The 72,089-nt window shown below is 45.5% G+C and overlaps 2 protein-coding genes across 9 annotated transcripts; one reads left to right on the forward strand and one right to left on the reverse strand.

Moving 5' to 3' along the window:
* Positions 1-3,200: 3,200 nt before the first annotated feature.
* On the reverse strand, positions 3,201-9,556 carry LOC103631853 (uncharacterized). 4 transcript variants are annotated; one of them, XR_004851308.1, is made up of 7 exons: positions 8,733-9,514; positions 7,062-8,590; positions 6,836-6,919; positions 5,720-5,921; positions 5,084-5,356; positions 3,930-4,926; positions 3,201-3,833 (listed from the first exon to the last, which is right to left on the reverse strand). XR_004851308.1 is itself a non-coding variant. In XM_023300665.1 (3 exons), the coding sequence occupies exons 1-2, from the start codon at positions 9,247-9,249 to the stop codon at positions 8,565-8,567; spliced, it is 543 nt and encodes a 180-aa protein (XP_023156433.1). In that variant the 5' UTR covers positions 9,250-9,556; the 3' UTR covers positions 7,970-8,398; positions 8,507-8,564. The 4 variants fall into 4 exon arrangements, 1 of the variants encoding a protein (XP_023156433.1); XR_002263874.3 differs by lacking the exon at positions 8,733-9,514 and having other exon boundaries at positions 3,202-3,833; positions 7,062-8,255; positions 8,507-8,709; XR_002748895.2 differs by lacking the exon at positions 8,733-9,514 and having other exon boundaries at positions 3,202-3,833; positions 7,062-8,398; positions 8,507-8,709.
* A 472-nt stretch (positions 9,557-10,028) lies between these two features.
* LOC103631852 (transcription factor EMB1444) lies at positions 10,029-20,947 on the forward strand. 5 transcript variants are annotated; one of them, XM_035960780.1, is made up of 13 exons: positions 10,029-11,066; positions 11,160-12,397; positions 12,510-12,721; positions 13,028-13,466; positions 13,803-13,994; positions 14,121-14,199; positions 14,288-14,329; positions 18,392-18,451; positions 18,641-19,639; positions 19,740-19,817; positions 20,134-20,244; positions 20,493-20,618; positions 20,700-20,947. In XM_035960780.1, exons 4-13 carry the CDS (start codon positions 13,348-13,350, stop codon positions 20,763-20,765), a joined length of 1,872 nt encoding a protein of 623 aa, XP_035816673.1. In that variant the 5' UTR covers positions 10,029-11,066; positions 11,160-12,397; positions 12,510-12,721; positions 13,028-13,347; the 3' UTR covers positions 20,766-20,947. The 5 variants fall into 5 exon arrangements, with proteins under 5 accessions (XP_035816673.1, XP_008651893.1, XP_035816675.1 ...); XM_035960781.1 differs by having other exon boundaries at positions 10,038-10,257; positions 10,896-11,066; positions 11,160-12,721; XM_035960783.1 differs by having other exon boundaries at positions 10,038-10,257; positions 10,896-10,981; positions 11,160-12,721.
* Positions 20,948-72,089: the final 51,142 nt, after the last annotated feature.

Genomic DNA, 72,089 nt, shown 5'->3' on the forward strand with positions numbered 1-72,089 from the left:
CACTAGCTGGCCCACCAAACTCCTAGCCTCGGCCCATTCTCCACACAAATCTGTGGTTGACCGTTCCTCGCTCTATGACATGTGGGTCCGGTCTGTCTGTCTCATACCGCGCCCGTGTCCTGGCCTTGCAGCCGCTGCCCTGTGGGACCCCGATGTCAGACCGTCCTCCACGGAGTCCGAACTTGAGCAGAAACGCGAGGTTACCGCTGTGGTTTGGATTCGATGGGCCCCGATCCTCCTCTCCGCGCCTATATATGTCGACTGTGGTGCCCGTCAACCTAAGAGTCCCGGAATTCCTCAAGGCTGAGGGTTGCAGCGAAGTACCGAGCATCCGCAAGGAAAGGGAGGGAGCGCCGTGTGCCGCGCTCGTCGTGGGCGAAGACGACACCAATCACCGGTAAGTCCTACAATGTCGCGTTTGCCTCGCTCGACTCTGTATGTAGAACTGTGCGCGGTTGGAGGATCACCAGGGGAGAGCGCGGGGAAGGGAGTTGCCAGCAATGGCGCTGCCGCTGTCCGGCATCCGCCGTAGTGGCTGGTTGGAGGAAGAAGAGACACGGGGCGACTGTTGGTCGGGGAATATACGGTCGTGATTAAATCTGGTTCGTACCCCTTCGCGAGTAAACGAGAATCGTCGATCCGTGATCGAGTGAATCCAATTGATCTCTAATATTTTGAATCTAGGCCGTAGAGCATAATGTGGATGGCTGGGATTAAACCGACCATGTGCGCCTTCGCCCTTTGATCTGGGTCGCATATCAGTAAACGGTCGGCCCAGGGCGCTCGATGCTAGTTAGCCCTGACTTATTTCATAAAGAGCACCTCAAGTTTGCTGGAATCAACCCACCGTCCAAAGCATGCACAAAACTAGTTGCGAATCGGTCCTAAAACTTACTATGAAGTTCCTCAAATTGCTATGATTTGAACCCGCAGTCCAGAGGCCGTTGGATTTTATGATTAAATTCCATAAAATGATTACTAGGTATAGAATAATTACAGAAACATAGAAAATCCATAACTCCTCTGAAATAACTCCGTTTTAGTCCATTCCGGTTGCATTAATTTCATATTAATATTGTTTATCACTTGGTAACCTTGTATTGCTATGAAAACTATGGTTAAAACCTTGTACCTCATTTGTTTTATAGTAAACATCTAAACCTTCGGAAAATCATAACTCTCAAACCGTAACTCCGATTTTAGTGGTTTTCGAACCTGCAATCTCATTGTGATGCGTGGATCATTATTATGCAGTATGTTCTCATGTTTGGTGTGATGTTAATATTTTCCTATAGCATGTTTGTTTGTATTGCTATGAGTAGTAGCGAGGTTACGAGTCACTTGAAGACCAAGTTGGTGAAATACCTGGGAATCTCGAGTCTAAGGCAAGTTGTGCCCTTGATCACCCTTCTTTACCTAATAATGTTCCTGTTAATCATTGTGTCATGCTCAGGTTAATTTGATGGGACCTAATATGTTTCCCTAGCATTGTTTATCCCCCACCTTGGAAACAGATGAACTATTAGGTAGATTTGCTATTGCTCTACCTGGTTTTGGGAAATTAATGTTATATTATGATCATATTCCAATTATGTTGTTGTTTTAACTATTGTTCATGATAAGATCATCATGTTAATTGGAACATGGAGAACCACCCGAAAAAACAGTGCTACCACAAGGGTGGAATGAGACACCCTTGGCCAAGTAATTAGGAAAGCTAGGGAGAGATTACCTTACCCGAAAGGGCAAGCGGGGAGGCATCGCTATAGAGTATAGGGAGGTTCCCGGGTCGAACTGCTGCGACGGCAGTCCAGACGAGGGATTCCTATGCTTACTTCTTCCTAAAACCCTCGTGGGTATTCTCGAACTAGTGGAACTTTGGAAAGGCATCGTAGTGCTACTCTGCCTCGCTTCCTTAGTAGAGGTGTATGAGGTCCGTACAACCCCGTGGCAAATGGGTAACACGACTTGTGGGTAAAGATGCGCAACCTCTGCAGAGTGTAAAACTGGTATATGAGTCGTGCTCACGGTCATGAGCGGTTCGGACACTCACATGATTAATTTATGGAATTAAACTTAATTTGTCATATACATTGCATTGTGGGTGTTATTATCAATTATGGTCTCTTATTTAATTGGGTTGGTATCAACTTATACTTAGTAACTGCTAATAAAACTTTGACTAACTCTAAAAGCAATGCTCAGCTTTAACCATCTCCTTTGGTAAGCCTTACACTTCACATGAGCTCCAACCTTAGGTGAGTTCATGCACATTATTTCCTACAACTTGTTGAGCAATGAACGTATGCGAGCTCACCCTTGTTGTACTCACATCCCCCAGGTTAAGAACAGGTACCACACGATGAGGTGCATGAAGGATGTTGTGATGAGTTTGTGAGTGGTTTAGACCGTCATCTCCCAGTCAACTATGGTTGCTGGATCATTGTCTTTATTTCTGTACCATGAGTCATCATATGTGTGAGACTTGATTCTAGCATACATGTGAGTCACGCGCGGATTTAGCCCCTTAAATCTGGGTGTGACACATGCTAGACCAAAGTATATTGATTTGGTTATCATTTTGTTCAAGAAAGAGCTTTTAGAAGAATGCTTGAGATTGTCAGGTGGCAGACATATTTACTAAAGCTTACACACAACACAAGTGGAATCAAGTTTAGTCTGTCGGTGATTTTCCCTAGCGTCTCTGTACTTTTATCAACATTTTTATGTCCTCTATTGAGATCAATTATCACTAGGTAGGTGCTCGTGCGTTGCGACGGCACATAAATTGTTGAGGGAGATCTATGGCTGCTCGTCTAAGTCGATGACACGCTATCGTTGTTGCTAGGCACCATCATCCGAATAAGGATATAAGTATCCGAATAGGAAGGAGCGTGAAGTTCTACATAAAACCGAACAAGTGTTTGGCGGCTTCTATCTTGCGAAACACGATAGAGATCCTCTTGCATGGACGACAAAGATAACATTAATTAATTAAAAACATACAAGATCCTCTTGCCAAAATAGGTTGAAACCAATAGCTAATCGAAATGCTTTTTTGCAGATTATTCTGGACTGGATTATTCCCATCCACTCTCATTTGTACTAAAAACAGAAGCTGGATCAGAGCAGCTTATTTTGACAGTGCTTTTACTCTATTTGTGTAGCTTATCTAAGAAGCACCTCCCAGATAAACCTATATTTACAATTAAATCTTAAGAGAAAGTAGATTATAGAGTTTTCAATCACAGTCCTTTTACTCTGATCTTCACATGCAAGCTAATCTTCACATCTTCATGGTAACTTTTAGCAATAAAGCTGTCAACCTGAAATGCTTCTGAGGGGGGCCTGGAATCACGAAATAGTTACCAGAATCAAATGCAGCATACATCAGCTGCAGGGAAATATTTAATTATAATTTTTGGTCAGAGGTTCTTCATCCATATGACAATGACTCAATGATTGTTGAAATAACAATCAGATCAGAAGTAAATACCAGTAATATATAGTTTGGGAAAACTATAACATTTGTCCTGCTGAATACATCTTTCCAAGCTTTTATGAGCTGAATCATTCCACTCACATTATATTCTTTAGCACGATGTGCAAGAGAATATTCATGCACAACCCAAATGATAGGTATAGATTTTAAAGGCTCATGCATAAGACTGTAGAAAGCCACAGACACATGGTCCAAATCAAACATCTGACATTGAGAAAGTATTCTATCAATTTCAAACAGAACAAACTATGGTCATACAATTCTAGGTATCTGATAATACCTTGAGAATACTGGTCTTGCCTCAATAGAATTGACAAGTATGACATCATAGCTGCAGAAATAATGCAAACAAACCTGATGAGAATTGAGATAAAATTGAGTTGAATCACACATCAGTCAATAAGGCAACATATGAGTTGTTTTATACCTCTAGAACCGCCAATGTCGTTGGCGATGGAGAGGACAAAGCCAGCGAGGTTAGTGCCAAGCAGCATGCGCCCCTCACGAGCGCAACAGCGGAGAGAAGCGCTACGTGGAGGATCACTTCGACCATCATATCACCCTCGAGCCCAATGAAACGCAACGGGATGACACTCCTGAGGACGATGACCGTCACCAGGGCAGCGGCCTTGCACCCATCATCATCACCCACTGGCGCTCCCACCGCCACTTACTGAATCTCATTGTAATCCGTGGGTTAAACAATGAAATCATACATGATTAAACAAAAGTGATTTCCACGTACGCACAGTTACATAAAAACAAGAATATATATCCTCGGCATGATATACCACAAATCATTTGCACAAATGAATACCACCACAGCTATAGATAGACAAATCACACATTACAATCCATCAGATTTTTGTCGCCTCTTGCAACAATACAAAAGTTGTTTGATAACATTATAGTGTGCAACGATTACATAGAAATAAACAACATATGTATTCTCGACATCAATATATCACAAATCATCTGCACAAATGAATGCCACCACAACTATAGACAGACAGATCACACCCTACAATCCACTGGATTTTTCCCTTCCCTATGCGTCCAATGTAATACAACAATAATATAGGCTTGATATGGCAATACACCTATGCGACCTGTGTGATGGCCGATCCGGTCGATCAGATGGTCACCTTGGTCCAAAGAGCTCCATGGCTTCTACACCAAGCGAGCATTCGTCCGCTGCAAAATCCATGTACTTTTGAAGTAGGAGCTCCGATGAGACGAACTCTAGCGTGTCTACGTTCTACGACACCTCCCATCTCTGTGTGAGCCCGTCTCCTTCCACCTGATCACCTCGAACATTCTAGGCCAGTGAGACAAGTGGTACTGACTCAACCCTGTCCTAGTTGCTACCCAGGCCTTTGTCCACCAAAGAAAGGTAGCTGCTTTTCTTTATGAAGTTTCTTAACCTGGAAACATGGTCGTGGCAAGAACTCTCAAGAGACTAAACTGAAGGGCAAAGCAAAACAAGGTATAAAATATAATAAAGGAAACATAGGCAATTTTCATCTAAATGTTTTAAAGAAAATCTGAAATTGGATAAGTAAACACAAGATGCATGCTTACCTAGTCGAGCATTCCACCTTTCTGATTTGCTACTCTTCCAAAATCCAACGCCTTCTGACCAATGATCAACTTGACTAACAGAACCCCAAATCCAAACACATCATATACTTCTTTGATGACTGGCCAATGAAAGTTGAAACATGATAGTACGGAAAATGAAATCCTTCAGTCACTCATAGCTTCCTCAAGCATAGCTTCTTCTATGACCTTGTCATTGGCACGTCCACTGGATCATTATCTCATGAAAGTTGATGCACTCCTGTTTCAACACTCCTATAACAAGAAATAGACTGTTTCAATTAATTGACCATATCCTTAACTGATGTTTCTCGTAAGTATATAACACCAAAAAAGAACATACATTCTCCTCCGGATCCCATTATAAACTTGGCAAGTAATAAGACTGAAGGATTTTGTTTTTTAATAAGGCTGAAAGACATGTTTCCATAGCAGCAAGCCAACAATCCAGTTAACAAAATCTTGAATGTAGCGTGAAGTTACTATTTCTTGAAATGATGTTTTCTTTCTTAAATGTTCAGTATGTATTATCTATGGGGAAATCCATAAAATTGCTAGCAAGTATTGTTGAACTTAAAAGATTGGCACATTAGGTTGTAGACAAAGGAGTTATGTTACCAGCTGGGATCAGAAGTATGATGGCATTGGAGCAGTTAGAAGGTGTTGATGTCTTCAAGCAAACAAATGTCTTTGCCCAAGAACTTGGCCATCTCACATATCTTAGGAGAATAAGCTTCTTTTTGCGTCATAAGGATCCCAAGGAATTTGATACAGTGGGAAGCGAAGATTTGAGGTTTCCATATGACCACAAAGACAGAACCTAAGAGAAACATTTGGCCAAGTTGTTTACTAAATAAACATTCAAATCAAGTACATAAAACATAGAGTACGTCACTTGAAGACCATGGTTGTTATAGAAATTCCTCAAACTACTAAGCTAATGAGGAAATCCAAGATGAATCAGGATGAATAAAGAATTCCATATCCCAAAGTCATTAACTGTAATATGAATTATATGTAGCTTCAAGCTAAAATAAATAGTATGGTAGCAACTAAAGAAAAATAGAATCAGCCAAAACTGAAATACTAACATCCAACTAAAGAAAAATAGAATCAGCCAAGTTGTTTACCAAGATTTAATTGAAACTAAATGCATGCTGAGATTGACTGCATGCTCGTATTTCTATCTCCAAAAGATAGAACAATAATAATACATTTAGTTCAAAATACAGCAAGACATTTAGTTCTAGTTTTAGCTCGTGGCCGTTTACAAGATGACTTATTGTACCTTATTTCCACTGACCCTCTTTTGCACAAATAAATCTAAATGATCTCAGTATTCCAATAGATTTTCTTTTGTTTGCATCTCTCTTTCTAACCTCAAAACCGTGTTAATCCATATGTATTCCAAAACTTCCAAGCCTCTACCTCATCCTGAAACTTCATGCCAATTTCAGGCACCATAACAGGAAGTACGCCATGTCTAAAACATTAAGAGCAGGGTCTCAATTTTCCTTATGAGCGATAAAAAAATAGAAGAACAACAAACATGTGAGTTCTATCTTTGACATGCTGCCTCCAGGATCATCTCCTACCTCTCCATTCTTAACAAGAGGTGTATATTGTCTAAAAACAGATAACAAGCTAGCAGCTTAGCAGTTTGCACAATATTATTGTTCTTCGTAAACTATCAAAAATCAGAAGAAGAATAAGTATGGGTGTTGTATTATTTACCTTTTGTCTTCTTGATAATTCTTGTTCGGATCTTCTTCCAATAGGGATGTCTGCACATCTATGGCTGCTCGTACACCACCAAGTCTGAGCGAAGATGCGTGGATCGGATTCCGCCGCCGCAGAGACCATGAGGCAGAGAGGGAGTTCCGTTTCAGTTCTTTGATTCTTTCGGAGGAAAAGGGAAAGGGTCCAGGAAAGCAAAAGGAGAGCGTGCGCAGGCACGCACCTGGGTTCTCGGCGTCAAGGACGGCGGCCATGACGCGGTCGGACGCGGCGTCCTGCGCGGGGCCCTAGTCCGTCCACGCGTCCTCGCCATAATGCAGGTCCGTGAACAGGGCCACTTTGAACACTCCTCCTGGCCCGAACCACAGCGGCGGCCGCCCCTTGGCGTCCGCGTGCTCCGTCGCCGGCCGCAGCGCGGCCACCGTGATCGCCAGTGCGGCGGCGAGCAGGGCGGGCGCGAGGCTGCGCCACCACTTGCATAGCGCGGATTTGCTCGACGGCTTGGGCGGTGTGGTCCTGGGAGCGTCGGAGTCGAAGGGAGGTGGGCGACATTCACTGTGGGACTCGCCTGGTTGACGGGAGATGGAGACGGGATCTACGTGGATTTGCTCGACGGGTTGCGCCAGCCATCGGGGCGCGTCCAAGGAGGATTTGGCGCAGGGGCGGGCGTTGCGGGCGCGGATGGAAAGGATTGCGCGCTGGCGATGGCAGGCAGCGGATTGCGCGTGGAGACCTTCCATCGGTGAGTAGGGGCGTGGCGGCAGATTTGGCGCAGGGGCGGCGGATTTGGCGCGGGCGCGGATGGAAAGGTCTGCGCGCTGGCGGATTGCACGTGGAGAATAGAGCGGCAGGCGGCGGACCTTCCATCGGCGAGCAGGGGCGTGGCGGTGGATTTGGCGCAGGGGCAGCGGATTTGGCGCGTGCGCGGATGGAAAGGTCTGCGCGCTGGCGGATTGCGCGGGCGGCGGATTGCGCGCGGCAGGCAGAACAGAGCGGCGGGCAGAACAGAGCGCGTGTGGACGCCTACAGTAACAACATATAGAGTAGGAGAGACCAAGTTGTTTACCAAGATTTAATTGAAACTAAATGCATGCTGAGATTGACTGCATGCTCGTATTTCTATCTCCAAAAGATAGAACAATAATAATACATTTAGTTCAAAATACAGCAAGACATTTAGTTCTAGTTTTAGCTCGTGGCCGTTTACAAGATGACTTATTTTACCTTATTTCCACTGACCCTCTTTTGCACAAATAAATCTAAATGATCTCAGTATTCCAATAGATTTTCTTTTGTTTGCATCTCTCATTCTAACCTCAAAACCGTGTTACCATATGTATTCCAAAACTTCCAAGCCTCTACCTCATCCTGAAACTTCATGCCAATTTCAGGCACCATAACAGGAAGTACGCCATGTCTAAAACATCAAGAGCAGGGTCTCAATTTTCCTTATGAGCGATAAAAAAATAGAAGAACAACAAACATGTGAGTTCTATCTTTGACATGCTGCCTCCAGGATCATCTCCTACCTCTCCATTCTTAACAAGAGGTGTATATTGTCTAAAAATAGATAACAAGCTAGCAGCTTAGCAGTTTGCACAATATTATTGTTCTTCATAAACTATCAAAAATCAGAAGAAGAATAAGTATGGGTGTTGTATTATTTACCTTTTGTCTTCTTGATAATTCTTGTTCGGATCTTCTTCCAATAGGGATGTCTGCACATCTATGGCTGCTCGTACACCACCAAGTCTGAGCGAAGATGCGTGGATCGGATTCCGCCGCCGCAGAGACCATGAGGTAGAGAGGGAGTTCCGTTTCAGTTCTTTGATTCTTTCGGAGGAAAAGGGAAAGGGTCCAGGAAAGCAAAAGGAGAGCGTGCGCAGGCACGCACCTGGGTTCTCGGCGTCGAGGACGGCGGCCATGACGCGGTCGGACGCGGCGTCCTGCGCGGGGCCCCAGTCCGTCCACGCGTCCTCGCCATAATGCAGGTCCGCGAACAGGGCCACTTTGAACACTCCTCCTGGCCAGAACCACAGCGGCGGCCGCCCCTTGGCGTCCGCGTGCTCCGTCGCCGGCCGCAGCGCGGCCACCGTGATCGCCAGTGCGGCGGCGAGCAGGGCGGGCGCGAGGCTGCGCCACCACTTGCACAACGCGGATTTGCTCGACGGCTTGGGCGGTGTGGTCCTGGGAGCGTCGGAGTCGAAGGGAGGTGGGCGACATTCACGGCGGGACTCGCCTGGTTGACGGGAGATGGAGACGGGATCTACGCGGATTTGCTCGACGGGTTGCGCCAGCCGTCGGGGCGCGTCCAAGGAGGATTTGGCGCAGGGGCGGGCGTTGCGGGCGCGGATGGAAAGGATTGCGCGCTGGCGATGGCAGGCGGCGGATTGCGCGTGGAGACCTTCCATCGGCGAGTAGTGGCGTGGCGGCAGATTTGGCGCAAGGGCGGCGGATTTGGCGCGGGCGCGGATGGAAAGGTCTGCGCGCTGGCGGATTGCGCGTGGAGAATAGAGCGGCAGGCGGCGGACCTTCCATCGGCGAGCAGGGCGTGGCGGTGGATTTGGCGCAGGGGCGGCGGTTTTGGCGCGGGCGCGGATGGAAAGGTCTGCGCGCTGGCGGATTGCGCGGGCGGCGGATTGCACGCGGCAGGCAGAACAGAGCGTGTGTGGACGTCTACAGTAACAACATATAGAGTAGGAGAGCTACTTTTCTTCGTTTTAGACATGGATCCTGATGGACACTATTGTAACATCGACATAGTTAATTAATCTCAGTAATTAATACCCTGTCTGTCTTGATTAGCCTGAGAGACCACAAACTTGCCACTTTTTTTTTGAAAGAATGTTAGGTGCTTTAATTGTGCCTTTCGTTCTCACACAGCAGCAGATCAGCAGAGAGCAAAAGGCAGCGTTCACCTATCGACCATCGTTTGGTGAGCTAACCATACCCATACTTGCCACTACACACTAGAGCTGAGATAGATGACACTAGCTAGGAGACAACTAGAGCATCTCTATCCAATCCTCAAGGAAAAAAGTGGCAAATATACAATTTCCTCAAAAGAGCCCAACAGGGCCCGAACAAATTTTCCAGGCCGGCCCATTAAAGTTGCAATGCCACGCAGCACAACTAGCCCAAATGGACCATGGATGTTTTGCAAAATAACCCTCCTTACTACCTGTATTCCGCATGGAGTCTATCGTGTCCTCCTCCCCGCCGCTAGCAGTAGCCGCTGATGTAGCCTCCATAGTCACACGCCGCCCTCACGCGGCACCCTCTTCAGAACTCGCCGCCTCCATGCTCCCTTCCGACCGCGCGCACGTCTCTTCCGTCCGTTTCGACGCCGTCCTAAAAGATCATATCAATAAGCTGATAAAGCTTTGATGTGCCTGAGCATCAGATCTGTTTATCTATTAGTTGAGTTCTTCAGATCATGGATGCTGTTGTACACTGTTATTTCAGAGCCTCATTGCTCAGAATATGGAGATTATCTGATCCTCATTGTATTAATATAAAGACCCATGTCATTTCCTATGTACGTTATGAAGGCCCATGTTAGTTCAACTTCATGCTACTTGGAAGGAACTACTCCCTGCATCCTGTAATGTAGTGTATTCTAGAGATTTTTGAGACTAATTAAGAGGAAATACAGACACATAAACTTAATTTCCTAATAAGATGTTACCATCAGTGTGATTAATGGAGTTTGGTTGATAAATTGCAAGTACCGATATAATACATACCAAATTTGTGCTATAATTCAATGCAAAACTGCCTCTTACCCCCCTAAAACTCCTTACATTTGGGTACACTTTTCGAATGCTTGAATGCACTAGATTACAGGACCGAGGGAGTAAATCATTATTATACTCTGTAGAGTATGTCATTTTACCTAGTAGTTTCTTTCATTATGAATGTCTGAGTAATGGCTATGTGGCTGTTGATGAAAGGTGCTTCATTGCTTGAATTCAATATTGGAAGGCTATCTTTATTCATAGTAGGTGCTTGTGGAACTGTTAGTATTTTTACCATTTTCTATGAATTTTGCTTGCAGATTTCATGTGAAGTAGCCTCATCCACATATATTGTCTTATTTGAATGAAGTTCCACTCAAAAAACAATACTGTTTCGTCAGTCAGGGTACATATTGGAACACTATTTCGTGTATATTCCAAGTTACTCTGTAAATTACAAAGCCGCGGCCAAAATCATTTATAAGTTTGTTGTAAGTTCTATAGGCATATAAACAATACTGAAATGTATTCGGTACTGGTTAATTGAATCTTCTCAAATGCTTTCTATGACCTGATAAATGCAGGCTGTTGTGCTTTTCTGACCGAGCTTGTGGCAAGATTCTGAACGACCTACTGTCTGTTGCTGCTGGTGCTTCCATATGTTCCTCTGACGTTCAGATATTGAGTAAAGGAGGATGACAGACACCCTCATTGTTAAGTTATTCCCTTAATTTTATGTGTACAACGGTACAAAAAAATCTAGATTAGGGGTCCGACGTCCCCCTAACATTATTATATTTAAGAAGATGGGCCCACCGAAACCTGCCAGGGCCAGACGTCACCCAAGGGATGCCACACAGCCTCATTGGTATTTTTCTACACGATATTTAGTTCTAGTAACATTTAGTTTGTGCCTATAATATTGCTGCACATGCATTATATTCTAGGCTAATTTGTATTTGCAAATAGAGGGATCAGTATGGGCTTTCAATCTACTTCTTTGTCAGTTTTTCCTGTTTGAGAAAGTATTCAAGACAAGTTCGAATTCTATATAGACAGGCAGATAATAGTTATGGAAAAGCTTTCGGTATTAGGTACAACTAGACTTGTTTTGGTATGGGTGTACCAACATATCATTTTTTTAGAGAGAGAGGTGGACCAAATGAATCAACTACAAGTAGGAATCAACATGATTAACATGTTTCAGACTGACAGGGAGAAGAAGTCTTTTAACTTTATTGACGTTTTCCAAGACCTGCCTGGCCAATTAAGCCTCTTAATAAGGCTGTGTCAATTGATCCCTATCAGCTTATGTAATGCCAGAAGAAAAGACAAGAGGCTCTCAAAGGAAGAGAGCACTATATTATATAGTCAACCAACCATCACAACTCACCTAACATATGTGTGCCTTTACCAATAAAAGTTGAGTAGGCAATGCAACATGGGTGTATTCAGAACAATACCTACTATATATGTATATGTACTACTTGTCTTGTGCATTAGTAGTATTCAGTGCTAGTGATGCAATTGATGTAGACTATTGGCCTTAACAAACAATTGTGATGGCAAACAAATATACAAGGAACCTGCAATATATTAATGTGTTGACTTGTTGCAAGATTGATTCAGAACCCAGCTAACTTTTTTTCTTGAAGTTTAACCAGCCAGCTCCAACTTTACAGATAATCAATTATATAGTTAACTCATTATTACCTGATTCACCTCTTTCCCAAGTGGCATAGGATCTGCAGGCGCCAACTGATTTCATAGAACCCCCCCCCCCCCCCCCCAAGGTTATGGAACAGGAGGCCTTGAAACACAGGTATACTGGTAGCTTGTCAATGATTACTTTGTTGAGACTTGTTAGCATTGCCAGTTATCAACTACCCATCAATCTTTGTTTTTCTGTATACTATACTGTTAATTTTCTGTAGAAGACGTCCTCTGCACTTGTGAGAATGGATGTCATCTTCAATTTAATAGAAAAGTCAAAGGTCTCAAGGCAGCTCATGCCCAGGCAGTGAGAAGGGACCAACAGGGACCCAATTGCCTTCCCGCTCAGCCAAGCTTTTATTGGCACCACTTCTAGGCTCTGATCTCTTGTATTCTCTGCTTCTTCTACAGGTCCATCATATTCTTGTTTCAGGTCTGATTAAACCCTGATATGCTACAATCCAACCTTGTCTAGCATATATTTTGTGTGTCTCATACTCGATTTTTTTCTTATGTCATAAGGTCCAAATCGCCGTCTTTGTTTGTTCTTGCAGTAATTTCTTCTCCTTTTTCAGTTCACCTTTTTTTGTGAATAAAAAGAACCTCAAATTCATAGATCACAAGATGTTCATTGATTTTCCTAAAAGATGATCAATCTGCTCTTTTCACTTTGAACTTTTAAATTTTGGGAGTGAATTTGTTCTGCTTGTCTTCTGATGGCTGAGTCATAAACCTGCAGCCCCAGGTCTTCAGCTTCAAAGCTTCACTCTCCAGACTTAAGGAGTTGCTTTCAGGATGTTGCCTCTTGAAAATGAGATTGACCACTGAAGTTGCTTGATTTTATTCTTGCAAGGAGGTTAAGTGAGGGGAATTAAGGAGAATTAGGAGAGTTATGGGAGTTGTGCTTCTGGGTTTCTTGGGCCAGCTAATCGAACGGCGAGCTTCTCTGCGGTGGAAGCAAGCGGGGAGAGCATCTTACCGCTGCAGCTAGAGCCTCCTGAACTGTATTACTTCCTGCTAACTGTATACATAATTCTCCTAGTTTATTCATGTACCTTTATGCATGAAATTTTAGCTGGGATGAGCACACATATCATACAATTGTTACAAGGCCTGTGTTCTGATGGTTTATGGAGGTATGGTGTCTTCTGGTCATTCAAAAGTGAGACGAATGGGTGGTAAGTCTATTTTTTGTTTATGTGTCACAACACTATTGAACTAGTATTCATGAAAATTCAAAGAAAATAAAGTAACTTCGATTCTTATATCAAGCCAAAGAGTAACTAGTGTCCAGCATACGATCTTCAAGTATGCTCAAGTACTTTCCACAACATAGTCATTGTTTTAACTAGAACTGCCATGGTTGAAACTGAATGAGAACATTAGCCAGAAGTCTATACTAGAAGTTGGCATGGATGAGCACAAACTTAGTATTGAGAAATTGCTCTTTGTTCAACAAAGTTTGTTGTATATCTTCATCTCACACTTTTATAAATGGTAAATATGTTTCGTAGGATCTTGACTTGGGGTGATGGATATGTCAATAAAATGATAGAAGACTGGCAAATGGGAGATCTATCTGCTAGCCCCACTGTTCGTAAGAATCAGACAATACCTTCTTCGTGGTGCAAGAAAAGCTATCCATTTTGCCCCATTGAGGCAGCACTGATGAGAATGCCTAGCCATTTGTACCCTCTTGGAGAAGGGTAAGCATGCTTGCATACTACCAAGTTTCTTTCAGTTAATGTTGAATGCACACGTTTGTGACTAATTATATTTGTCCAAGTTCTGCGGTTACTGTATGTAACATTTCCAAGTTCCAACTTTGTTAGGATTATTGGTAAAGTAGCACTTACAGGACAACATTGCTGGATTTCTGCCAATGAGCTTTGTTCAACAGCTATGCATAAGGTGAATTGATTTACAGTTAGCTGTCCATAACTATTTTACAGTTATGTATGCATAGCACATGATGTGGTTTCATCACTTATCTTTTCAGTACCAAGAAGACTGGCAGCTGCAGTTTGCAGCGGGAATCAAGGTAACCGACACAGACTTATATTCTTCAGTCAACATAGACAATTATGCCTGTATTTGCTGGGGCATCCTTTAGTGCTTTTATTTTCTTAAGAGAAACCTGTTTTTTTTCTTTTGTTATCTAATTTTTTTACCACAATAAGTGCTTCTGACGTCCTCTGTGACAAGAGGGTGACACAAAAGCTTAAAGGTGAATTCTGTAGGACAGTGATTCGTCCAACGATGTTATTCAGTGCTGAATGTTGGCTAACAAAAAGACGACATGTTCTTCAACTGAGTGTAGTAGAGATACATATGTTGTGTTAGTTTTGTGGGCACACAAGAAGGAATAGAGTCCGAAACGAAGATATTCAGGTGTCACACCCGGATTTAAGGGATAAAGCCGGGTGCGTCTCATATGTGCGCCAAAGAAGAACATCACATATAATGACAAAGTGTATAGAGATAAATGTTAAAAGTATCATTATTACATAGCGGAATTCTTACAAAAATAAATGATAACAATAAAACGAACTAAATAATTATTCCTTGGCGTCATCAAGCTGACTGGAAGACGCCACTTAGATAAGTTCATACTCCTCGTTGTAGGGCTTCTCTCGGATCACCTGCTCTTCACCTGTGGAGGGTTTATATATCGCAAGAGTGAGCTCACAAAAAATCATAGCTCAACAAATTGTGGGGAATAATGTGCATGAACTCACCAAAGGTAGGAGTTCATGTGAAGTGTAAGGCTGATCAATAAATAATGGTTAAAGCTGAGCATTGCTTTTAATGAGTTGGTCAAATTTTATTAGTCGTTATTAAATGTAAGTAAATACCAAACCAGAGTAATAATAGATCAAATTAATAATAAACCACAATGCGATGCAAATGACAAACTGAATTTAATTCCATAAGTTACTCATGTGAGGGTCCGAGTTGCTCATGACCGTGGGCACGACTGATATATTAGTTTTACACTCTGCAGAGGCTGCGCATCTTTACCACAAGTCATGTTACCCATCTGCCAAGGGGTCATGAATCCCATACACCTCTACCAAGGAAGCGAGGCAGGGTAACACTACGAGCTCTTTACAAAGTTTCACTAGCTTCAGAAAACCCGCAACAGTTTCTAGGAAGGCAATGCAGGGATCCCCCGTCTGACCGCCATCGCAGCAAAATCAACTCGAGAACCTCCCTACACCAACCACTCCCCTACTGCCCTTGCCCCTTTCGGGTAAGGTAGTCATCCACTAGCTTTCCTAATTAGTTAGCCAAGAGCGTCCCATACCACCCTTGTGGTAGCACTGTTTTCCCGGGTGGTTCTCCATGTTCCAATTAACATAATGATCTTACCATGAACAGTAAATAACAAATTGATAATAAAAACATGATCATGAATAATGTGTATCTCAATACTCAAAACCACGTAAAGCAATAGCAGGTACTACCCAAAAGTTCAGTGGTAAACAAGGTATAAAGATAACCAAACCGGGGTGACCTATTGGGTCCCATCAAAATTAATCTATGCAGATCATAATGATTAATAGGAACATTATTGGGTAAATAGAAGTGATCAAGGGCACAACTTGCCTTCAACGAGCTCCTGCCCAGCAATTTCCTCCTGTTGAACACCTGGGTCCTCGGTCACTTGCTCGTCTACTCACAACAATACAAACAAACACGGTATAGGAGAAATTAACATCACACCAAACAGCAGAGCAGAATGCATGATAATATTCTACGTGGCGTAATGAGATCGTAAGAACAAGAATCACTAAATTCGGAGTTACGATTATCGAGTTATGATTTTCTGAAATTATTAAGTGATTGCTATATATTAAACCAAATGAATAAATTTGATCTATGTTTCATGACTAAACAGAGTTACCAGGTGATAGACAATATTAATACAAAATTATTGCAACTGGAATGGATTAAAAAGGATTCAAGATGAATTTTCTATGAATTATGATTCTGGAATTATTTTAGTACAAGAAAGGTAATTTCTATATTATTTTTCCCAATTTTCCTCGGTCACTGGACTGGGCGCACTATTATACTAAAGCTCAGGGTCATTTTATAAAAATCAGGGCCATTCTGCAATGGTTTTAACCCTAACCCGGACTGCGGGTTGATTCCTATAAAGTTCAGGGGTTCATATGAAAATTTGTATTCGCGAAGGGGTACGGGTTTATATGCGTCGCCCGATCAAGATCCTACGGCTCCGATTCAATCACCCGAGGGGGTACGCTTGATCTAACCTTGATCGCACATTGGCCGATCTACGGCCAAGATCCAATGGCCCGAATCGGAAGTACTCGACTTAATCACATCCGTCTATTTAGATCGAACGACCCACACCCATCTCCCACCTTCGGACGCCGACACGGCAGCGACGCGCAACCGTCGAGCGACCACGCCGGCGAGCACGCGGCTCCCTGACCCAGCGCCCCAACTGTACCGCCACCACAAGTAACGCGACGCGAAGTTTATAACAAACTAGGGTATGGCGTCTTACCGGGGTTGCGGGGGTGCCCAAACTGGTCCACGGGGTGGGAAAGCTCCGCGCTGCCACCCAATTCCGGTGAAGAATCTCCACCAGACCACGACGTTCCGTGCCAAATCGAGGGTTGATATGCTTTCCTATCGCGCTCGCGAAGCTCCCAAACCTCCACCCGGACTGCAAGCGGTCGTGTAAGCACCCGATGGCGGCGGCCACTACTCCCTTACCGCCTATGCGTTGGTAATGGCGTTTTGCCCAGGTAGAGCCAGGCCCTCCCGGCTTGCACATATATATCCCCGGAAGAACCAGGCCACATGATTTAACAACCCCGCGCGATGCTACGATCGGGTCAGATGGCGAGATTCGTGGGCGCGACATATGCGCAGGGCGGCCACAAATCCGCAGGTGGTTCGGCCATGGGTGAGAAGATAAGGCTGATCGAGTGGTCCCACGCGTCAGTGACTTGTCGTGAACCTGGCAACACGGGCCCGCAAGTCAGCGTGTGAATAAGTCCCAGTCGGGCCACACATAGGGGAAAAGGGCCGGCGGGGAAAGTGTTGAAGCTGGGCCGTGAGGGGGAGTGGGGAAAAAACGGCCCAGGTGTAGTTTTGTTCCTTTTCTTTTCGTTCTTCCTTTTTTTCCTCTTGATTTCTTTTCTTTTTATTTTTAACTTTCAAATTTGAATTCAAATTTTATTGTGAATCTTTCACTTAGATGAAATGTCTACATCAACTACCAAGGGAAATGATATCTTTATTTATATATGAATTCTCCTTCATGTTGTATATTATTGCCCCTTTTTCCTCTCTTTTCTTTCTATGCCATTTCCATTTTTAAATCCTAATTTCAATTAGGTGTTAATCCAAATTTCAATATTTTTATATTTTTGTTATTATTATTATTATTATTATTATTATTATTAAATGCACAACAAACAAACTCCAACATGATGCATGTTTTATTAGAGAATTATTCACTTTAAATATGTTCCCTAATAATTCTCATGAATAAAAAAACAATACACATAAAGGTTCATCCTTCTTTTATATCCCAAAAGTTGGGTATTACATCAGGATAGGGTCGGGGTGGCACCAATTGAGGGAAAATTGATTCAACATCGTCTGAGATGGTTTGGACATGCCCAAAGGAGACCTCTCGAGCCGGTGCATAGAGGGGTTTTAGAACAGGTTGATAATGTAAAAAAGGTAGAGGTCGACCTAAAATTACTTGGGACGAGACACTGAGACATCTTAAGGAGCGGAATATCTTTAAGGAATTAGCTAAGGATAGGTGCGCTTGGAAACTAGCAATCAACGTGCCTAAACCAAGATCTTTGTCTCTTTCTGTTTACCTTTAACTATACTGTCTGTCTTTTACCCTTTCGGTGTTTTTTCCTATCCTTGTTTCTTGTGGGTTTCATCTTTGGCCTAGCCCAACTTGCTTGGGACAAAATGCTATGTTGTTGTTGTTGTAAAGGCTTCCCCGACTGTTTTCAGTCAAAAAGATTATTTCCTGTATTAAACAGATGCAAGGCAAACATCCTGCTTGACTAAGCTGATGGTCATTGTTTCTTACCTGTAGACGGTTCTGCTTGTACCAGTGGTTCCTCACGGGGTTCTTCAGCTGGGCTCTTTAGATACGGTATGCTCAACTTGATTAATGTTTTTTTTGACATGATTAGTTTTTGCTAGCCAACGTGTTGTCTCATTACATTGTCCTGCTCCCATCAAATGTGGAATAGCATAACTTTAGAGAGCCTGAATCATTGCATTGCTGCATAATTGTTATGTTTACTTCATAATAATGTTTTTTTTTTCAAATTCCCTTCAGGTTTTCGAAAGTGCAGTGTTGGTGGCACTCATAAAGGACATGTTTCATAAGATTTGTGATGCTTCGGTTTCTCATGCTTCTTTATCCACTGGGTCTGCCTACTCAAATAATTTGAGTCTACCAACTGCAACCCTATCAATCAATCATCCAGATGTTAACTTGATATATAGTTCTGCTCAGATCGTGAATGCTGATCACCACAGTTTAACACATCCCTTCAGTACATCGGAAATTCCAATACTAGAAGACATCACTATAGGTTCTTACAGAACTATTCCAACAGGTTGGCCTAATGGACTGTTGGGCGATAATGGCACCATTGGGCATGAATATTTTGAAGGCTTTTCTCTGACAGATATGGCACATTGGAACCAAGAGAATACTCATGGCAGCACTATTGTTGTAAATGATGGTGCAATGCTTTCGAATACTTCAATTCATTCAGAGTTTCACGGAGATGTCATGGTAATGTCCAGGGAAGAACATGAGCTCTTCACGTGGCGTTGTAGGCTGAAACAAGAACCTACAAGCCCTGCTCTCCCTCAACTGAATGACAACAGTGCTGATCTTTATGTGCAGCTTGAAACCAACAATTATGCGGAATTGTTACTAGACACAATAATCTACCAGACTGGTCATACATCAAACATTGAATCTGCTCCCTCAGCTGAGTCTCCAATTTCATGCAAAACACAAGTTAAAAAAGATCATTCATTGAGGGTCGATGAATCGCCAATTTCTGATATCCCAGGTCGTCAAGACCTTTCACCTATATCCATAAATGAAGGGTTTATAAGTTGTGCAATGACTGATGGACGTGTGGAAATCAACAAGACCATACCTGAAGAATGCTTAGTTGAAAATACGCACAGGATAAATTCAGCTGAAATCAAAAGAAGATGCAGAAAAGTTGAGCTCCAGAGACCAAGACCAAGGGACAGGCAATTAATTCAAGATAGGATGAAGGGGTTGAGGGAGCTTATTCCAAATGCATCAAAGGTTCAGTTCCTAACATTTTTTGTTTGGAGCCTCCTTAAAGTTATGTTTGTTTGGCAAAAATCAAGGGGCAAGTGTTGATTACATCTTGTTTGATAAACAGTGCAGCATTGATGCTCTACTGGACAAAACCATAGCATACATGCTGTTCCTGCAAAGTGTATCCGAGAAAGCTGAGAAGGTAAGCTTTTTTTGGATTTAATTATAACAGTTAAGAAAGCAGTATTTGATAGACGAGTCAGAAAATCCATGTGATATTTGTGCAGACCTCACCAGCTTTATCTTCATACAACATTGGTTGTACGGCTATCTTACTTTTTCAAATTCAACATTTATCTACTTTACTGCCTATAGAAACCTGGCTAGGATTATGTAACAGAAATAAATGAATATGTTTAGCCTTTTATGAGGTTTTATTACAATTAACTATTCAATCTTCTGCTGGTAAGCGGAGGTGTCCCATGCCTTATTTCTGCTTTGCCGTGACGCTGAGACAGATTCAGAATACATTGGAAGACAAGGAATCCCACGATGAGACAAAGAAGCAACTTGAAAGGTGCCCACTAAGAGTGGAAGAGCTTAACCAGCCTGGCCATCTTCTCATCGAGGTAAGTAATGGAACTGGCATGCTGCATGCCATTGTTTTTAAGGCGTCGTCTAGACGTCCAGGCGGTGAGCCAACGCCTAGAAATCCTAGGTGCCTTGCTCACGTAGGCGCCGTCTAGACGTCCAGGCGGCGGTCCAACGCCTTGTCTCGCATTACGCTTTAAAATCACTGCTGCATGCATCCGTTTTGTAGCTGCATGATTCAAGGTCGTTTCGTGATTCGTTATTTGCTTGCTTCATCCTCATCCAGATGTTGTGCGAGGACTATGAAGTCTTTCTTGAGATGGCACACGTGCTGAAGGGTCTTAAGGTGAGCATACTGAAAGGAGTGCTGGAGTATCGTTCCGACAAGTTTTGTGCTCGCTTTGTCATCGAGGTACGTGAAATCAACCTTTCGTTTTGAACCCATTATCAAAGATCCAGTGCATCAAGATCTGTTTTATTGTATCTCAAGCAGGGTTCGGATGGTTTCAACCAGATGCAGATTCTGTGCCCGCTGATGCATCTCCTGCGCAGGAGATGAAGTTTGTGTGTCGTTGAAATGTTACCGAGACTCTTCTTACTCTCTGTTTGCTTTGGCATAAATGTACAGCAAAATAATGGATGGATGCATTTTTTTTAGATCCCAGCGAGACTGGAATGTTGCTATATATATATCCATATTCAATCGTGAACAGCAAACAATTCAATCGTGATTCAGCTTCATGTCTTTAGCACCACTTCATACACAGACCATCAAACTAAGGAACATCATATACACAGACCATCAAACTAAGGAACATCATAAAATTAAGGCTATGAGTTTCCCCCTAAACTTACTACCTCAAAGATCTGTGCATCCGAAGCAGATTGTCGTCGGTTCATGACACCAAGGGACTGTTTGTTTTGGTTTTTTCTGACAATTTTTTCTGAGAATCCGGCTGTACTCTGTGAGAAGAATCTAAGTATCGTAAATATTACGTGCGGAGAAAGATGCACAGGTCTATAGGGTTTAGGATCTAGGAAGTGACGGATTCTTCCTACTGCGACGGTTCGACCAATTGTATGTTCACGTTGATTTTGGATGATTTCACTAAAGTGGTTCTCATAGAAACAGATTAAAAGCTAGGCGTTTGGCAGTTCGCAATAGCTTCTGGTGATGGCTCCCCCGTGATTCTCATAGAAGCAGGTTAAAGATCGACTCATAGAAGCAGGTTAAAGATTGACGGCTTGACGCGCGCCCCCCTACGTGGCTCCGTCCGACACGTGGCTCCCTCGTGCCTGCCCAACAAAGCGGACCGAGCCAGCTTGCCCAACCGACCGACAGAGCCGCCCCCGTGCCTGCCTAGCCGGTCGACCGAGTCGCCCCCGCACCCAAGAGTCGTGCCGAGCCATCTCACCTAAATTGACTTAATGTTTAAATGATTTAATGTAGCCTAAAATGACTTAAACGTTACTTAGACATGGGGATGACTTAAAGCTATATAGAATGACTTAAATGTTGTTTGTACGCTAGAATAACTTGATATTTTCTGGAATGACTGAACCAATAACATAATAAATGTATGAGAAAACCAAGGAAAAAATGGTTGAAACAATAATAACTTAATGCTTTCTGAAAAATGACTTAATATTTATGTCACTTATACTTTGGAATGACCTAAAATTACCTAGAACTTAAATGTTGTCTGGATGCTAGAATGACTTAATATTTTCTGAAATGACTTAATATTTTCTGGAATGACTGAACCAATGACATAAGAAATGTATGGGGAAACCCAGAAAAAATGGCTGAAAACAATAATAACTTAATGTTTTCTAAAAAATGATTTAATATTTATGTTACCTAGACTTTGGAATGACTTAAACCTACATAAAATGACTTAAATATTGTCTGGACACTATAATGACTTAATATTTTCTGTAATAATTGAACCAATAACATAAGAAATATCCGAGAAAACCCACAAAAATGACTGAAAACAATAACTAACTTAATGTTTTCTGAAAAATGATTTAATATTTTCTGGAATGATTTAATGTTGATTAGAATGACTTAATATATATAGTGAGGGGATATTGTGAGCCCTATGCTTCTAATAGGTACAGGAAGCCCCATCCACCCCTAGATCGCACCCAACAACTAGGTGCATGCGGTCTGGTGCGTCCCTGCCATGCACCAGGTCAAACCTCCCCACATACGTGCATCAGCTAAACCCCCGGTCCAACACCCAACCCCCTACGTGGAATACACTCCATAATTTTGGTTCTGTTTTTTTGTACAAATGTCGTAAATAGTTCACACAAATAGCGTAAAAAGTTCATAGAGATAACATAAAACCACGCACATCCACTAGACCACGTCCATACGCGCAGGCACATGCATGCAGATCCTATTTTTATGATAGATCCGATAAATATGGCAGATCGTGTGAGTTTCTATTGCATGTGCGCAAATTTTAGATGATGTTTTCGTTTCCAATACATACGAGCAAAAAATGAATGTCTACATAAATATAGGATCGCTACAACAACCATGCATGTATGCTCGTTATATCCAATTTATGATATATACAGATACTAATTATACTACACAATGTAGGTATTTATGCAATTCGGTACACTTCATAAAAATCTGTTTCCTATTGCATGCACACAAATTTAGAATGATAGGAATGTGTGATGAAAGAAAATGAATTGGCATTAATAGAAATAAAAATCTTATTTAAATGATTTATTTCCTCCATAAATATAGGATCGATCCAACAACCATGCACTTAGGATCATTAGAACCAATTTATGGTATATACTGATAGTAATTACGCTACACAGTGTAGGTATTTATGAAATGCGGCACACTGCGTAAAAATTTGGCATGCGGTTCATTGGTGAACGCTTCTCCATGTTCGAGCATAAAAACCTTCAGTTTTGAGCGTAAAAACGATACTTATGAGTGTAAATACTGATCCAACATGAAAGCCGTTGAAAACCTCTTGATGTTGGCATAGATATATATACAAAGTGGCATAAAAATATGTACACGATTGTATGTCGTCCCTCCACCAGGAACATGCATTTAGGCGCGTCCCCTACCAGACGCATGCATGTGGTCCTATTTTTATGACAGATCTGAACAATATGGCAACCATTAGGCACATGTATGTGGTTCCTATTTTTATACAGATCAAAATTATGACAGGTCTTGAAAGTTTCCATTGCATGCGCACAAATTCTGAATGATATTTTCGTTCTCACACCATACACGAAAAAGTTGGATGCTGATATTGCACAAAGCATAAATCTTTATAGAAAGTTGCATAAATACCTACATCGTACATCATAATTAATGAAAAAAAAATCCTAGTATGGGATCAACCAACAATCGCATATATAGACCAAAGGATTGGAGGAGGTCATCGCCGGAGGACGCACCGAGGCCAGCAGATCGGAGGAGTTGGTCACTGAAGGGCGCGGAAACCGCTGTGCGGATGTAAACCCCAAATGGGATCTCTAATTACATTAATTATCTATGAAATAATATTAGTGTTTTATTATAGAGGTATGACCCTTTTAAATAAAGATAGGGTCCTTAATTGTTGTATGATCAACTTTTGATTAAGTTTATGTGTGATGAAGCATTCAACTATTTAGAAGAAAATAATAATAAATAAATATATGATTTCCATCATTTTGGATTCTTGTTTGTGCACATTTGAAGTTGGCACTCCTACCTGATTTTGGATTAGAAACATGAAGGAATAGTGAAAAGAAAAAAAGGAAAGACAAAGAAATAGAAATAATAAAAGGAAAAGAAAAGAAGACCTCAAAACCCATCTTGGGCCAGAAGTTGAACCCTCTGGCCCATGCCGGCCAACTCTCCCGCGGCCCAGCCTCTCTATTCCCCTGCCTGGGTCAATTCATCTTCGCCACCGCTCGGCCCAAACCCGAGGCTGTGCGCGTTGCCTTGTCTCGCTGACGTGTGGGACCCACTCCCTCCCACTGTTCATCTTCCCGGCGTGGGCGCAACAAACCCGACCGCCATTGCCTCCGCTTGTGCCGTGCTAGTTGGGCCCGTCTCGATTCTAGGGCGGCAGTTAGGATATGGGTGTGGGATATAAGCACTAGGATAGCGTCACCTTGTCATTCCATTGTACTACGGTCTACAGACCCGAACCCCCATCACCGAGCCGAGAGAGAGGGAGTCGCCTCGAAGAAGACCGCTCTCCCGTCACCGTTGAACCTCAGAGTGCGGACCCGGTGGTTTGACATCGTCCGCTGATCGTGTGCAACGGCGCAATCTCGTTCGAAGGTGGGCGGTGAAGCACAAATTCGTCGTCGAAGCTGTCTCTCGACCGCGGCAGCGCCTTGCACCTTGGTTAGGCCTCGCAGCCATTTGGAACACCTGTAAGACCACCACGTTGGTATTCATCACCCTCTTTTATACGTGTAGAACCCACCTAGGTAATGTGTGGGTCGTCATAGTAGCGGGTGCGGACCGCTCCGGCGGTGCGCCACCATGGGTCATGGGCGGCGCTGCCGGGGTCATCTGTTGGCTGACAGGGATGGGCCCTAGTCGTGGATCTATGCGTGGGCGGCTGTGATTGATTAGATAAGTTAGTTCGGGTTCGTTGAATCATGGGCATCGATCCGGAATTGTGCGGCTCATGCTTGATCGAGGGTGTAGCGGGTCTTCGGTCGTTGGATCTGGATCCAAGGCCCTACGTCACGTACCCCTTCGGAGTAGATTGGACGATCGATCTCCCTTCGTACCCCTTCGACCAGGGAAATAAGCTAAAGAATCCCTCAAGTTTTAATAAATTAACCCGCCATCCACACAGAGACAGAGATTAGAGCGCATAGGTCCTAGAATTTACACATAGCCCCCTGAAAAACTTCAAAATAGTACACGTAGTACAATTTGGATCTCGGATTTAATAAATTAAATCAGAAAATGATTTTTATGAATTAACTAAACCCTAAAACTTCGTAAATCCATAACTTCTTTGTTTTAAACCCAAATTGATCCATTCCAATTGCATTGAACTCATATTATTATTTTTATCGTTTAGTAACCTTATTTTATTATGTAACATGTAGTTAAAATCATACACTCATCTTGTTTTATGTTTAACAACTAGATAATCCGAAAATCATAACTCTTAAACCGTAACTCCGAATTTAGTGGTTCTCGAACCTAGGATCTTGTTACGATGCATAGATCATTATTATGCATTATGTTCTCCTGTTTGATGTAATGTTAATTTCTCCTATGCCATGTATGTTTGTATTGTTGCAAGTAGATGAGCAAGTAATTGAGGAGCCCAGAAATCAACAGGTAGAAGATACTAAGCAGGAGCTCATTGAAGGCAAGTTGTGCCCTTGACCACTTTTCTTTACCCAATAATGTACTCTATAATCATTGTGGCATGTTTAGGTTTAATTTTGATGGGACCTAATAGGTCACCCTAGCTAGTTTGGTCTACTTTATACCTTGATTACCATTGAACTTTTGGGTAGTTCTGCTATTGCTCTACGTGGTTTTGGGTGTTAAGATACATTTGACACATGATCATTCTTTATTATTATTGTTGATTATTTATTGTTCATAATAAGATTACTGTGTTAATTGGAACATGGAGAACCACCCGGGAAAATAGTGCTACCACAAGGGTGGAATGGGACACCCTTGGCCAAGTAATTAGGAAAACTAGAGAGAGACTACCTTACCTGAAAGGGGCAAGTGGGGAGGCGTCGCTGCAGAGTATAGGAAGGTTCTCGGGTCGGACTGTCTGTTTAGCTTTCCGGATGAGGGATTCCTATGCTTCCTTCTTCTTGAATCCGTAGCAGGTTTTCTTGAACTAGTGGAACTTAAGAAAGGCCTCATAGTGCTACCCTGCCTTGTCTCCTCAGTAGAGATGAATGGAACTTCTAGACCCCTTGGCAAATGGGTTGCATGGCTTGTGGGTAAAGATGTGTGTCACACCCAGGCTCTAGGGGCACCAAAACCTGGGCGCTAAATACATCACCAAGTGTGCTGGGACCAAGTCTCACATATGATAACTCATGGTACAAAAACGAATGTCACATCATCTATATATAATGGAGTTCTGTACAAAATAGTTAAATAATTACATCATGCGAAGACAATGATCTAGCAACACAAAGTTGACTGGGAGACGACAACCTAGACCACTCACGAACTCATCACAGCATCCTTCATGCGCCTCATCCAGCGGTACCTGCTCTTGACCTATGGGGGGTGTGAGACAGCAAGGGTGAGCTCACATATGTTCATCGCTCAACAAGTTGTGGGGAATAATGTGCATGAACTCACCAAAAGTGGGAGCTCATGTGAAGTGTAAGGCTTACCAAAGAGGATGGTTGAAGCTAAGCATAGCTTTTAAAGTTGGTCAAAATTTTATTAGTAGTTACTAAGTATAAGTAGATACCAAAGCAGAGTAATAATAGATCAAAATTAATAATAAACCACAATGCGATGCAAATGACAAATTGAATTTAATTCCATAAATTAATCATGCGTGAGTCCTGAGCTGCTCATGACCGCGAGCACGACTAGTATACCAGTTTTACACTCTACAGAGGTTGCGCCCTTTACCCACTTCCAAGGTGAATGGCTAGGGATCCACTACGAGGCCTTTACAAAGTTCCACTAGCTTCAGAAAACTCGCTACAGTTTCTAGGAAGAGCAATGCAGGAATCCCCCGTCTAACCGCCATCGTAGCAAAATCAACCCAAGAACCTCCCTACATGCCTACTCCCCTACTGCCCTTGCCCCTTTCGGGTAAGGTAGTCCTCCACTAGCTTTCCTAATTAGTCAGCCAAGGGCGTTCCATTCCACCCTTGTGGTGGCATGCGTTTCTCAAGTTAAGCTCCATGTTCCAATTCACACAATAATCTTGTCATTAACAATAATTAAAACAACAATATAATTGGAACATGATCATAATATAATATTAATCCCAAAACCAGATAGAGCAATAGCATAACTACCCAAAAGTTCAGTGGTAAACAAGGTATGAGATAAACAAGTCTAGGGAAACCTATTAGGTCCCATCAGATTAACCTGAGCATGTCATAGTGATTAACAGTAACAATATTGGGTAAATAAAAGTGATCAAGGGCACAACTTGCCTGGGACTTGAGATTCCAGGTACCAGGATGATCTCCAGATTCTCGTGACCTCACTACTAGTTATAGCAATACAAACAAAGATAGTACATGCAAAATTAACATCACACCAAACATAAGAACAAACTGCATAATAATAATCTACGCATTGTACCGAGAATCTAGGTTCGAGAACCACGAAAATTGGGGTTACAGTAAAAAAGATGTAGTATTCCAAAGTTTTAGGTGATTAAAAAGTAATTATTTTATTCTCTATTGATTAATACAAGTCAGAAAGGTTATGACAATGTTGGAACTTGCTCTCCAGTGCAAGGTGATCCAACGGGGGTGTGAAGTGACGTAAACAGGGTTTTCGCCCGAGATGGCAATAGCTCTGTTAATCTAGCCTCTCAAGGGCGCTGTGCGGGGGTATTTATAGGTATCCGGGTGCCCAGCGTCCCGTGTTAAGGACGCATGTGCCCTCAGACACCTAGGTTATCCCCAGAATATTCTCGTAAAGCGGGGTTACAGACCGTAATTACAGGGAGGCCTTTACAAATTAGGCCCGTAACGCGCAACGGCCACGCAGGGCCTGTTACAATGGGCCGGATCACACACGGGCCTCCATTCTGGACGAGGTCGCAGGATGAGACGACCTCGTCGCGGGTCTTCGTCCGGCGGCGTATGAGACGAAGGGTAAGTCTGCCCGTTGTCTTGTCACCGTTGGTGCAGCGAGTACGGTGAAGGCCTCGAGCGAAGGGTGGCGTCTTCGCCTTCGCCCCAACATTTGCCCTCCGAGGGACCAGTTCGAATAAGTCACCTGGTGCCGAAGACGTCGCTAGATGGCGGAGACGCTGCCCTCGCTTGAAGTGGTTCCGCGGGGGTTTTTGACATGACCGTTGATTGACGCCGTACTGTTGGATTGCGGGTTTCCCGAAGCGCCGCGCCCTGTGTATAAAAGGGGACGGGGGCGGCACGTTTTGAACTTTATCTTTCCGCGCTCCGCGAAAACCCTAACCGCCTTCTCAAACCTCTTGCTGCTCGTCTGCCCTCCTTGCTCTTGTTCGTTGGAGATCTGGCCCGTGTGAAGCATACCGCCCACCGCCGTCGACGGTACGTAGCGATGCCGACCTCTTCTTCTTCTGCTGCCGCTACGCCGCCGGCCGACGCGTCGTCTGAGGAGACGCTGAGCACTGTGGCGGCGGAGGAGTTGCGCGCCGGCGACACGGTGGATTTCGGTGTGTTGCGGATGTCCTTGGTCCGCGTGCAAGATATGCAGCAGCTTGGTTACTTTGGCGGTGGAGTCGCTCGTGTCCCGGGGATGGAGGAGGTCCCCGAGCCAGAAGGCGAGTTGGTTGTCTTCGAGGTGTTCTTTGCCGCTGGTCTTCGCCTACCTGCACACCGATTCGTGGGAGAAGTCCTGCGCAGATTTAACGTCCAGATCCACCAGCTGACTCCGAATGTCGTGGTGGCTCTGTCGAAATATGTCTAGGCGACGACTTCGTATGGCGGACAGCCATCGGTCGAAGTCTTCGTGAAGTACTATTGCCTGCACTGGCAGAAAAGGATGATCGGAAATAAGGTTGCTCAGTTTGGGTCTTGTACATTTACGCCGAAGACCGGCAAGACCTCGATGGAGGTAGTTGAGTTGGTTCCTTGCGCCCGCAATAAATGGGGCAACTGGCATGAGTTTTGGTTCTATGTTGCGGAGGGCACAGTCGAAGACCATCCGGGGCTCCCCGTGGCCGAGATGTGCTCGCATTATTACTCAGCATACCCGCAGTTTGAAGTGGCGGAGGAGGATGCAGACGAAGGGGCCCTTCGGTGCGCGGCCAGCCTGAGCAGCGGGCGCGATTTGGTTGAGGACTTTATGGCGTATGGGGTGTGGCCTTTGGCGCATGGCTGGGCGCTGGGCGAAGTATGCCCTCGCCAGATGCCTTCCCATGGTGGGATGCTGGTGCGAAGTCCCGCCTTCGCACTGGATCTGCATAGCCGCGATCCGGCCACCTTTGTGCGTGAGGCGGAGGATGGGGCGGTGCGGATTGTTGGTCGGTACGTGCCGAAGACAGAGGTCCAGCGTAGCTGGGATATATGCGGGTCTAATGACCGCTTGAACAGGGTCTTCGAGTTGAACCGTCTGCCGTATGGCGGTTATCCCGGGCAAGACGATGTGGATCGTCGCGGGAAGAAGCCGGCGGCAGAGACTGAAGACGACCCCGTGTCGGCGGCCGCCCCATCCTCTAAGAAGAGGAAGCTAGGTATTGCTACGGGAGGACTGGGGGTTTCCGATGGTTTTGCTAGGGAATTGATGAGGACATGCGCGGCCCCAGGGGGAAGGATGTCTTCGCCCGATCTCCGGGAGTCTTCGGCGCGAATGCTGAGGGTTACCGGGGGTTGGTGGCCTAAGAATGTTCCTATCCCCCGCGCGGCCGGCGAAGACTTTTTTACATCTCGCATGGTTCATGATTGGATAGTGTTTCCTTATGGGCAGAATATTGCTGCTGTTGTGTCGGCAGTGATGGACAAGGATCGTCAGGGAGCTACGCAGAAGCGTCAGGCGGTCGTCAGGCTGCATGAGGCCAGGCTGAAGAGGTCGCGGGGGACTGCGAAGGCTGCTGCCCCCGGCGGAAGCCAACCGACGCTGGCGGCGAAGTCGGCCGCCCCTGGGTCCAGCAGGGTGCCGGAGGCTGTGAAGGCGGCCGCCGCCGGCGGTACCAAGTCTGTCCCGGCCAGCGCTGCGAAGGCCCGAGAGCTGCCTCCGCCGGGCAAGCGTGTTGCCGACTTCGCCACCGATATTAGCGTGGATGACTATCTTGTTGGTAAGTCGTTATCTCGAGTTTTTTTAATCTGTTGATACGTTGCAGGGTCGGGCGAAGGCCAACTTGTTGTTGTTCCGCCTGTCGTGGCGACCGCGGCGGCTGCCGTGGTGCCTAGGGCGAAGGGTAGTGCTCTTAGTGCCGGTGGTGAGATTCCGGCACTCACTGCCGTCAGGGACGAGGCGGGCGCTGTGTCCCACCGGCTGAAGGAGGCATTAAGTCAGGTAAGTTGAGCTAGACTTCGGTTTTTACCAGCTTCGTTGGGGTTGTGGTCTTATGTGTGTCTTGTAGGCGGCTGACTTCGCAGACCGCGCGGCATCGGGGGCCCTTACGACAGTTGTGTCTGCCGAAGTCGAGAGACTTCGGGCGCAACATGCTGACGCCGTCCGGGAAAAGTCGGCCGCCGACAGCAAGTGCCGCAAGTTGGCAGATAAGGTGGCCGCGCTGGAGGGTGAGAGGAATGACCTCCGGCGCCAACTGGCGGAGGAGAGGAAGGAGGCTAATGAGGCCCTCGCCAAGGCGCAGTCTGCGCAGGCGAAGGCCAATTTGGCGCAGGCGGAGGGCAGTCTTGCTAGACAGCGCGCCGAGGAATTGGAGGAGCGGTTCAACGCTCTGCAGACCCGTGTGGAGAGGGTCGAGGCTTCGACGCGCTCGGAGGCTGAGCGAACACGCAAACAGCTTATGGACTCATACCATGAGCTGGGCGCGCGGACCGCTGACTTCGAAGTGCCAGACCGAGAGCCCAGACTTCGCTGCCTCGAGTGGCTGTAGGAGGAGTTGCTGGCGCTCCCCGCCATCGTGGAGGGGTTTATGTCCTATGCCTCCCTGGTCACCTGCGAAGGGGCGATGAACGAGCTGTCCCGCGAAGGGTGCCGGCACTATGAGGTCTTCGACCAAGCTGATGAGGATTTCGAGCGCGAGATTTTCAAGGTTGAGGACCCTGTGGTGAAGGAATCCGCGGGAGCCCTCTTCGACCGGATGTGGGGCCCTCACGGTCGGGAGGTGGTCAGGGAGCGGTCCGAGACGGCGAGGGGTCAGGTAATGTTTGACTTTTGTTTGGTGTTGTTGAATGTGGGTTATATGTGGGTTTGCTGAATCTGTGTGCTGTGTCTCAGGCGGCACGTAACGAGAAGGTGAAGGACTTCGAGGCTTTGAACAGCGCGCAGCCTGATTCGGAGTCGAACCCGGTGGCGGCTGTGTCCAAGGCCGCCCCAGCGCTGCCCCCAGAAACCGTCGAAGGCGCCCCTGAAGCCCCCGCAGCCACTGCGACCGGCAGTGGCTCGTCGCCAACTGCTGCGCCGAGGGCTGAGGATCCTGTGAAGATGGCGGCGGAGCCGGCAGCGGAGGATCCCGCGACGGCTGGGTCTTCGCAGGTGGCTTAGTGGGTGTGGGTAGTTAGGGAATTTTGCATATGTTGCTGAACCTTGGTTGCTGCGCAGGTTCAAGATTTTGGGCCTGCGCACGCAACCGCTACTGCTAATTTTTTGGCGGCTTCGACCGTGGATGACGGGAATGAATCGGATGAATCTGCGTCTAAGTTTTCTGATTTTGGTGACTTTGGGACTTCGGTTGAGTGGACTGAAGAGTCGTCGGATGAGGACTTGGATTACTTTGCAGCCTTGGATGTGGCAGCAGCGGAGGCTTCGCCGCGTGCTGTGGATGCTGAAGTTGTGCCTGGTCCAAGTGCTGGGCGCAGGCGGCGAAGTGCGGTTGCGAAGCGTAGAGTGAGTGAGGCGGACGGCGGTCGGCTTCGTGTGGGCAGGGTTGGCAGGCAGGAGCTGTTGTCCTTGCCGGCCGCTGTGAGTGCAGGTGAGGGGGAGCTGCGAAGTCTTTTTGCGGGTGAGGAGCTGAGGATAATGCTATTTAACTATAGGGAGATGGGAATTATTCCGAAGGTTGAGCCGATGTAAAGTGTGATGCCCTCGCTTGTACATATATAATGGCTTGTATGATGAGGTTATGTGCCTTCGCACATTCGGCTATGCTCACGAAGGCGTTGCGCACTTGGTCTGGTGTATTTGTTATGTCGGTCTGGCGCGTATGTAGTCGGTCTTTGCGCGGACAATTTGGTGTAGTCTTTTTCGCACTTGTTGTGCCTGGTCCGGTTGCACCCTTAGGCGACTTTTGCACGGATAGTCTTCGCGGAAGACTTCGATTTTTCGCACTTGTTGTGCTAGTCCGGCTGCACCCTTAGGCGACTTTTGCACGGATAGTCTTCGCGGAAGACTTCGATTTTTCGCACTTGTTGTGCTAGTCCGGCTGCACCCTTAGGCGACTTTCGCACGGATAGTCTTCGCGGAAGACTTCGATTTTTCGCACTTGTTGTGCTAGTCCGGCTGCACCCTTAGGCGACTTTCGCACGGATAGTCTTCGCGGAAGACTTCGATTTTTCGCACTTGTTGTGCTAGTCCGGTTGCACCCTTAGGCGACTTTCGCACGGATAGTCTTCGCGAAAGACTTCGATTTTTCGCACTTGTTGTGCTAATCCGGCTGCACCCTTAGGCGACTTTTGCATTGGATAGTCTTCGCAGAAGACTTTGATTTTTCGCACTTGTTGTGCTAGTCCGGCTGCACCCTTAGGCGAATTTTGCACGGATAGTCTTCGCGGAAGACTTCGATTTTTCGCACTTGTTGTGCTAGTCCGGCTGCACCCTTAGGCGACTTTTGCACGGATAGTCTTCGCGGAAGACTTCGATTTTTCGCACTTGTTGTGCTTGTCCGGCTGCACCCTTAGGCGACTTTCGCACGGATAGTCTTCGCGGAAGACTTCGATTTTTCGCACTTGTTGTGCTAATCCGACTGCACCCTTAGGCGACTTTCGCACGGATAGTCTTCGCAGAAGACTTCAATTTTTCGCACTTGTTGTGCTAGTCCGGCTGCACCCTTAGGCGACTTTCGCACGGATAGTCTTCGCGGAAGACTTCGATTTTTCGCACTTGTTGTGCTAGTCCGGCTGCACCCTTAGGCGACTTTTGCGCGGAGTGTCGCACGCGAGGGTAGCTAGCGCTCGGCCTCGTGGTGACTTTGTATTGGTCGAATGTGGGAGATCGTCGGCGCGGTCTTTTTTCGACGTAGATTTTTGTGGGGGATTTTTCACTTGTATATTACATGACTCTGCCTCGTTAAAAACCTCACCCCCCGGGAGGAAAAGAGTGCGGGCCAGAATAAAATTGTTTTTGTGAATTACAAGGGCGAGCTGGCCCTGATGAGTCAAACAAAAAATTTGCGGAGATTATCGATGTTCCAGGAATGCTCCAAGTCTTCGCCGTTTGGCATTGCGAGCCTGTATGCGCTGGGGGAGGCCTTCGTCTTGACAATGAAAGGGCCCTCCCACTTGGGCTCCAGCTTGCCCCTGGACTCTGTCCGAGCTATTCGGACGAGTACGAGGTCCCCTTCGCTAAATTCCCGCGGGATGACTGCGAGGTTGCGCCATGCTTTTGTCTGGGCTTGGTATTTATTTAGAGCCTGTAGAGCAAAGACGTGGTCTCCGTCGATAAGATCCTTCGAAGTGGGTTCGTCCACGTCGGGGACAGCTGACGCAACTGTTCGCGGGGACCCATGCTTTATTTCTTGTGGGGTCATGGCCTCCGATCCATATAGAAGGCAGAAAGGGGTGAACCCAGTCGCCCTGCACTCAGTCGTGTTTAGTGCCCAGACCGCTTCAGGTAACAAGTCGGCCCACCTGCCCTTTTTCGTCGAGGAGCATTTTCTTGACAGCTGTGAAAATTTTTCCATTGGCGCGTTCCACAACTCCGTTGGACTGCGGGTGATATACTGAGGCGAAGGCAAGCTTGGTGCCAATGGAGAAGCAGAAATCCTTGAAGTCTTGGCTGTCAAACTGCTTGCCGTTGTGAACTGTGAGTTCGGACGGTACTCTGAAGCGGCAAACAATGTTTTGCCAAAAGAATTTCTGTGCAGTCTTTGATGTTATTGTGGAAACAGCCCTCGCCTCGATCCATTTGGTAAAGTACTCGAAAGCGACGAAGGTGAACTTGAGGTTCCCCTGAGCCGTGGGCAGGGGCCCGACGATGTCCAGGCCCCAGCGCTGGAGAGGCCATGTGTGGGCGATCAGTTTTGTGAATTGCGAGGGGCTGCCTGATCGAGGAGAAAACTTCTAGCAGGCTTCGCAGGACCTTGTGACCCGATTTGCGGCGCAGATCATTGCGGGCCAGTAGAAACCTTGGCGGATCACCTTTGCGGCTAGGGCCCTTGGCCCTGCGCGAGAGCCACAAGTACCACCGTGGACTTCGCGCAGTATTTGGACGCCTTCGGTCTCGGTGACACATTTAAGCATTGGCTGGCTGACCCCCTTCTTGTAGAGTTGGCCCTCAATCAGTGCGAAGTCTCGGCTTCGATGTTTGAGGCGCTTGGCCTCGTTGATGTCGGTTGGGTGGTAGTACCCCTGTAGGAACAGGGTTATTGGTGCCCGCCAGTCTTCGGTCATAATAAGGTTGACTATGCGGTGGCCCTCGCTGTCATTGGTTATTTGGAGCCCTTCGGGGCTCCGGACGGCTGGCGTGCCGATAACATGGTAGAACACGTCGGAGGGCAGGGACTCGCCTCTAGCAGTAGCCTTGGCCAATGCGTCCGCTTCTTCATTCTTGGCCCGGTCCACATGCTGCAAGGTGAATCCCTTAAATTGTCTCTCGAGACTTCGGATGGCCGCGAGGTATTGCATAAGTGCGGGGTCCTTTGCTGCATAGTCTTTCTTGACTTGGCCGGCGACTACCTTGGAGTCTGTTCTGACAATGCAGGTGGTGACACCGAGGGCCCTCAGCTTGCGGAGGCCGAGGATGACGGCTTCGTATTCTGCTATGTTGTTTGTGCATCTCTCAGATTCCAGAGCGAAGCTGAGGCGTGCCGCGTATCTGTGCTTGACCCCGGCGGGTGAGGTGATGACTGCAGCGGCGCCTGCCCCCGCATGGCACCATGCGCCGTCGTAGTGGATCATCCAAACCTTCTCTGTGGATGGGTCCGGCTATGTTATTGGCCCAGGCCAGTCGACGACGAAGTCTGCCAGAACTTGTGACTTGATGGCTGTCCTGGGCTCGAAATTGATGTGGTAGCCGGAGAGTTCGACCACCCACTTGGCAATCCTGACCGATGCCTCTGGGTTTCTGAACAATTTACCTAGTCCCCTATCTGAGGTGACCCGGACCTTGAATGCTTCAAAATAATGGCGCAATTTGCGCGAAGACATAACAACTGCATAGGCAATCTTCTCTAGTTCCGTCATGTTACATTTGGATGGTGTTAGCACTTCGGAGACGTAATAAACTGGGCACTGCCTGATCACGCCCTCAACTGTCTGCTCCTGCACCAGTGCCGCGCTGACCGCATGCGGCGAAGCCGCAACATAGAGCAACAGGGGTAGCGAAGAGTCGGGGCTTGTAAGGACTGCCAACTCCGACAGGTACTGTTTTAATGAGGCGAAGGCCGCTGCCTGCTCTGGTCCCCAAGCAAAGTCTTTTGCGCCACTGAGAGTTTTGAGGAAGGGGAGACTTCGCTCAGCGGATTTGGAGATGAATCTGTTGAGGGCGGCCAATCTGCCCGTCAGGCGCTGGACGTCTCTGGCTGACTACGGGGGCGTCATGTTGATGATGGCCTGAATTTTGGTTGGGTTGGCCTCGATGCCGCGGTGTGATACCAGGTAGCCCAATATTTTCCCCTGGCGAACGCCGAAGACGCACTTTTCGGGGTTCAGGCGATGTCGTGCGTCCCGCATGTTCGCGAATGTCTCGGCGAGGTCAGCAAGATGGTCCTCCTTGCTCCTGCTGGCGACGACGATGTCGTCCACATATGTGAATATATTTCTGCCGACTTGCCCCTCGAGCACTATTTTGGTAAGCCGGGAGAAGGTGGACCCGACGTTCTTGAGTCCCTCCGGCATTCTGATGAAGCAATATGTGCCGAAGGGTGTTATGAAGCTGGTGCTGGCCTTGTCTTCCTCCTTTATATATATTTGATGGTAACCGGAGAAGCAGTCGAGGAGTGACATGACTTCGCACCCGGCCGCGCTATCGACTATTTTGTCGATCTGAGGCAGCGGGAAGTTGTCCTTTGGGCAGGCCTTGTTGAGACTGGTGAAGTCGATGCACATTCGCCACTTGCCGCTCTTTTTCTGCACCATCACAACATTGGAGAGCCACGTGGGGTAAGCCACTGGCTCGATAAATTTGGCTTCCAGGAGGCGATGTACCTCGGCCTTGGCGGCTTCTATCTTCTCGTCGAACATTTTGTGGAGCCGCTGTTTTTTCGGTCTCACCGAAGGGTTGATTCCCAAGCCGTGCTCAATTATGGATCGGCTGACCCCGACCAGGTCGAGGGCGGACCAGGCGAAGACGTCTTTGTTCTTGGACAAGCAGCAGAGGAGTTTCTCCTTGTCATGCGAAGTGAGGTCTTCACTGATGGTGACTGTCTGCTTGGGCGTGGCCTGGTCGAGGGGAACAGTCTTGGTCCCGTCGTTGCTCTGCAGCTGTGCCTTGTCGTGTTCTTTGTCGGTTAGGCTGGCGGACGCAGGGACCTCGCGCTGGGCCGTGAGGCAGTGCACATTTTTTTGCCCCGGGACGAAGTCCCGCTCTATGTTGCGCGCGGTCTGCTGATTGCCGTAGACCGTGATGGCGCCTAACGGACCTGGTATCTTCATGCACAGGTACAGTCCGTGAATGGCTGCCTCAAACTTGTTGATGGAGCCCCGGCCCATGATGGCGTTGTACGGATACACCATATCGACGATATCAAAGGTTATTTGCTCACTTCGGGCATTGGGTGCTACACCGAAGGAGAGAGGCAGTTCTATTTTGCCGACCGGAAAGGTGCCCTTGCCACCGAAGCCATACAACGGGTTGTCCGAAGGCTTGAGCAGGCTGTGGCTTATGCCCATGCGGTCGAAGGCATGGAGGAAAATGATGTCTGCTTGACTGCCATTGTCGACTAGGACTTTGTGCAGGTCCCAGCCTGCCACGCTGCAGTTGATAACCATGGCGTCGATGTGGGGGGCGCTGCGCAGGTCGACGTCTCGGGCGTCGAAGGTAAGCGGTACGTGGGACCACTTCGTTTGCACGACTGGGCCGGTAATGGCGACGTGGTTGATGCTGCGGTAGTGGTCCCGCTTCTGCCGCTTTGTGTCGAAGTCGGTGCTGGACCCCCCAGTGATCATATGAATGACTCCACGATACGGCTGATCGGCGAAGTCTTCTTGTTTTGGGGCGTGAGGGTGGGGGATGTTTTGTTGTTGCTGGTGTGGAGGTGGTGGTGGGGGAGGTACGATTTGTACTTCCTGGTGGTGTTGGTATGCATGGTGCAGTGGATGCGGGGCGGGGGCGTGGATGTATGGTGGAGGGGGTTGCTGATAAGTGTGCGTGACAATCTAGGGTTGTCGGCTGGCTGCGCCCGTGCCATCCTATCTTTGGTGGCCTTCGTCTCTGGGCAGTCTCTGGTTTGGTGGGCGCAGTCTTCGCCGTGAAAAAGATAGTAGAATCGGCGCGGCGGCTGCGCACGTCCCCGACCCCTACCGCGAGTTCCATTTCCGCGGCCCTGGGGGGATATTCCTGGCGGCGAGGGGCGTCACTAGCGGGGTGCTGGTTGGCGATGTTGTGCACCTGCTGCTGATTACGGCCGTCTCGACCGGAGTCTGGCTGCGGAGTTCTCGTCCACATGCGGCTGGACTGTGGAGCATCTTTGGGTTTCCTCTGAGACTCAACCTTGCGCTGGTGGAGCTCTTCGGATTTGGCGTATTTTTCAAATAGCTGATATAATTCCTGGAGGTTCTTGGGCAGATCTCTGATGTAGTGGCTGTAAAGGACGCCGACGCGAAGGCCACTGCTGGCGTAGTGGATGGCGATCTGGTCATCGACTGAGGGCAGCTATGACTTGAGTGTTAGAAACTTGCGGTAATACTCCCACAGAGTCTCTTTTTCCAGCTGCTTGCAGAGTGAGAGTTCGGCCAAGGCGTCGGTGTCTGGGCGGTACCCTTGGAAGTTGAGCAGAAATTTGTCCCGGAAGCTTCTCTAGGAGTCAATGGACAGCGGGGGCAACCTGGTGAACCAGGTGAGAGCTGGGCCCTCGAGGGCGATGATGAAAGACTTGGCCATCGTGGCGTCGTCCCCTCCGGAAGATGCAACGGCGACCTGATAACTCATGATGTACTGTGCTGGGTCAGTGCTGCCGTTGTACTTAGGATAGGTCCCTGCCCGGAAGTTGGCAGGCCAGGGTGTCACTTGCAAGTGTGGCGCCAGGGGACTTCGCTCGTCGAGGTAGTTGACCCCCTGGAATGGCGCGGCGTGTGGGAAGGCGTGGTCGCGCTGGGGGAAGTGTAGGTCTTCCATTTGCGCGCGCTGTTGCAGGGGTGGCCCGTGCTGCAGGCCGAGGTGGCCTTCGCGTATGTCCTCCAGTTGTGCGCGCTGTTGCAGGGGTGGCCCGTGCTGCAGGCCGAGGTGGCCTTCGCGCTGCATCAGCGCGATCTCCTTCTCGAGGTCCTGGGCCTTCTGCTCTTCGTCGCGTATCATTTGCCGCACCTTGGCTAGTGCAGACACACGTTGGCGCTTGGCCTCCAGTATCTCTTTTTGCCTCTGGAGATTGCGGTTCTTGATGCGCAAGGCGCGCAGCTGTAGCTGTTCTTCCGCTGAGACGCCGAGGACTTCGCTGTCCTCGGTGAGGTCCGCGCCCTACGGTGGGGCGAAGCCTAGGGGAGGTTGCGGTTGTCCTTCAGGGCCACAGGTGCGGAGGGTGTCGTCTTCAGTAGCCTCTTGGTGGGTGGAGTGGGTGAGGGCGAGGGCCTTGCCCTTTTTTGCGGCCAGCAATGCTGCCTTCGCAGCCTCGTTAGCCTTCGAGCTAGCTTTCTTGGGTGCCATCGCGGGTGGTTTTTTCGTAGCACGAACGGTGGGCGCCAAATGTTGGAACTTGCTCTCCGGTGCAAGGTGATCCAACGGGGGTGTGAAGTGACGTAAACAGGGTTTTCGCCCGAGATGGCAATAGCTCTGTTAATCTAGCCTCTCAAGGGCGCTGTGCGGGGGTATTTATAGGTATCCGGGTGCCCAGCGTCCCGCGTTAAGGACGCATGTGCCCTCAGACACCTAGGTTATCCACGGAATATTCCCATAAAGCGGGGTTACAGACCATAATTACAGGGAGGCCTTTACAAATTAGGCCCGTAACGCGCAACGGCCACGCAGGGCCTGTTACAATGGGCCGGATCACACGCGGGCCTCCATTCTGGACGAGGTCGCAGGATGAGACGACCTCGTCGCGGGTCTTCGCCCGGCGGCGTATGAGACGAAGGGTAAGTCTGCCCGTTGTCTTGTCACCGTTGGTGCAGCGAGTACGGCGAAGGCCTCGAGCGAAGGGTGGCGTCTTCGCCTTCACCCCAACAGACAAATAAATAACTAATTGATCTTTAATCTTGTTTATAACTTGACTAGGGATTATATTTTAGTCTTACTATAGTTATGGATACATTAACTTTGTTTAGAAGATTTAATCCACTAAGCATAGGTTAAATGAATATTTATTTTTGACAACATGTTATTTGATAAAGTAATGTTATGGAGGCGTAGGCAACATTATTGTGAAGCTAACGCAACTTGAATGGATCAAATTGCGCTCAGAATGAGAAAGTTGTGAATTTTCTATGTTTACCATATTTTATTCTATCCTGAAAATCATTTTAGATTTTAATTTCCCAACCCTGTGGATGGCAGCTACAATTTTTATTAAAGACAGGGTCTAGTTCATAAAGTTCTGGGGCCGTTTGTAATGAAATATGAACTACACAGGACTACGGGTTAATTGCGGAAAACCCCGAGGACTCATACTGCAAAAATACCACGCGACTTCAACGTGCTCGGTTCTGGGCCATCCATTTTAGGATCTAAGGCCCAGATTAGATGAACTACCCCAGTGAACCGGTACACGACACAGGCCCTTAGTCTAAGATCAGCGCCTCATATCTCTCCACGCCACTGATCAAATAAGAGCCCTCGGTCTCGCGATGAACGGTGCAAGACTGAGACTACGAAAAGGTATTCTCTGTCTAATCTTGATCGTCCATCTAAATCCAACGGCAAGGGCATGTTCTTCTTCCTCCCCCAAGCGCCGGATATGGCAGCACAGTGCCCCCACGGCGGACGTCGCTGGCAAGCACCCCATAAGTCGTCCCCACGCACGAATCCCAACCCCGTATGGCTCTATATGCACGCGGGACCATAGCGATTTGTTTGGGAGCAACATACCCAAGCTGACATGATGCAGGGCTCCCTCCCATGCCGCAAGCAGCCTTGCACGATGCAAACTCCATTAAGAATTCCTTATGACGCGAAGGGTCTTCCACATCCAACGAACCTCGAGGAGCCTTCATGTGTACCGGTGATCCTACCAGATCGTACCCCGAAGGCCGAGATGCGGCGCGCGTGGACTGCTTGTTGCGGTTCTTTCTCTTTGGACGACTCGATCTCCCTCCCTCTGCGAGACGCTTTTTCTTAGATGTCTATGGACATGCATTTGGTGCTAAGCTCTAGGGATGCGTCTAGTTTTATAGAGATGAGCACATGATTGAGGTGGTAGATTTAGCCGAATCAATGAAGCTCTTGTCGCCTTGTTCCGTTTTGTACGTCGTTGACCGGTGAATATGACTGGTACTACAGAACGAGACCCAAGGGGTCCGGCTGTCAGTGAACGCGGGATGGTTATGAATGAGGTCACCCCTGACGTCAGCATGACCACACTACCCATGAATACATTAAACAATTCCGGCGACTGGTCAAGTGTGCGCGCGAGCGTGTGGTTTTCGTCCCAGGCCGGTTGGGTACTTGGGTGAGCCGAGCCGGAGCCTTGTGAGGAGGTGGGGAGGCTGAGCAGTGGGCCAAGAATGTCGACGCACATGCGCGCGCGGACGACACCATGACCCGGCGCCCGCCCAACGGGGCCCACGCGCCATAGTCACAGCCGGTGGCCCAGCAAGGTAAGCTTTTCCCTTTTCTCTTTTTTTTCTATTTCTGATTTATTATTTCAAATTCAAGTTTAAATTCATAGCTCAAATTCAAATCTGAGTCACCAATTTAATTGTAAATGCAACAACACATGAAACCCAGCATGATGCAAATATAATTTTCATTTGAGTTATTTATTATCTCAGTTAAGCAAATGCTTCTAACACATAAATAGTTTATTTAGAAAGAAAAATTTCTATTGTATATATATATTTTTATTGAGATATGATTTAATATAAATTTATTTAAAGAGTACCTATAAATGTATAGGTCAACAAGGGGATGATCTTAATCCACCAAGTGTTGTTTTCATTTGATCTTTTATTAGAAAAGATATTTATTTTGGGAAACATGTCTTTGAGAAAAGATATTTTAGTTCTAATCCTCAAGAGAGTCGTACTAGATTACCACCATAGGGTTTTGAGGTGTTACAATGTGCAACCTCTGCAGAGTGTAAAATTGGTATATCAGCTGTGCTCACGGTTATGAGCAGCTTGGACACTCACGTGATTAACTTATGAAAGTAAACTTAATCTGTCATATGCATTGTATTGTGGTTTTATTATTAATTTTAATCTCTTGTTACTTTGGGTTGGTATATACTTACATTTAGTAACTGCTAATAAAATTTGACCAACTTATTAAAAGTAATGCTCAACTTTAACTATTATTTGTTGATCAGCCTTACACTTCACATGAGCCCCCACTGTTGGTAAGCTAATGAAATTATTCCTCACACGTGTTGAGCGATGAACTTTTGTGAGCTCACTCTTGCGATATATAACCCCCACAGGTGAAGAGCAGCTCGTCCAGGAGGAGGACTACTATGAGGAGTTTGATGAGGTATAGGTGGCGTCTCCCAGTCAGCTTAATGGTGCCAAGGAAATAATATTAGTTCACTTTATTTGTATCATTTATTTTTGCAAGACACTTCCGCTATGTAATAAAGTTTGTGATATTTATCTCTATATATTTGGTCATTATATGTGTTGCTCTTCTTTGACGCACATGGGTTTATCCCTTAAATATAGGTGTGACAGCGGACCACAGACCCTAGCGGCCTGGAGTTCCTTTTAGAGACGTCCAGACGTGGTGTGGCTGAACCATATAGCACTGTTGGGTCATGACTTCTTCTAGTTATTAGAAGCTCAGGGCATATATATATATATATATATATATATATATATATATATATATATATATATATATATATATATATATATATATATATATATATATGGTGGGTATATTAGGAGCCAGGACTTCCAATAGTTAGAGGAAGCCCTGGCCGACCACCCTCGACCTGACTGGACCGTGTCGGCGCGCCCACCCACATTCCACGCCAGGCTGTCGGGTGCGTCTCTCCGCCATGCACTAGGTCAAAACTGCCCCAACGTGTAAGTTAAACTCCTGGTCCAACAACCAACCTCCTGTGTGGGACGCAAGCTATAAATTGTGGTTCTGTTTTTTTTGCATAAATAGCGTAATTAGTTCACAGAAATAGCGTAAGTAGTTCACAGAGATAGCATAAAAACCCTGCCCAGCCACTGGACCACGTGCACATGCGTAGGCGCATGCATACATATCCTATTTTTATAGTAGATCCAATAATTATGACAGACCGTGTGAGTTTCCATTGCATGTACGCAAATTTTGCTTGACATTTTCATTTCCATTACATGCACACAAAAATTAGATGGCTTCATATATAAATATAAAATCACTATAACAGCCATGCAACTAGGCTTGTTTGAACCAGTTTATGATATTTGCTGATACTAATTATGCTACACGGTGTAGGTATTTATGAAATTTGGTACACTGCGTAAAAATATGTTTCCTACTACACGCGCATAAATTTAGGATGACAGGAATGTGCGATGAATGGAAATTGATTGGCATGCATGAAAAAAATAAAATCTTATTTTAAATGTTGCATTTCCTCCATAAATATAGGATCGCTCTAACAACCATGCAGCTACAATCGTTACAACAAGTTTATGATATATACTGATACTAGTTATACTACACAGTCTTTGTATTTATGCAATACGGAATGCTGCATAAAAAACTGCCACATGGTACACTGGTAGACGCATCTCTAGATTTAAGCGTAAAAACCTTAAGTTTTGAGCATAAAACCCTTCAGTTATGTGCGTAAATATCCAGCCATGGAGAAAGGTTGGTAACTCTGGCGCGTTATATTCACGATCCTATTTTTATGGTAGATCCAAAAATTATGGGATTCGAATGCATGCAGTTTCTATTTTTGTGCAGATCTCAAAAATTATGACAGATCGTGGGAGTTTCCATTACATGCGCGCAAATTTTAGATAATATTTTCCTTTCCACGACACGCATGCAAAAAATAGGATGACCTGATTCACGTAGAGCATAAATTCTTATACAAAGTCACATAAATACATACATTGTGTAGCATAATTGGTAAAAAACATAATATCGGTTCAACTAACAGCCCCTGCGGGAATTAGGGGCAATTTTATGGCAGACGTAAAAATCGTATTCATTGCCGTAAAAACCATCATGCAAAAATAGTGTAAATAGAAGACATAAAACATAATCATCGAGACATCGATGGCATAAACATGGATCAGATAGTTCGTCGCAGGAGGATGATCCCAAAACTGCTACATCAAAGGACACCACCGAAGCCACCGAATCGAAGAAGTTGGTCATTGAAGGATGCCAGAGCCACCCACGCCTCGCGTGGCCGCCATCTTCGGAGACGACCGTGCCTCACGCGGCCTCCGGAGTGACCCACATCTCCCGTGGACACCACTGCCGCTGCTGAAGCCTATCGCGCAACCGACGTCGCCACCGGGCCTGGGGTGCGCTGTCACCGCTCGTCCGCTTCGGGAGTGCCGTCGCCGCTTTCCTGCCGTCCTCGGGAGCGTTGCCGCCGCTCGTTCCTGTGGGAGTGCCGATGCTGGTTACTCGCCTCGGGGTGGCATCGCCGCTCACGCCTGAGGGAACTGCCACCGTCGCTAAAACCTAATTCTTAGCGGCCTTGAGGTGTTTTTATAGCTACCAAACCTGATGCGGCTGAACCGGATGACATCATTGGGTCAAGGTTTACTCTAGTTATTGGAAGCATATATATATATAATAGGTAATGGAAGCCCTGGGCTTCCCCTACTAATGGAAGCCCTAGCCAGGACGCGGTCGACCCAGCACCCGCGTGCTTGCGTCAGCCATGCAGTCGACAGCCAAGAATCCAGGACGATAAGCGTAATGCAATGTACGAATGCATATATATATGGATAAAGATGCGTAAACCATGCATAAAGGAATCTTTGGACGCCTGAATCACGTGGAACAAATATGACACTGTGGACAACGTTTACGACTGCATAATGACATGTACTCGACAACATAAAATCATGCAGTATGTGGTTCTGGCTCGGGCGAATTCCAGCGTAAACCGTGAGCTAAAACAGTGTAAATGAGTACGAAATTTAGCGTAAATCCTATATATGTTTTGTAACAGCAAACGAGGCCTAAAATTACGGCGTGAAAATCGCGTGCAGCCGATCGTGCGTGGGTCCTGGCTCGGGCCGATTCCAGCGTAAAACGTGAGCTAAAACAACGTAAATGAGTACGAAATTTATCGTAAATCCTATATATGTTTTGTAACAGCAAACAGAGCCTAAAATTACGGCGTGAAAATCACGTGCAGCCGATCGTGCGAGGGTTCTGACTCGGGCAGATTCCAGCGTAAAACGTGAGCTAAAACAACGTAAATGAATACGAAATTTAGCGTAAATCCTATATCTGTTTTGTAACAGCAAACGGGGCCCAAAATTACGGCGTGAAAATCGCGTGCAGCTGATCGTGCTAGGGTTCTGGCTCGGGTGGATTTAATCATAAATCGTGAACCGAAATAGTGTAAATGAATACGAAATTTACGTAAATTATAGACCTGTTTCGTAACAGCGAATGGGGCCTGAAAATTACGGCGTGAAAATTGCGCACGTTCGATCGTGCACGAATTCTGGCTCGGTCAAATTTCAGCGTAAAACGTGAACCAAAACAGCGTAAATGAGTACAAATTTTAGCGTACATCATCAATTTATTTCGTAACGACAAATAGGGCCCTAAATTACGGCGAGGCGCGGGTCGAACTCCTCCAGGCAGCGGGTGATGCGGGTGGGCACGTTCTCCGACGACATGATGACGATGAGGATGTCCCTGAGCGCCGCCGACTCCTTGACGCGCTTGAGCAGCTCGTACCTAGTCATCACAGACGCTGGAGCGGCAGTGGCGGTGGCCATCGCAGAGACAGATGGGACAAACGCCGTTGCCATCGGGCCTAGGGTGCGCTGCCGCCGTCCGTCCGCTTCGAGAACGCCGTCGCCGCTTGCGCGGCCGCCTCGGGAGCGTCGCTGTCGCTCGTTCCTGGTGGAGCGCCGCAGTCGGTCGCCTGCCTCGGGGCAGCACCGCTGCTGCCTGCTGGCCCCCAGGATCACCGGCGCTCGCACGCCCGTGGGAACCGCCGCTGCCGCTAAAACCTAATCCCTGGGCGTGGGGGTGTTTTTATAGTGGCGGCGTAGGATTGGATAACTACGAGCGCGTGGGTGGGATCGTGGGCCCTATGCATGTAATATGCGGGACGAAATCTACGCGATGGCCCATAAATTTGCATAAATTATTACACACATCAGCATAACTCGTATTATAATTTGTCGTAAGCAGTTAGTTATAATAAGCCAAAAAGGATCTGGTGCGGTCTGCGCACCTGGTCGGTACGTGGTTGAGGCTCCTATAGTTAAACAGAGCCCATAACTATATATATATATATATATATATATATATATATATATATATATATATATATATATATATATATATATATATATATATATATATATATATATATATATATATATATATATATATATATATATATATATATATATAAACACACGCAGCAGGACTCGAGAATTATATTGTAGATGTTCGATTTACATGTATACGTACGTGTATCATGAATGCCATGAGACAAAAATAACGCACAATGCAAAGATTATATAAAGCTAACCAGGGCTGACCTATACGTGTAGCCAATTAACTCGATCGCTTATCTCCATCTTAATCAATTAATGATTCACATAATCTATTGATGTACGGCGGCACTAAAATGCACCCAGGCGTAATATATAAATACACCCCGAGCACGCCACAGCCGTCCTGTTCGCGCGTCTCCCTGCCCACCGCCGCCGCCGCGCGCCTCCCTGTCCCCGCGCCACCTTCTCCCCCGCAGCCGCCGAGCGCCTCCCTGTCCCCGCGCCGCCGCCGTCTCCTCCTTCCTCCGATCCTCTAACCCTAGATCCATGGCCCCACCGTCACTGCCGCACCTTGAATCGCCTCGATGCTCCTCCCCTAAATCCTTGGAGATTGTTGTGGCTGGAGGGGCTGATCCAATATTGCCGTCTCCGATTGCGACAGCGGGAGCGGGTGTACGCGACGGATCAGGTGATATATTGCATCACAAGACGTTGCTGACGCCACCGCCTTCAATTTCACCTGGATCGCTGGTCACTCCTGATGCAGCCCAGCTGTTCCATCCGGTAAGAAAAAAAGAAGCAAAAATTGTTGCTCCACCGGCGTTTGTTCAATATTGGTTGCAACTAATGATTGCAACTGCGTGGTTTGTTGATTTTCTGTTGCGACGTTTGTTGCTTGTTGATTGCAACTATGGGTATCCTCTAATTGCAAACTTGAGTCTCTGTTTTTACTCCTTGATTACCATTGCATGGTGTGTTGTTACTCCAGTTGCAACGTTTGTTGCTTGTTGATTGCAACTATGGGTATCCTCTAATTGCAAACTTGAGTATCTGTTTTTACTCCTTTATTACCATTGCATGGTGTGTTGTTACTACAGTTGCAACGTTTGTTGCTTGTTGATTGCAACTAGGGGTATCCGCTAATTGCAAACTTGAGTATCTGTTTTTACTCCTTGATTACCATTGCATGGTGTGTTGTTACTCCAGTTGCAACGTTTGTTGCTTGTTGATTGCAACTAGGGGTATCCGCTAATTGCAAACTTGAGTCTCTATTTTTACTCCTTGATTACCATTGCATGGTGTGTTGTTACTCCAGTTGCAACGTTTGTTGCTTGTTGATTGCAACTAGGGGTATCCGCTAATTGCAAACTTGAGTCTCTGTTTTTACTCCTTGATTACCATTGCATGGTGTGTCGTTACTCCAGTTGCAACGTTTGTTGCTTGTTGATTGCAACTAGGGGTATCCGCTAATTGCAAACTTGAGTATCTGTTTTTACTCCTTGATTACCATTGCATGGTGTGTTGTTACTCCAGTTGCAACGTTTGTTGCTTGTTGATTGCAACTAGGTGTATCCTTTAATTGCAAACTTGGGTCTCTGTTTTTACTCCTTGATTACCATTGTATGGTGTGTTGTTACTCCAGTTGCAACGTTTGTTGCTTGTTGATTGCAACTATGGGTATCCGCTAATTGCAAACTCATGATTGCGTGTTGTTCTGCAGGATGCAAACATACTTGATGTGTTTGTCCCTAGGGTGCAACAAACATTTGATACAAGGGAAGAAGCCTATCTCTTTTACCTTGACTATGCAAAGTTGGCTGGTTTTAGTGTCAGGACAAAGAGGACTAGTAAAGAAACCAGACACTGGGTTTGCAACCGTGAGGGGTTTCTGAAGCCAGGTCAAGAGAATGAGGAGCCTATGACAAATAAGACATCGATGAGAATTGGTTGCCCTGCTTATGTGAAGGTGAAGGAGGACAAGAAGCGCAATATTTGGTATTTTCATCATGTTGAGGAAGCACACAATCACAAGCTTGAGCCCTCACCAAGGATGGTGAGATATATGCATTCTCATAAGCAGAGGGAGGCAGCGTTGGATGACCTGTTTGCAATCATGTCAAAGAGTGGTGTGCCAACACAGACAGCAATGAATGTAATGTCAGAATTATTTGGAGGCCGTCAAAACTGGCCGTTCACAGAGAAAGATGTACATAACAAGTAGGTCATAAAAAACACTGACATCATATCTTTGTGCGATATATTAAGACCGACAGATTAACTTGTTTTTTCTTTTATGGTACAGGAAAGCTGAGCAAGCAAGGGAGGAGAGGGATGGGGACATGGATAAACTGTTCCAATTTTTCAGGGAGTGCAAAGAACACAATGAATACTTTTACTGGGATGTGGATTTTGACCCAAAAACAAAGGTGCTTCGGAGCATTTTTTGGTGTCATGCAAGTCAGCGTGCAGAATACAAGGATTTTGGGGATGTAGTCACATTTGACACAACACACAAGACTAACAGCAAGCATATGCCGTTGGCCATGTTTGTGGGTTGCAGCAATAATTTGAAGAATGTGTCCTTTGGCCAAGCACTTCTTCGGGATGAAACAATTGACACATTCAGGTGGTTTTTTGAGACCTTTAAAAGTTGCATGGGTGGTCAACAGCCTTTTGTGATTCTTACAGGTATGATTTGGGCAAAAACACTTATGCTTTGGCTGCAAAAATGCTTGTCACATAATTACTGCTGTTTTGTTGCAACTGTATCTTTGAAGATGATTGCAACATTTTTTACTGCTTGGTTGCAAACCTATTGGGGTTTTTTTGCTGATTTTTATTTTTGACACACAGATGAAGATGCAGCGATGAAGGAAGCAATAAGGATTGTGTTTAACAAGACACAACACCGAAATTGCCGATGGCACATAACCAGGACATGGGATTACGAGCTCGAGGAGCTGTACAAATTGCACAATTATAATAATCTAAAGGCGAAGCTGTAGTCCCTGATAAACTATCCTCTGGGTTTCACACAGTTTGAGGTGGAGTGGAATAAGCTGGTGGATGAATGTGGCATAAGAGAACACCCTGCAATTGTTGCATTGTGGCAGAAAAGGAAGAGATGGATAGCAACATATTTCAAAGGCATGTACTGTGGGCGAATGACTTCTACCCAGAGATCTGAGAGCCAAAACAGGGTTTTGAAAGATGGTTATGTTAACAATGTGACAAGCCTGCATATATTTGCAAAGAGGGTGCTTGAGTCGATTTAGCACACAGACCACATGGATGCTGGGGAGTCACACTACTCACAGGTATTTGCCCACCCCACCCCCTGCATTTTTTGGCCTGAATGTAAAAAACCTGTTAAACAAAAATGATTCCAACTGCTGGTATGGTGTGATTGCAACCCCACATTAGGTGTGATTGCAACTGCTGTATAATTCTACCCAAATATCTGTTAAAAAAATGTAAACAAAATGATTGCAACTACTGGTGTGTTGTAATTGCAACTGCTGGTGTGGTGTGGATGCAAGCACTTAATAACTCTGGGAAACTTTGTTAAAAAATATGATTGCAACTGCTGGTCTGGTGTGATTGCAACTTCTATATAACTATGTCCAAAAATCTGTTAAACAAACAATGATTGCAACTGTTGTCTGGTGTGATTGCAACTTGTATATAACTATGTCCAAAAATCTGTTAAACAAAACAATGATCGCAACTGCTGGTCTTGGTGCAGACTGAAGTTGTCAGGGCCTGCAAATCACGATTTGATGAGCAACTCAGCAGGGTGTACGTGGCTGTGTACAATGAATACAAGAGGGAATATATTAACAGCACAGCTTTTGTGATAGAGCCTGATCCGGGAGTGGAATGCGGTTACTTAGTGAAACATGAGAAAGGCGATGGGACATTTTGCTGGGCACAACACGCATTCAAGGTGGTGGCTGACAAAGCAGCAGGCGTGTATAAATGTGAATGCATGCAATGGGAGCATACATGTGAGATGAATTGCAACCTCATTACATTAAAAAAATTACACATTGATGTTCCTGCATATTTACGTCCAAATTGAAAAAAATGCAGGTCTGTTCTGCATGCACATAAATAAAGGCATTCACGCACCTCGAAGTCCAAAACATACCTAAAAAGTATATTCTGAAGAGATATACACGTAAGGCAAGATCTGTGGTTCCGTGGGACCGGCACGATGTGAGTGTTGGTGGTCAGAATGAGACAGAGCAGTCGAGGTTGTCGAAACTGCTGTCAAAGTTAATGCGCCTAGGAAGAGGGGAAGCAAATCTGATAGAGCATACACTGAAACTATCAGGCACATAGATATGATAACTCTTTGGATTGAGCTTCTACGAACAACAGAGATTGGTCCGAATGTAGCAACAAATACTGAGTTGCAGCAAGATGCAGATGGAAAGCTGTAATACCCAACTTGTAATTTGTGGAGGATAACCTAAAAGGAGAAATGATATTCCTGTGTATATACGTGTGTTACCCATATTTATCATTCCATGAGAACATCACATGAAGACAAATAAATAAATAACAAAAGTTACCCAAAAACAAATCATGCATCATGCTGGGATTTTATTTTGTGTGCATTTTGTGATAATATAAAAATATTTTAAAAATAAATAAGTTAAAGTCCAAAGTGGAATTTAAGATCTAAAAGAAATTCAAGAATATAGAAAAGATAGAAAGAATATTAGATAATACAAAACAAATATATAAATAAACAGAATCCATCTCACCATGACATGTTTGAATCATAACTTCAAAAGTTGAGTACAAATTAGCCACAAATTAGAAATTCAAAAGTTAGTTTTCAAAATAAGCAAAAAGAAAGGAAAATAGAACATAAAAAAAGGGAAAACCTACCTGGGCCGCAGACTAACGATTTCGGCCCACCATCCCTTCACTCCCGCGCAGCCCATCTCCTTCCTTTCCCCTTTTCTTTATTCCTGGCGCTTACATGTGGACCCGGTCTGTCAGCCGTGCGGCGCGTGCCTCTTCACTAGTGGCTGGGGCCCACATGTCGGGTTCATCCCCTTCACCGAAGCGTGCGCTAACAGATTGCGGCAAGCTCGCCGCCAGAAATCTCGCGCGATCCATTGACCGGGTTTTCCCCTCTTTTCGGGTTGTTGCGGAGTCCGCGGGGTAGGGGCGAATCCTGCCCTGGGTATAAATCGGAGTTTGGCGCACCCTCCTCGCCATAAGTTCCGCGGCCAGGAACAGCTTCGGTTGAGCTCCGCGTGATTCATTGGGCTCCGGTAAAATCCCGCCGCCAGGGACCTCGGATTTGGCCGTGCATGCCCGAACTCTCTCTCCGCCCCTATATAGCCCGACCACATTTCCCCCTCTCGTCCCCTTGAGCCAAGCACAAGACATCCCGACGCCATAGCCTTAACCGTGAAATCACGCCGCCGCCGTCGATGCTGCTGCTGTCGATTCCTTGGCCGCGGCGGTGTGTACCGAGAGCACTGTAAGGTTCCGCCGCAGGTGTAGGAACCGACTCCGGGTCGGATTCTATTGCCAGTGGGCGGCAATTGCTCGTCATAGTTCATCGCCATCGTGGATCCGCACCGCGCCGTGGCCGACCTACCCTTCGCCTCATACACCCTTGGTAAGCACTTGAACCAGTTCGTCTCATCATTGTGCACGAATTAGACCCATCTGCGCTCGGGTTGTTCCATCAGGGTGCCGGATCGACTGATTCCGGCTGTCCGCCGCCGTGTCTTGCGGGCGGCGCCACCGTGCTCGTCGGGCGGGTTGGGGGAGTGTGGGTGGACCGTTGGATCTGTGAACGATGGTTGGGATTAGATCGCCTAGAAAACTGTTCGACCGATTGATTCGTGCCGTAGGATCGTATCGGATGGCTCAGAGTAGCACAAGATTCATAAAATCTGTACCCTTGTTTCCTAATCGGATGGCCAGTACTCGCCCTTACCCCTTCAGTCGATGAATTTTGCGTAAGAACCCCTGCCTTTTCATTTATTCAACTCGCCATCCACCGCGGGGTAGATCTGTGTCTTGGGACTTTTCGCGCATTAACCCCTGGACTTTCCTATAATTGAGGCCCAGTCCAGAGAATTTAGAAAAAGGAATTAGAAAATGATTTTTATGCAAAAATAAATGCTAGAATTTGTTTAATTCATAGAAAATGCATATTTAGTCCAAATTAATTCATTCCAATTCCTATAATCTTATAAAATCGTTGTTTATCATTTTGTGTCACTGTTTTGACATGAAAGACATATTAAAATTGATATGATAATTAATCTTGTACAAAACACCTAGAATATCTGGAAATTCATAACTTCCCCATTTTAATTCCGAATTGACTCATCCTAGTTGCGTTGATCTCGTATAAATATCTACTATGCAATAACAACATTTATTTTTCCATGTCACATTCTTTTATAATTAGATCTGTATGTAACTTATGTTGATTAGTCTCGTTAAACCACTTATCATTATAATCTACTAGAAAATAATCTATGGTCAATTTATAAAATGGAGATAATTATTTATAGAATGACCTCTCATATGGTTTATACTAATTAAATTATAATATAGTTTAATACCTTAATCACACAGATCTTTTATAAAATCATAACTCCTTAATCGTAACTCCGATCTTAGTAGTGCTCGATCCCACGATCTCGTAGCAACATGTAGATTATTAATATGCAGTTTGTACTTATGTTTGGTGTGATGTTAATTTTGTCTATACCATGTTTGCTTGTATTGCTACGACTAGCGCGAGGACACGTGTCATCTGAAAAGCAAGTTTTACCTGGAATCTCAAATCCCAGGCAAGTTGTGCCCTTGATCACTTCTTTTTACCTACTCATGTTCTGATTAATCATAATGATCTGCATAGGTTAATTTTGATGGGACCCAATAGGTCACCCTAGTTTGTTCCTCCTGAATACCTTGTTTACCCCTGAATCACTTGGGTAGTTCTGCTACTGCTTTATATGGTTTTGGGTTAATATTTCATTACATCTATGTTCCAATTATGTGGTTATTCTATTTATGTTCATGACAAGATCATTAAATGTTAATTGGAACATAGAGCTTAACTTGAGAAACACGTGCCACCACAAGGGTTTATGGACGCCCTTGGCTGACTAATTAGGAAAGCTAGTGGAGGACTACCTTACCCGAAAGGGGCAAGGGCAGTAGGGGAGTGGTCAGTGTAGGGAGGCCCTCGGGAGGATTTTGCTGCGATGGCGGTCCTGCAAGGGATTCCTGCATTGGAGCTTCCTATAAACTGTAGCGGGTTTTCTGAAGCTAGTGGAACTTTGTAAAGGCCTCATAGTGTTACCCTGCCTCGCCTCCTCGGTAGAGGTGTATGGGAAGTCGCGATCCCTTGGCAGATGGGTAACATGACTTGTGGGTAAAGGGTACCACCTCTGCAGAGTGTAAAACTGGTATACTAGCCGAGCTCACGGTCATGAGCAGCTCAGGACTCTCTGATGATTAAATTATGGAACTTAAATTCAATTTGTCATATGCATTGCATTGCAGGTGATGTTGTTACTTTGTTCTACTACTTAATTGGGTTGGTATTTACTTATACTTAGTAACTGCTAATAAAATTTTGACCAACTTTAAAAGCAATGCTCAGCTCTAACCATCCTCTTTGGTAAGCCTTACACTTCACGTGAGCTCCCACCTTTGGCGAGTTCATGCACATTATTCCCCACAACTTGTTGAGCGATGAACGTATGTGAGCTCACTCTTGCTGTCTCACACCCCCCCACAGGTCAAGAACAGGTACCGCAGGATGAGGCGCATGGAGGATGCTGTGATGAGTTCGTGAGAGGTCTAGGTCGTCGTCTCCTAGTCAACTTTGGGTTGCTAGACCGTTGTCTCCATATAATGTAATTATTTATTTATTTTGTACAAAACTCCGATTATATAGTAAAGATGTGACATTCGATCCTGTGCCATGATTCATCATATGTGTGAGACTTGGTCCCAGCACACCTGGTGATTATGTTCACGCCCGGGCTTTGGACCCCTAAAACCCGGGTGTGACAGAAGTGGTATCAGAGGAATGTTGACTATAGGACGAAACCTAGATAGAACCATATAACCATTATCTACTTACCTTTGCTACTCTGATTCTTTTCTAAACTTTTCTTAATCTTTTCTCATCTATTTCCGCTTTACTCTGATTATTCTTACCTTTTCTCTCTAAAGACAAAAGTGGATTTCACACTTTGAAATCATGTGCCTAAAGTGACTTTAGGAATAGGAGACCTATTCATAGGAACCACAACAAAACTATTTTTATATAAATATTTGTATGCTTGAATGTTTGTTCTTATGATACTTGTCTGATTTGGATCTTTGATTGAGTGTGATGAGTTGTGGAGTAATATCCACAATTACATCTACATATACATATAGGCATAAAAATAAATAAATAAAATTCATAAGATAACTAAACAACCTAGATTATCCTCCATTAAAGTGTATCTATTTAGGATGGATCCCTCTTAACTTAAAGGATTCTACCTTACCCTAATAGGTTCATCTTATGTTAAAAAAATAATATATCATGACATAACTAGACCAACATAAAATTATAAGCACCCAAGATTTTCAACTATCATAACTTATCCTACCCATATCTACCTACTTGTCCCTAAATAAATTAATCAGATCTTAACTAGTTTAATCTAGCAATACCAACCTAATCTAGATTCTATCTATTGCGATTTAATCTAGAGTGAATTACTTAATTCTAGTACAAAGGATAAAACCATACTCCTAATTCATTTAAGCCTAAGTTAGTGACATAGATCAACTCAGCCATACAATCCCAATAGGTTCACATAGATGGAGACACCAAGATTGGAGACCGAAGAAGGAGACCGAAGATTATCAACCTCATCAAGAAAGGATAAGCACCAACTCAAGTCTTCAAGGATCAAGTGAGATCATCAAGATGAGTCAAGATCTACAATTCAGGATGGATTCCTTCCTTACCCAAACCTATCCATACTTTGGAGACATCTTTTATCCTACATAATAAAGTAGCTATATATATACCCATGCTTTCCTAATCACCTGACAATTTGTGATAAAAAAAATAATACAAATCTTTTGGTATTAAAACCAACTAGAAATTAAAGCATAGACTACAAACCAAACTTTTTGGGTCCCCTTTCTTACTAATCTCGAGGACGAGATTATTTTTAAGGGGGGTAGGATTTGTAATACCCAACTTGTAATTTGTGGAGGATAACCTAAAAGGAGAAATGATATTCCTGTGTATATACATGTGTTACCCATATTTATCATTCCATGAGAACATCACATGAAGACAAATAAATAAATAACAAAAGTTACCCAAAAACAAATCATGCATCATGCTGGGATTTTATTTTGTGTGCATTTTGTGATAATATAAAAATATTTTAAAAATAAATAAGTTAAAGTCCAAAGTGGAATTTAAGATCTAAAAGAAATTCAAGAATATAGAAAAGATAGAAAGAATATTAGATAATACAAAACAAATATATAAATAAACAGAATCCATCTCACCATGACATGTTTGAATCATAACTTCAAAAGTTGAGTACAAATTAGCCACAAATTAGAAATTCAAAAGTTGGTTTTCAAAATAAGCAAAAAGAAAGGAAAATAGAACATAAAAAAGGGAAAACCTACCTGGGCCGCAGACTAACGATTTCGGCCCACCATCCCTTCACTCCCGCGCAGCCCATCTCCTTCCTTTCCCCTTTTCTTTATTCCTGGCGCTTACATGTGGACCCGGTCTGTCAGCCGTGCGGCGCGTGCCTCTTCACTGGTGGCTGGGGCCCACATGTCGGGTTCATCCCCTTCACCGAAGCGTGCGCTAACAGATTGCGGCAAGCTCGTCGCCAGAAATCTCGCGCGATCCATTGACCGGGGTTTCCCCTCTTTTCGGGTCGTTGCGGAGTCCGCGGGGTAGGGGTGAATCCTGCCCTGGGTATAAATCGGAGTTTGGCGCACCCTCCTCGCCATAAGTTCCGCGGCCAGGAACAGCTTCGGTTGAGCTCCGCGTGATTCATTGGGCTCCGGTAAAATCCCGCCGGCAGGGACCTCAGATTTGGTCGTGCATGCCCGAACTCTCTCTCCGCCCCTATATAGCACGACCACATTTCCCCCTCTCGTCCCCTTGAGCCAAGCACAAGACATCCCGACGCCATAGCCTTAACCGTGAAATCACGCCGCCGCCGTCGACGCTGCTGCTGTCGATTCCTTGGCCGCGGCGGTGTGTACCGAGAGCACTGTAAGGTTCCACCGCAGGTGTAGGAACCGACTCCGGGTCGGATTCTATTGCCAGTGGGCGGCAATTGCTCGTCATAGTTCATCGCCACCGTGGATCCGCACCGCGCCGTGGCCGACCTACCCTTCGCCTCATACACCCTTGGTAAGCACTTGAACCAGTTCGTCTCATCATTGCGCACGAATTAGACCCATCCGCGCTCGGGTTGTTCCATCAGGGTGCCGGATCGACTGATTCCGGCTGTCCGCCGCCGTGTCTTGCGGGCGGCGCCACCGTGCTCGTCGGGCGGGTTGGGGGAGTGTGGGTGGACCGTTGGATCTGTGAACGATGGTTGGGATTAGATCGCCTAGAAAACTGTTCGACCGATTGATTCGTGCCGTAGGATCGTATCGAATGGCTCAGAGTAGCACAAGATTCATAAAATCTGTACCCTTGTTTCCTAATCGGATGGCCAGTACTCGCCCTTACCCCTTCAGCCGATGAATTTTGCGTAAGAACCCCTGCCTTTTCATTTATTCAACCCGCCATCCACCGCGGGGTAGATCTGTGTCTTGGGACTTTTCGCGCATTAACCCCTGGACTTTCCTATAATTGAGGCCCAGTCCAGAGAATTTAGAAAAAGGAATTAGAAAATGATTTTTATGCAAAAATAAATGCTAGAATTTGTTTAATTCATAGAAAATGCATATTTAGTCCAAATTAATTCATTCCAATTCCTATAATCTTATAAAATCGTTGTTTATCATTTTGTGTCACTGTTTTGACATGAAAGACATATTAAAATTGATATGATAATTAATCTTGTACAAAACACCTAGAATATCTGGAAATTCATAACTTTCCCATTTTAATTCCGAATTGACTCATCCTAGTTGTGTTGATCTCGTATAAATATCTACTATGCAATAACAACATTTATTTTTCCATGTCACATTCTTTTATAATTAGATCTGTATGTAACTTATGTTGATTAGTCTCGTTAAACCACTTATCATTATAATCTACTAGAAAATAATCTATGATCAATTTATAAAATGGAGATAATTATTTATAGAATGACCTCTCATATGGTTTATACTAATTAAATTATAATATAGTTTAATACCTTAATCACACAGATCTTTTATAAAATCATAACTCCTTAATCGTAACTCCGATCTTAGTAGTGCTCGATCCCACGATCTCGTAGCAACATGTAGATTATTAATATGCAGTTTGTACTTATGTTTGGTGTGATGTTAATTTTGTCTATACCATGTTTGCTTGTATTGCTACGACTAGCGCGAGGACACGTGTCATCTGAAAAGCAAGTTTTACCTGGAATCTCAAATCCCAGGCAAGTTGTGCCCTTGATCACTTCTTTTTACCTACTCATGTTCTGATTAATCATAATGATCTGCATAGGTTAATTTTGATGGGACCCAATAGGTCACCCTAGTTTGTTCCTCCTGAATACCTTGTTTACCCCTGAATCACTTGGGTAGTTCTGCTACTGCTTTATATGGTTTTGGGTTAATATTTCATTACATCTATGTTCCAATTATGTGGTTATTCTATTTATGTTCATGACAAGATCATTAAATGTTAATTGGAACATAGAGCTTAACTTGAGAAACACGTGCCACCACAAGGGTTTATGGACGCCCTTGGCTTACTAATTAGGAAAGCTAGTGGAGGACTACCTTACCCGAAAGGGGCAAGGGCAGTAGGGGAGTGGTCAGTGTAGGGAGGCCCTCGGGAGGATTTTGCTGCGATGGCGGTCCTGCAAGGGATTCCTGCATTGGAGCTTCCTATAAACTGTAGCGGGTTTTCTGAAGCTAGTGGAACTTTGTAAAGGCCTCGTAGTGTTACCCTGCCTCGCCTCCTCGGTAGAGGTGTATGGGAAGTCGCGATCCCTTGGCAGATGGGTAACATGACTTGTGGGTAAAGGGTACCACCTCTGCAGAGTGTAAAACTGGTATACTAGCCGAGCTCACGGTCATGAGCAGCTCAGGACTCTCTGATGATTAAATTATGGAACTTAAATTCAATTTGTCATATGCATTGCATTGCAGGTGATGTTGTTACTTTGTTCTACTACTTAATTGGGTTGGTATTTACTTATACTTAGTAACTGCTAATAAAATTTTGACCAACTTTAAAAGCAATGCTCAGCTCTAACCATCCTCTTTGGTAAGCCTTACACTTCACGTGAGCTCCCACCTTTGGCGAGTTCATGCACATTATTCCCCACAACTTGTTGAGCGATGAACGTATGTGAGCTCACTCTTGCTGTCTCACACCCCCCCACAGGTCAAGAACAGGTACCACAGGATGAGGCGCATGGAGGATGCTGTGATGAGTTCGTGAGAGGTCTAGGTCGTCGTCTCCTAGTCAACTTTGGGTTGCTGGACCGTTGTCTCCATATAATGTAATTATTTATTTATTTTGTACAAAACTCCGATTATATAGTAAAGATGTGACATTCGATCATGTGCCATGATTCATCATATGTGTGAGACTTGGTCCCAGCACACCTGGTGATTATGTTCGCGCCCGGGCTTTGGACCCCTAAAACCCGGGTGTGACAAAAGCGGAATATTGGTCCCATTGCACCAACACAACAAAGTTCTGAAAACAATATGGAACCTGTTCTGATGCCCACTGGTCCTACAACACCACCAGAATCAGGCCTCAATCCAGGTTCTGTAGCTGCCTCGCTGATCTAACATTGACTGAACCGCCAGTGTCGCGCATGAAGGGTAGGAAGTCTGCCAGTGGGGCTAAATGTGCTAAAAATAGTGTGGAACCTGCTAATCCATACAACACATACAGTGGGGGTCAGGGCATAAGAGAGTGCCAAACCTGCCATGTTAGGGGGCACTATAGCACAACATGCCCTCAGAACCCAAACAGAAGCAGAGCGGCTGAGAACAAGGACAAAAAGAGAAGTGCCAAAACTGTAGGTTGGACTCCAAGAAAAAGAGGTCACCCAACAATAAAAAAAGGACTACATGAGAATCAAGACGAGGCGTAGAGTGAGGGGGATGAGACACAGCAATCTGGGTGCACTATGGCCGTGGAGGAGTCAGCAGCACACGCGGTGATTGCAAGAATTAGGAGGGCGACAACTTGTCATGTTAATTACCAGAACGAAAGTGATTAAGAATGACTATGAATCTGACTGAATCTCCAATGTAATATTTCAATTTTATCTTATTTTATAACTCTGTGTAAGTTAAACTCAATATTGACTGTGTGACTGTTCTGAAAACACTGGACACACATGACCAACCAATTGCAACATCGTAGTTGCGCTGGTTGCAACTGTATGTATACACTGGATAATACATGAATCTGATTTATCTGTTTACGTCTAGACATATAATTAAAATCTATCTTGTTTTATTATCATATAACAGTTGCTACTACTCATAAACAGGTTTGCAAAGTTTGCCATCATGCTGGTTACACACATAGAAATAAAAGGACTGTGTGTATTATGTTTTCACCTTATATTTTATCACCAGTCTTCAAGTTCTTGTTTCATTGATTTAACTTCACTTTTATATGAACAAGAATCTTATGATGTGTATGTGCTCACTCTTATTAGTATGGTACACGTTCTTTCTGTCAAAGGTTACTTAGTATAACTAACCATCCTTTCTATTGACAGAAACTTAAAAACAAACTACTCTCACAAAACTTGTAGGGTTGTCATCAATCACCAAAAAGGGGGAGATTGAAAGCATCTAGGCCCCTGGTTGGTTTTAGTGATTAATGACAACGTAATGTTATATGTGACTAACGTGTGTTTTGCAGAGACAAATGGTAAGTTAGGTCGCATGACAGGTAGAAGTACTACAACGGTGAAAACAATCCCGGAGATAAGAACTCGAAGCGACGGCTAAAATGACGAAACAAAAGGTGAAGGTCTACGGAGTCCGAGTGTCAAGGAGATGTGGACACTCGCGATTTAGTTAGGTCTTTTATTCTCTTTTAGCCGTACTATAAAGAGGGGTTGTCGATGAGTAGTTTGACCAAGAGATTTCTAGTGTAGTGTTAGTGCACAATCACACTCACATACAGTGCTAGGTGTCACTCTAGAACTCACTCACAAGTTAAAACGAAAACCGATTTGAAAATCAGCTGAAAAACAAGAGTTAGGGTTTCTGGCCCTGGGGCACCGGACTGTCCGGTGCACCCTCTGCCAGGTGGGGCCAGCCTGGTCCGGGGAAGAAGCCTTCCCTTCGCAGAAACCCGAGAGCGCCTGTTTCGGAAAGGAATTTTAGTGGCGCACCGGACAGTGCACCGGACTGTCCGGTGTGCACCGGACAGTGACTATTCACTCCGGTGTGCCATGAGTCCAACGGCTAGCTGTCAGAACTAGCCGTTGGAAACGACGGTTGGCGCACCGGTGGCGCACCAGACTGTCCGGTGCGCCATTGCGCAGTGAGATGCCTGTAACGGCTAGTTGGTGGGTGAGGGCTATTTGTACCCCTTCCACCCACCATATTCAATGTCTTGCACTCCACATTTATTCCAGCACATTGCTAGAGCATTGCAAGCACCAAAAGCCTAGTGAGGAGATTAGAGAATCTTAATCCGCGTTTGTTCCTCATTAGCGCTAGCGAGAGCCACCTAGAGCACACACCACTTGCATTAGGCTTCTCTTGGTCAAGCGAAAGTCTACGACTTGTTACTCTTGGTGATCGGCATCACCTAGACGGCTTGGTGGCGTTGGGAGCTCGATGATCACCGTGAAGATCTTGTTGGTGACCTGACTCAAGTTTGTAAGCGGTCTCGAGGGATCCACCACGCCGGAGTGGCAAAGGATAATCTCGTAGTGAGCACTTGGATCTTGCGAGGACCAAGGGGGAGCGATACCCTTGCGCGGGTGCTCCAACGAGGACTAGTGGAGAGTGCCGACTCTTCGATACCTCGGGAAAAAATTGGAGGAGTGTTCTAAACCTTGCTTTACATTCCGCACTTAATTCAAGCACTTTACATTGTGTATTTGTTTAGCAAGTATTTGAAGTATTGTCTTAGCATTGTTGCATTTCTAGTATTATATTCTTAGTGCTAGTTGTTGGGGTGAAGTTGGGCTCTTGCTTAGCTCTTGCTTAGGTTTTAATTAGTGTTGATTTTTAGAAAAGCCCAATTCACCCCCCCTCTTGGGCATCGTGATCCTTTCAATTGGTATCAGAGCCTTGTTGCTCTTAGATTAGCTTAACCGCTAAGAGTTACGATGTCCGGTGGGGATGGACCTCCTCCCATTTTTGATGGTGACGATTTTCCTTATTGGAAAATTCGTATGGAAGCATATTTAGAGGCTATAGACATTGGTGTCTATAAAGCCGCCACACAAGGTTTCCCCGAACCTAGAGATCCCACAAATCTTGTAGGTGATGAGTGCAATTATGAGAAATGGAATGCTAAGGCCAAAAACACCCTTTTTAGAGGCCTTTGCAAAGATGTGTTCAATAGAGTAAGAAATCATAAAAATGCTCATGATTTGTGGATGGACATTTGTGCTCTACACGAAGGAACTAGAAGTGAGCGTGAGGAGAGATATCACATAGCCATGAGAAAGTTAAATTCTTTTGAAATGCTTGCTAATGAAAATGCAAATGCTATGTACTCACGTCTCAATATTCTTGTAGAGGAAGTTAATGGATTGGGGCTTACTCAAATCTCACAACCGGATGTTGTGAGTAAGATTCTCAGTGTCCTCCCAATAGACAAATATGGACACATTGTCACTGTGCTACATCAAATGGGTCTTTCAGTTACCACACCTACACAAATTTTGGGAAAGATCAATGCCCATGAGATGTACATGCACATCAACGACAAAGAAGAATCATCTTCCAAAAGAAAGGATTTGGCTCTCAAAGCAAATCATGAAAGAAAAGGAAAAGCAAAAATACAAGTTGAGGAAGAATCCTCAAGTGATGATGACCTTGATGCAAACATTGCCTTGATGGTAAGGAAGACCACCAAGATGTTGAAGAAGCTAAATAGAGAAGGCATCAAATTTGATTCAAGAAAGAAGAAATTCTTTTCCAACAAAAGAAAGCCCATTTCTATGATGGACTGCTACAACTGTGGTGAGCTCGGTCAACTTGCTCATCAATGTAACAAGCCCAAGAAGAATAAGTTCAAGGGCAAGAAAGAAGATGACAGCGATGATGAAAAGAAGGAAAAGAAATTCTTCAAGAGGAAGGATGGGAAGCAAAAGAGGTTCCACAAGAAGAATGGAAAGGCATATATTGTTGGTGACTGGCTCACCGACATTGAATCATCAAGTGGATCTTCTTCAAGTGAAGAAGAGAATGATGAAAAAGTTGCCGCCATCGCCGGGGACTTCTCTTCACCACCACCATCGCCATCATCGACTTCTCACCTATGCCTCATGGCTAGGGGTGAACGGAAGGTACAAAATGATATTAATATTGCTGATGATAGTGATAGTGATAGTGATAGTGATGAGGAATTTGCTTCACCTTCATATGATGAGCTAGCTGACTTGCTTAAAGAATATACTCAAATCATTAGAAAGTCAAAAGCTAAATGTGATAGGTTGAAAAATGAAAATGAATCTCTAAATGCCAAATATGACATAGTTATAAAGGCTAGTGACGAAATAAAAGAAGAAAATAAAACTATGTCATCAACTGTAAATGAGCTCACAAACTCCCTAAAAGATGCTAAGGAAAAATGTGACAAATTAAATGAAGCTAATAGGGAGTTGCAAAATAGACTAGTAAAGATCAAGGAAGAATATACTCAAATTAAATTTGATCATGACAATCTTCTTGTTGAAAATGAACTTTTATCTTGCAAAACACATGAGGCCATTAACCCTGTTGTTAAGATTGATGTAGCAACCTCATGTGATGATTTGAGTCAAGAAGAGCAAACTAGTCTACATGCTGAATTGACTGAAAAAGTTGAAGTCCTGACTTTAGACAACCAAAAATTGAAGAATTACTTGACTGATGCAACTACTAGAGGAAAGGTTGCTATTGAGAACAATGATTTCAACAATGAGTTGGCAGTGGATAATCAAAGGCTTAAAAATGAGGTCATGAAACTAAAAAGTGAAAATGAACATCTTGCAACAAGTGTGCAAAAGTTCAACAAGGGTCAATACCTCCAAAATGAGCTGCTTATGAACACTGTCATGAAAAACAACAAGAGTGGTATTGGATACAATGCTTTTGTGCAAAAGAAAGCTACCACTCAATACAAGCCAAAGCAGACTCACAGGCCTATCAAATGCTTTGAGTGTGGAAATGAAGGTCATTTTGCCCACAACTGCAAAGCCAAACCACCAACTCCCTTGCCTAAGCACTCAAGACCATTTGCTTTCAATGCTCATTATGTTCTAAGAAAGGTTGCAAATGGAAAGGTCAAAGTAACATTCCTAGGTCCACCAAACAAGAGTAGACCTAGACAAATCTGGGTTGCAAAGTCCTTGATTGAGAGAGTCACTGGTCCTATGCAATATAGGGCCCTCAAAACTCAAGCTTGAATTGTCTGTGGATGTAGGTGAACTACAAGACCGGTGGGAGCCATTGGGTTATTGACAGTGGATGCACACAACCTATGACAGGCAACCCACAGATGTTCACCTCACTGGATGAGAATGTTGATGGTCAAGATAAAATCACATTTGGAGACAATTCAAAAGGAAAAGTGCAAGGACTTGGCAAGGTGGCAATCTCAAATGATTTATCAATATCAAATGTTCTCTTAGTTGCACCTTTAAGCTTCAATTTATTATCAGTGGCTCAACTATGTGATCTTGGACTTCAATGCTTATTCACTCCAACAGAGGTTATTGTAACAAAGATGGATGATGAATCAATGGTGTTCAAAGGATTTAGGTACAACAACCTCTACTTAGTGGATTTCACTTCAGAAGATGTAGACTTAAGAACTTGCCTCGTCACCAAAGCTTCTCTTGGATGGCTTTGGCATAGGAGGCTTGCACATGTTGGGATGAGCACACTCAAGAAGGTATTAAAGAAAGATATGGTTAGAGGATTAAAGGATGTGGTGTTTGAAAAAGACAAGCCATGCAGTGCATGTCAAGCTGGAAAACAAGTTGCTAATACACATCCTACTAAAGCTTTCATGTCAACATCAAGGCCACTAGAACTACTTCATATGGATTTATTTGGACCTACAAATTATGTAAGTGCCGGTGGCAACCTCTACTGTCTAGTGATTGTTGATGACTTCTCAAGATACACTTGGGTGTTCTTTCTCCATGACAAATCTGAAGTTGCATCTATATTCAAGAAGTTTGCCAAGAAAGCACAAAATGAATTTGATTGCAAGATCAAGAAGATTAGAAGTGACAATGGCAAAGAAATTGACAACACCAACATTCATGAGTACTGTGATGAAATTGGGATCAAGCATGAAGTATCTGCCACATACACACCTCAACAAAATGGAGTTGTTGAAAGAAAAAATAGGACCTTGATCACTCTTGCAAGAACAATGATTGATGAGTATAACACACCAGAGAGGTTTTGGGTCGAAGCTATCAACACTGCTTGTTATGCATCAAACAGGCTATTTCCTCACCGGCTACTTGCGAAGACTCCCTATGAACTGCTAAATGGGAAAAGCCAGACGTCTCCTTCTTCCGGGTGTTTGGATGCAAATGCTACATCTATAAGAAACGCCATCACTTAGGGAAGTTTCAAAGACGTGATATTGGTTTTCTTTTGGGTTATTCATTAAAGTCCAAAGCATATCGAGTATTCAACCATGCCACTGGCGTGGTAGAAGAAACATATGATGTGGAATTTGATGAGACTAATGGCTCCCAAGGAGCACTTGAAAATCTTGATGATGTAGGTGATGAGCCACTTAGGGAAGCAATGAAGAACATGCCTATTGGAGCTATCAAACCAAAAGAAGATGAAGAAGAGGTGCAAATCATTGACAGGCCTTCTTCATCAAATGTACCACAAGATGATGAAAAAGATGAGAGGCATGCGAATGAAGATACATTTGTCTCTCATGAACAAGCAAGGGTACAAGCCGAAGATGTTGATGCTCCAGGATCTTCTTCCCAAGTGGTTGACAGGAGAAACTCATCACTACTTCAAGCTCATCCTCAAAACCAAATCATCGGGAGTCCTTCACAAGGGGTTATTACTCGATCACATAGACATGCTTTTTTTATTGAACATCACTCCTTTGTTTCTTGTGTTGAGCCTACTTGTATAGATGAGGCGCTACAGGATCCAGACTGGGTGAATGCCATGCATGAAGAACTTAACAACTTCACCCGTAACGAAGTTTGGACCCTGGAGAAGCCCCCACAAGATGCAAGAATCATTGGAACAAAGTGGGTGTTCAGAAACAAACAAGATGATCAAGGTGTGATTGTAAGGAACAAGGCAAGACTCGTTGCAAAGGGTTTCTCTCAAGTTGAAGGCTTAGATTTTGGGGAGTCCTTTGCACCGGTTGCTCGACTGGAAGCCATCCGTATCCTACTTGCATATGCATCATGCTATGATATAAAACTTTATCAAATGGATGTAAAAAGTGCATTTTTAAATGGCTTCATAAATGAACTTGTATATGTTGAGCAACCACCTGGATTTGAAGACCCTAGATATCCTAACCATGCTTACAGGTTGTCCAAGGCGCTATATGGGCTAAAGCCGGATCCAAGGGCTTGGTATGAGCGCCTTCGCGACTTCCTCATCGAAAAGGGCTTCAAGATCGGGACCGTCGACACAACTCTCTTCACAAAGAAACATAACAGTGATATTTTCATTTGTCAAGTATATGTTGATGATATAATCTTTGGCTCGACAAATGACTATCATTGCAAGGAATTTGGTGAGTTGATGTCGAAGGAGTTCGAGATGTCAATGATTGGTGAGCTAACGTACTTCCTCGGCTTTCAAGTCAAGCAAATGAAAGATGGTAACTTTCTTTCACAAGAGAAGTATACCAAAGACTTGTTGAAAAGGTTCAACATGGAGAAGTGCAAACCAATCAAGACCCCCATGCCTACAAATGGACATCTCGACTTAGATGAGGGAGGTAACCCGGTTAATCAAACTCTCTACCGTTCTATGATTGGTAGTTTATTATACCTTACTGCATCTAGGCCCGATATCATGTTTAGTGTCTGCATGTATGCTAGATTTCAATCTAATCCTAAGAAAGCTCATCTTCGCGCTGTTAAGAGAATTCTTAGGTATCTCAGGCACACCACAAGCGTTGGTCTGTGGTATCCCAAAGGAGCTACTTTTGATTTAATTGGCTATTCCGATTCGGATTATGCCGGTTGCAAAATTGATAGGAAAAGTACTTCTGGGGGATGCCATCTGCTTGGTAGATCACTAGTATCATGGACATCCAAAAAGCAAAATAGTGTTGTCTTGTCAACTGCCAAAGCGGAATACATTGCCGCAGGTGATTGTTGCACACAAATTTTATATATGAAACAAACTCTTCTAGACTATGGCGTAGTTCTAGAAAAGGTACCTTTGTTGTGTGATAATGAGAGTGCTGTTAAAATTGCTAATAATCCTGTACAACACTCTCACACCAAGCACATTGATATCCGTCATCACTTCCTTAGAGATCATGTTGCTAAAGGAGGTATCATTTTAGAAGGAGTGAGGTCGGAAGATCAATTAGCGGATATTTTCACTAAGCCTCTTGATAAGACCCGCTTTTGCATGTTGAGGAATGAACTAAATATTCTTGATCTCAGAAATTTAATGTAAAATGTCAAATGGTGTTGTCAAGCTTGCATTGCATGTTTAAATTTCTTGTATTGCATCTAGGGCTTGTCTAACCTAGTTGAGATAACCGCCAACAAAGCGAGTGAAAAAGCTTAACTCGGGTCAAACTTGACAAGTCTTAGTTTTAAGCTTTTAGCACTTAAATTCTTACTTGTTATGCAATTGTTGGTTCTTGAAATATGCATGAGGTACTGCACTTAGGGGGAGTATTCAACACTCAAATCACTCATGAAAACCCCTAGTGCAAGCCAAAATGCAAATTTCACCATTTGCCTATTTTCTCTAAAAATTATCTATCCTATGGCAAAATATTTTGAAAAGTATATGAGGGTGCCAATACGTGTCCCAACAAGTGTTATTTTGTGTGATTATAAGTTGGGATTTGGTTTGGTTGGAAACTAGATAGAAAAATTCAAAATTTTCCAATCTTCCCTCTGTCTGGGCTCACCGGACAGTCCGGTGTGCACCGGACACTGCACTGTGCAATGTCCGGTGCACCGGCAGCCGCGCGCTAAAATACCTTTCTCCTGTGCGCTGTCCGGTGGTTCACCGGACAGCTGCTATGCGCTGTCCGGTGTGCACCGGACAGGCACTGTAGACTGTCCGGTGCGCCCATATCGCGTTTTAAAAAACGGCCTCCAGCCCGAGACCGAGCCAGAGGCTCTTTTCACCTCTGTGCTCTCTGTTCTCTGGGAATTGCTCCCCCTCACCGGCAACCACCTCCTCCTCTCCGGCGATCTGTTCTCCGGCCGTGCTCCGGCGATCCTCCATCAATCCCCGTGCTCGTGCTTCCCTGGTGTGTACTCTTGTCTTCTCCTCTCTCTTCTCTCTGCACATTCACCCAGTGAAGCTTCCCCTTTTTCCTCCCTTTGCGCAAAATTCAAATCTCTGTAAATTCCTGTGAATCCAAGTTGTGCTATGTGTGTCTCTGCGTGTCTTGAGCATTCCTGCAGGTTCTTAGCTCCTTCGGGAGGGTTTTCACACCTCAAACAGCCATTTCCCCGAAACCCTAAACCACCGCCCTCCACGTGTTCGGTGAAATGGCCAAACCAGCCAAAAATGCTCCAATTGAACCCAAATTTTTCAGGCACCTTCACAACACTTCCAGTAACACATTTGCCAAATTTCACGCCAATCCGAGATTACAGGCTTCAATTTCACTCAATTCCCCGTTTTGAGCGATCGTTTTCGAGTCGTGTGCACAAATCTCTTTTTCTTCGCCTAAATTCAAACCAGGCACACACTTCACTCATATTCACCTATATAAACCTATTCGTGAAGTATCGGCTCAATTCCATGTCGTTTCGTGCCTCAATTCCAATTCCAAACCTCCTATGACACTGTTTATCGTTCAAACGTCGTTTTCACGTCGTTTGACCTCTCGATCGTTTCATCTCGTGTTTTATGTGCCATATTTCTCTGTATGTATTTATTCACATTTCATATACTTATGACTATGTGACTAATACGTGCTCACCTCTTCTGTCATTTCAGTGACCTTGATTGCCCGTGTGCCGTCTCCTGTCCTGCCTGGATCGTCACCTCTCGTGTGAGCTTTCCAGGTAGTCATCTCATCCTCTGCTATTCTATCGGATATTATCGAACTGTGCTTAGTCACACTCTCTCATTTGCAGTCATTAGTTCAGGATGTCGCGCACGAAGAATGTGTCGGCGCCAGGGGGAGGCGATGATGAGGATCCTCGTCGCCCCTTCAGGCAGGTCAAGGGCAAGACATTTTACTTGGAGCAGCAGGAAAGCCGCAAGAAGCGGCGTACGGACAGAGCAGCCCGTGCAGCAGCAGCAGCAGCAGCCGCTGCGCAGGCCGAGCTTGGAGATCAGTCGCAGACTCCGTCAGATCAGATTGCATACCGTGTTCGTCGTCTCGCCTCCCGGCCTCGCTCCTCCACTCACACCACTACTTCCACTCCACCACCCACTCTGCCTACTCCCGTCACCCCTGTTGCGCCATCCACCACCACAGCCATACCCGCTACCTCCACTACGCCAGCTTCCACTGCTCCTCCTCCCGCTCCCGCTTCAGCTCCTCCTATCCCTCCACCTCGATTCCGGGAGCGCGATGAGACTGAGGTACGACCACTTGCCGCGGATCCCAGACTCTTTGACCTTCAGCGTGCTACAGCGGCACGAGTACGTAGGTTCAGATACGTACCCGTAGAGTCTTGGTTACCAGCTCAGAGGGACCCTGCAACAGTTGACCTATTCAGCACTCGTATTCAGGAGTCCTTTTTCAGAGCTCAGATGTCTGCACAGATAGCTCTGCGAGTGCACCGTCTCTTGGACCTTCCAGCTTTTCTACTCGCCGCCGGTGCTGACTCTGAGGCGCACCTCACATATCTGCCTGGCCTTCTGACCCTTTTGACTACCAGCGGCAGGTATGTTGAGGAGTGGGTCCGAGTCTTCTACGCATCTGTATGGATAGACCCGGATCATCACTGGACGAGGTTTCGTTTTGAGCGAGAGGATGTTACCATTACTGCCACTCAGATTCGTCAGCTCTTTGGATTTCCCGAGTCGACGACTCGACTTCAGCCTCTGCTATGGCACCTCTGACCCTCCTCGTCGCCCTCACGGCAGTGTGGCTCCGGGTACAGCTCACGTCGCGGCTCTGTTCCGCCCGCCCTTCTCAGATGGGTCGCGACGTTCACCGGCAGATTTTACTACAGCAGCCAAGTACTTATTTGAGCTTATCAGACGGACTCTTCTGCCGAGGATGGGATACAGGGAGGCTACCACACATATTCAGCTCTGGCTCCTTGGTGCCCTGGTCTCTCACTCTGAGTTTGACGTCGTGGATTTCCTTATTTGTGAGATCGAGGACACCGTTTTGGATGGGATTCGTGCTCGTCGACAGTTGCCATATGCTCACTACTTGTGTCACATCTTTGCGCAGCTGATTCGGCCTCCACAGTTTCAGGGCACGCTTGAGGCCTCACGCCTTGTCTTTGGATCCTACGGTCCTGCGCCTGAGGCTCCTGTGCCAGCTTCTGCTCCTATTTTTGACTCTCAGGCCGAGGATGCAGCTCTTCGTTAGTTCGACACAGCAGTTGATGATGATGATGATGATTTTGGGGTTCCTCCTCCGCCTCCGGCTCCGATGCCTCCACGCTCACATGATCATGAGGCTGGGAGTTCTAGTACTTCCCCTGCTGCCCCTCCGGCTATTGACCCTGCCCTTGCTTCGATTCTATAGTCTCTCACTCAGCAGCAGGCTCACCTGGCAGCCGAGCAGACCCGGTTATCCGAGAGGATGCTCTCGATGTTCCAGACCATTCAGGACAGACAGGATTTGCTTCAGCAGCAGCTACTCCAGGATCGGGCTGAGAGCAGGGCATTCATGGCTCTTATGCTTCAGCAGTCTGGTCTCTGAGTTCCTCCGGTTCAGTCTGCTCCACCTCCTCCGCTTCACGCCCCTGTTGTGCCAGCGATTCAGTCTGGACCCCCTGTTCCTACTATTGGTCCTTCTCCGCTCCGGCCGGTCACTCTGGCGTTCACGTCACCGGTTCTCAGCTCTGTCTGCCCTCAGCCGCCAGTGCCACCAGCATCTGCTGTTACCACTACTGCTGTGGCAGTATCTGTGACCACTTCTGTTCCGGCAGCTCCTGCAGCGTGGCCTTAGTCCGAGTTAGTACCAGCTCCAGCTTCTACAGCAGATCCTGGATCCGAGACTGACTCTGACCCCCCGCCGGCGTTCGCTCTGCTGCCTCGACCGCGACCGGATGCGCCCCCGCCGCCTCCTCCCGCTTCAGATGTTTAGGTTCGGGTACCCTTTTGGTGTTTGACGCCAAAGGGGGAGAGATATGAGTTGTGAGAGCTAGGGGGAGTTAGAGAGTTAGTAGAGAGTAATTTTGATGTAATATATGTGCTTGCTACTCTCTGTACTAGCTTGATGTTTTTGGCTCACAAACTCGATATATACTCTCGTTGCTTATGATTGACTGTGTGTATTATGTTTTCACCTTATATTTTATCACCAGTTTTCCAGTTCTTGTTTCATTGATTTAACTTCACTTTTATATGAACAAGAATCTTATGATGTGTATGTGCTCACTCTTATTAGTATGGTACCCGTTCTTTCTGTCAAAGGTTACTGAGTATAACTAACCATCCTTTCTATTGACAGAAACTTAAAAATAAACTACTCTCACAAAACTTGTAGGGTTGTCATCAATCACCAAAAAGGGGGAGATTGAAAGCATCTAGGCCCCTGGTTGGTTTTAGTGATTAATGACAACGTAATGTTATATGTGACTAACGTGTGTTTTGCAGAGACAAATGGTAAGTTAGATCGCATGACAGATAGAAGTACTACAACGGTGAAAACAATCCCGGAGATAAGAACTCGAAGCGACGGCTAAAACGACGAAACAAAAGGTGAAGGTCTACGGAGTCCGAGTGTCAAGGAGATGTGGACACTCGCGATTTAGTTAGGTCTTTTATTCTCTTTTAGCCGTACTATAAAGAGGGGTTGTCGATGAGTAGTTTGACCAAGAGATTTCTAGTGTAGTGTTAGTGCACAATCACACTCACATACAGTGCTAGGTGTCACTCTAGAACTCACTCACAAGTTAGAACGAAAACCGATTTGAAAATCAGCTGAAAAACAAGAGTTAGGGTTTCTGGCCCTGGGGCACCGGACTGTCCGGTGTGCACCGGACTGTCCGGTGCACCCTCTGCCAGGTGGGGCCAGCCTGGTCCGGGGAAGAAGCCTTCCCTTCGCAGAAACCCGAGAGCGCTTGCTTCGGAAAGGAATTTTAGTGGCGCACCGGACAGTGCACCGAACTGTCCGGTGTGCACCGGACAGTGACTGTTCACTGTCCGGTGTGCCATGAGTCCAACGGCTAGCTGTCAGAACTAGCCGTTGGAAACGACCGTTGGCGCACCGGTGGTGCACCGGACTGTCCGGTGCGCCATTGCGCAGTGAGATGCCTGTAACGGCTAGTTGGTGGGTGAGGGCTATTTATACCCTTCCACCACCATATTCAATGTCTTGCACTCCACATTTATTCCAGCACATTGCTAGAGCATTGCAAGCACC

The sequence above is a fragment of the Zea mays genome, chromosome 7 (genome assembly GCF_902167145.1).
Source record: "Zea mays cultivar B73 chromosome 7, Zm-B73-REFERENCE-NAM-5.0, whole genome shotgun sequence".
NCBI classification, from domain to species: domain Eukaryota; kingdom Viridiplantae; phylum Streptophyta; class Magnoliopsida; order Poales; family Poaceae; genus Zea; species Zea mays.

Excerpts from the sequence above, each read along its gene's own strand:
- LOC103631853 (XM_023300665.1), bottom strand. The coding sequence starts at position 9,249 with ATGGAAGGTCTCCACGCGCAATCCGCCGCCTGCCATCGCCAGCGCGCA. Across the intron at positions 8,591-8,732 it reads CCTCGACGCCGAGAACCCAG|ACTTGGTGGTGTACGAGCAG; the intron begins GTGCGTGCCTGC and ends ATCTTCGCTCAG.
- LOC103631852 (XM_035960780.1), top strand. The coding sequence starts at position 13,348 with ATGCATGAAATTTTAGCTGGGATGAGCACACATATCATACAATTGTTA. Across the intron at positions 13,995-14,120 it reads TTGTACCCTCTTGGAGAAGG|GATTATTGGTAAAGTAGCAC; the intron begins GTAAGCATGCTT and ends CAACTTTGTTAG. Across the intron at positions 20,245-20,492 it reads CTGGCCATCTTCTCATCGAG|ATGTTGTGCGAGGACTATGA; the intron begins GTAAGTAATGGA and ends ATCCTCATCCAG.